The 72,019-nt window shown below is 37.6% G+C and overlaps 3 protein-coding genes across 3 annotated transcripts; all 3 read left to right on the forward strand.

Annotated features, from left to right (window-relative positions):
• The first annotated feature begins 5,222 nt into the window (after positions 1 to 5,222).
• eIF3e (eukaryotic translation initiation factor 3 subunit e) lies at positions 5,223 to 15,859 on the forward strand. Its single transcript, XM_067096515.1, has 9 exons — positions 5,223 to 5,381; positions 7,590 to 7,757; positions 8,672 to 8,782; positions 9,076 to 9,198; positions 10,172 to 10,364; positions 10,561 to 10,697; positions 11,758 to 11,993; positions 12,181 to 12,415; positions 15,715 to 15,859. Exons 1-9 carry the CDS (start codon positions 5,292 to 5,294, stop codon positions 15,739 to 15,741), a joined length of 1,320 nt encoding a protein of 439 aa, XP_066952616.1. The 5' UTR covers positions 5,223 to 5,291; the 3' UTR covers positions 15,742 to 15,859.
• Positions 15,860 to 19,560: 3,701 nt separating this feature from the next.
• Positions 19,561 to 44,563, forward strand: LOC136834219 (uncharacterized). Its single transcript, XM_067096514.1, has 3 exons — positions 19,561 to 20,537; positions 37,066 to 38,908; positions 40,955 to 44,563. The coding sequence occupies exons 2-3, from the start codon at positions 37,378 to 37,380 to the stop codon at positions 41,083 to 41,085; spliced, it is 1,662 nt and encodes a 553-aa protein (XP_066952615.1). The 5' UTR covers positions 19,561 to 20,537; positions 37,066 to 37,377; the 3' UTR covers positions 41,086 to 44,563.
• A 341-nt stretch (positions 44,564 to 44,904) lies between these two features.
• On the forward strand, positions 44,905 to 46,418 carry LOC136834040 (uncharacterized). The gene is made up of 3 exons (XM_067096297.1): positions 44,905 to 44,974; positions 45,073 to 45,810; positions 46,081 to 46,418. The coding sequence occupies exons 1-3, from the start codon at positions 44,905 to 44,907 to the stop codon at positions 46,416 to 46,418; spliced, it is 1,146 nt and encodes a 381-aa protein (XP_066952398.1).
• Positions 46,419 to 72,019: the final 25,601 nt, after the last annotated feature.

The raw sequence follows: 72,019 nt of genomic DNA on the forward strand, positions 1-72,019 counted from the left end.
TGTAAGATTGGGAGGTCGAGTTTGGGACCATTTTTCTGTCGTGAGGTTGGAGATGGTGAGATTGGGAATATTTGTCAGAGTATCTTTTCGATGGCAAAGTTTAATCAAGAGGGTGAGATTCGTATAAAAGAACGTGGCTGAATTTCTGAATTTGTTTGAAAGTATATATAAAAATATCTTTTTGGTGGCAAAGTTGTAACTAGGAGGATGAGATTCATATACAAGAGGGTGTTTGAATTTGTCAGTGTGACAGACTGATCATGCATTACTACCCTGAAGCAATTCTCGTTGTGTTTTGATCATTTGTTTACACTTTTATTTTTTGTTTATTAATTTGTTGATGTATATTTTTTTGTTTTTTAATAACTGATCAGTTCTTTCTGTATTTCCTACTGCCTTCTGTTACTTCTTTGTAATGGACACCATATTCTTTGGCAGCTTGAAGTTCAGGTCACTGGCCCAAGCGGGCTTGCTCCATATAAATAGGCTTCATCTTCTGAATAATAATAATAATAATAATAATAATTATTTTATTATTATTATTATTATTTTTAAGATTAAAGATGATGAGAATGAAAATTAAAGTATGAGATAAACATGGACTATAAAAGTGCATAAGATGAAACAACAGGAAGACTGTGCTTTATTGTAGAGGGATGCATAAAAAAAGAATTATTAAAAGAATAATTTCTAGCTGAAGGTATTAAAATGACAGGTGATGGACGGGTGGTGAAATCATAAATGACAGGGCTATATGTAACGAGAATGTAAAGTAAAATGGAGAGAGAGAGAGAGAGAGAGAGAGAGAGATCTTATGTTTCACTTTTCTACTAATTTCAAGAATTTGAATTAAAAAAAATCGACTCTTCTATGACTTTAGATCAAGGCAAATTCAAGTATCAAACAGTAAAATATAAAATATTAAAGAAAATGTTTTAATAAGAAAAAAGTGTTTTGATTAAATAATTTCAAAGAAAGTAAAAAACAAAGAAAATGTCGACGCATTAATTCTAGCTGTAGGCCAAGAAAATTTACGTTTACGAAACAGAAAAATATAAGTTATTAGAAAAGCATTTTGAGCAAAATATCTTAAGAGAGAGAGGATTAGAATGATCCACTCATCCAAAGAAACGAATCTCCCCTTAATGATAATCTCGTATTAAGAGAATACTAAGCCTGTGTGATATAGATTAAACGTGACAGACGAGGGTCCTTAAATATCCGGATGCGGTGCTTAACTATTCTGAAGAGCCGTATGACAGTAAAGTATGAAAACTTCGGATTTAAGAGGCTGAAAGAACTCTTAGACATGATTATCTCCTGCAGACCTACGCTTGCGTGAAAGTCGCGTCGTTTGTAATCACAGCAGAAAGAAATGATTCAGGGAAACCAGAGAACTTTGAAGACAAAGGGGAAGGAGTAAAGAAGAGCTAAAGGCCAACGCAGAAGAAGAAGAAGAAGAAGAGAGAACAATAACAAATGGCTTTCCGTCAATGTCTTGCAAATGAGAAGATGAAGCATTAGTCACTGTGCCGTCAGTGCACTTCACGTGGTGCATCGTAGGCATTACTTAAAGTTCTTTGCAGAGTGTATTCGGCCCCTAGCTGCAGCCCCTTTCATTCCTATTACTGTGCTTCCATTCATATTCTCTTTTTTCCATCTTGCTATCCTCCACCCTCTCCTAACAGTTGTTTCATAGGGCAACTGCTTTGAGGTTTTCCTCCTGTTGCACCTTTCAAACCTTTCTACACTCAATTTCCCTTTCAGCGCTGAATGACCTCATAGGTCCCAGAGCTTGGCCTTTAGTCTAAATTCTGTATTCCATTCCAACAAATATCATGACGAGAAGAGTCGCCTTCCCAACATGGAGAAGAGAGTCGTGGAAGCTACGTAAATTTCGTGGATTATAGAAGTTGCGAAATCAGGTACTCTGTGGTTGTACAGTATTATGTCAAAGAGATGGGAAGCTGCCATTGGCTGGTCCGAAATGGGTCACGTATGGGAATATCATTTTTCAATGGTCGTGCAACTACTGTTATGGTGGTTCCCTTGACTATAAGACACATGCACCGGTAGAATGTCCCAATCTTGGTTACCTAAGAGTACCAGGTTGTGGAGGGTAACTATCCTCACTCCAAGTTTTTAAAGTGAATGTTGTATATAAATCAAGTGACTTTTCTGGAGTTTGCGAAAGTAAAGTCTCCGGAATTATTATCAGATTATTTTTGTACAGTTTGAGTAATGTAAGGTTGGGAATTTGTTTTCATTAAGTATGAATGACTGATTGAAATCAGTCAGTTAATCCAGTATTTCAGTTAAAACCACATATTTTTCATAATCAACGCCCTTCTGGAACACACCTCGAAAGTCTTCTCTCCACGCACTTCAGATTTGGCCACTTCTTTTCATTTCTCAGTCACACACCTTTGGATTCAGACCATCCAGCACATCCACATTTTCTTCTCTAGGCCTAGCCACAACCAGGCACAGATTCAGACTCTTCCAGAAACTGTCACTCTCTCTCTTTTTTCGTTCTTGGATCATATACTTGTCATAACACCTAAACAATTACTCCTAAATAGTTGTTCGTCTCAGACCTGAGCCTTCTTCCCTATCAGTTAGGTCTAACAAAGTACCATCATGTCCAGCTTTCCCTCCTTAAACATCTACTACTACTGCTACTACTACTATTACTAGTACTACTGCTGCTGCTGCTGCTGCTACTACTACCCTTTCGAATACCCCAATGACAGAGAAAAAGCATGAAAATTCTAGAAGGTACACTCTAGAATTTTCTTATGTTACGTTGCTACTGACGACGAAGGGGTATAAGGAAAGGGGAACTATATGGACGGGGCTTCGGTGTGGCGGGGGAGGGGAAAGGGAAGTGTGAGGGAGGGATACAACAAGATTTATAAATATCAAACCTCCCCAACCCATACACGAGCAATATTCCTTATAAAATATGGCTCAAAGACTGCGGGGATTGAGGGTTGGGGGAGCGGGTGGGCGGTGTTATGGGGTGGGGTGGGGTTGAGATGGCGACTGCCGTGGGCGGTGTGTAATAGTAATTAACTTGGGTGAGGTAGGAATATTTTAGGCGTCTCGCCACCTCTCTCTCTCTCTCTCTCTCCGGGCACCGTTTCTCTTTGGTACTTTGGTGAGATAACGGCCAACAGAGATGATGATCGGTTGAAGGTTGTAGTTGCTCTCTCTCTCTCTCTCTCTCTCTCTCTCTCTCTCTCTCTCTCTCTCTCTCTCTCTCTCTCTCTCAGATATTGTTAGTCGCTGTTGTTGTTTAGTGAATTGATGTACATTTTCCCCTAAATAAAAAAAATATACACATTTCCTGACCATTCTTATACCAAGGGTTATAAGAAATGCCACATGTCATGAACACTGGCACTTTACCAAGTACTATAAATGACATTACATTTATAGCTACTCGTTGAGTGTTATTTTTCATCAAGAATAGATAAAAAGAATAAATTTTTTTATAAGTTAAAACATCATTGAGCAATAGAATCTTGAAGTTACATAATATTATAATCGACTATAAACGTCCAAGCCTACTGTATATGAGTTGGACATTTATTTGCAATGTTTCCATGTAATGTTAATATCACATATAAATTATATTAAAACAGACATTTTTGAAATCCTGATTCAGTATTACAGGGTCTCTTTACCGAAGAGCAATTCACGTAGGGCAAAAAATGGCACTTGTGATTGTTGATTTGTGACGACTATATTCGTCTTTCATCGACAGAAAGCTTGTAGCAAACTGTGTACAGTCCTCTCACAGTTTCTTGCTGTGATATGTTACTGTAATTTTTAATTTCAGCAATTCAAATCTAGATTATGTAGTAGATTCTGCTTTGACCAGCGTGTTTACTCAGTATGTTTTAAAAAATCAAGACAAGACTAAATTTGAGTTTACCTCCAGTTATTATGATAATGTCATCAACAAAATCTAATGAAATGGTCCCTGTCAGCGACTGGTTATGCTGTAAAACCACTGCTATTCTCTACTGCTCCAAATTGTGATGCAGTAATCGGTAAAAAGTGTAGGTGTAAATTAGAACTAAATTTTGTCAGTATAACTACACGGGAATACGGTGAAACTAAAATTTACTTGCCAAATTTGGTACTTTGGAGGAAACAGTAGGCCTACCAGTATTTCATTTGGTACGTTTCACTGATCTCAAACATACAGATCAGCGTTACCACTTACCGGTGCGTTTGTGTAAGGTTGTGTTCTATACGACGTAATATTACTTTAGTCAAACGTGTGTCCTCCCATGTAGGACTTTTATGCGGAACTTCTTTTACATTGTGAGAATGATAATTTATAATATCAGAAATGCACTGCATCTGACTGGATCATGTTTCATTAAATTGTTCCAGTGGAACTGAAAGGATACTTTAGCAACATTGGCGACTTATGCAGTCATTTTCAAAACCTGGTCGGTCATAAACTTGAAGCAACCTCGATAATTTGGGTGGTTGCCGTTAAAATATCACTACAGCATTGCATTGACAGTTGTAGCTTATTAGATAAACCGATTCTGGTTGAAAATAAAACAAACTGCCACTGTCACGCATTCCTCCATTACTGAAACGTGTTTGGAGAGACCAATAGAAGGCGCTGACATGAAGCGATAAGTGCTCTTCGCACTCTCTCGACAAACGGAACCCACCAAACGTTGAATTATAAAGAGACTCGCCAATGGTACATTTTTTCCTTCATATGTTTATTGTATGAAAAGTTATGCAGCGCAAGATATTAATAAAATAACAGAGTTTATTGGAAGGCTTTAGTTCGATTGTTGCTTGTCAGTCAGTCATATTAGTGCACGAATTCCCTTCACAATTTATTTGGAGACTTATTTGCGTAGTGATGTAGTTTACATATTTTCATTGTTGAAATACATTCAGATATTTGCTGTGGTTATCAGATTCGTTCTGACTGCACAGCCAGACCTTGTTTACCCTATTTAATTAATGGAAATCGAGAAGACACATGTTCACACTTCACATTAGCCAAGAGATTAGAGGAAACGTGACTCTAAACTGATTGCACTGTCCCACAAGAAAATAAACTGAGTACCGATATCAAACTAGAAGCAGCCTGAGAGAGAGAGAGAGAGAGAGAGAGAGAGAGAGAGAGAGAGAGAGAGAGAGAGAGAGAGAGAATTGTAACTGTTGAGAGAATTTGAGAAACAGTCTGGTTGTCCCACCACCTCCTCCTCGTGGGTGGAATTCTTTGTTTACCTCTCCCTGCCGCAAACATGGCCGAGTACGACCTAACGTCGAAGCTTGGTCCTTATTTGGACCGGCACCTCGTCTTTCCTCTTATGGAATTTTTATCCGTGAAACTGGTAAGCTTATTGATGTGGAAGGAATCGAAATATCGTAAAATGAATCCTATAAACATTGTAATTTTCTTCTGAACAATGGTCGTCTGGCCCGTGGCGCAACTCGACCCTGGTCGAGTCATTTGTTTAATGTCGGCTTCTTTTCCTACCAAATTATATTCCGTGTAGCGAGGTAAATTGAAGAATGGAGCTTCATATGAGCTTGATAGGATCAATTTTGCTGTTATATCCGCTGCTGAAGATTACTTAATCATAGACTTCCCCAACACAATATTATGGGTGGGATACGACCCAGGTATGACCAAGTGTTGACGCTTTTTCCAAATTTATAGGTAGTATGCAGAGTAGGGGGTCACGAATTACTATTTGGGATGGTGACCAGTCGGCATTTCAGAGGGGTTATGACCGAACCAGACTCGCCTTTACCTAACCTAACCTAGGATGCCACGGTCCTGGTTGTTTCAGCCGTGACTTCCAAAACGGCGTAAGACGTGATGTTTATGGTATTTACCGCCATTATTTTATGTTTTTATATACATCCCCAACGGGCTGGTACTATACGCAGCGCCCATTTTTCACGTTAACGTGCTTGCGGCTGAAACGACCCGAATTAGGAGGCCGTGCCCTAACCTAGCTTGGGAGTCTGGAGGCAAACCTAACTAAACTTACCTCTACCCAACCTGGCTGGGGGCGCTTCGTTCCCCCTGGATCCCCCAAAGTAATTCATGACCCCCTACTTCGATTTAACAAGCATAACCAGATTTTACTCTACTTCTGTTCACATTCTCTTTCTTTCATCTTACTTTCCACCCTCCAAACAATTGTTTCATCGTGCAGCTGGGATGTTTTCCTTCTGCTACACCTTTAACACCTCCTTCACTCAAAAATTTCCTCGGCGCTGAATGACCTTACAGGTCCTAGCGCTTTGCCTTTGGCCTAAATTTTATATTCCCTACCTCTCCCAACCTTAACTATATTGGGATTAAGCAACTGGACCATAACAGGTCAGGATGTGTCCTTGCTTGTAAATATGCAGACCAAGTGTCATTTTGAGAGGAAACAGGTCATAAATCATCGTAGGCTGTAGCTTAGCTCATTGCTGCATTATATTTGCAACGTTAATTTGGAAATAACAAAGAGTGACTTACTTGCAGGCATCCAGGAGGGCAAAGCTCCCTCAAGCCAGGTTAGGGCATGGCATCCTAGGTTAGGTTAGGTCAAGTTCATGTAAGTCAGGTTAGGTCATATTCCCTCTGAAATGACTACTAGGCATACAGTAGCCCTGACCCCTCATATCTGCATTTGCTCCCTAATTTTACCCTATTGACTGTAATAGGATTGATTTTGATGCTTAGAACAAACTAATTTTTGTACGTTTGAAGAAATGTTCACAGTTTTGAAGGAATGAATCATTAAACAAATTGCTGTTTGCTCAATATGTTAATGATTTCATGATCGAAAGTAAAATAATATGATTTCGGACAGGATAGTGAAGGAAAATCACCTGTAGTGTGGTTTTTGTTTGTGGAGTTAACAATAAATACCTGCAAAAACATCATTTCAGCTTTGATTTTTATTTTGATCGGCTGTTATATTGCTGTCATAAAAAGTAAATATATCTCTAGCCTTGCAAAAGGTTTTTTTATTGCAGAATATCCAATTATTACATCCTGACATCAATACTATCATGTATAATTTTGCCAACTAACATTACAAAATTAACAACTGCACTCCATGAATGGAAGTACATAAACATTTCAGTGACAATTCTCAGTTCAACGTCTCATCAGCCCTGTATAGGGTTAGTGCTGTCATACACACCTTATGGTGCACAGTAGGCATTACTTGAGGTTCTTTGCAGCATCCCTTCAGCCCATAGCTACAACCCTTTCATTTCTTTTACTCTACCTCTGTTCATATTCTCTTTCTTCCCTCCTCGCCTAACAGTTGTTTCATAGTGCAACTACAAGGGTTTTCCTCCTGTTACAACTTGAAAAACCTCCATTCTCAATTTCCTTTTCAACACTGAATGACCTCATAGGTCCCAGTGCTTGGTTTTTGGCCTAAATTTTATACAGTACCAGTGATAACATCCTTTAAAAAAATTGACTTCAGTTGATGTGTGGAATTAGACAAAATCCCCAAAACACTTTTGTTATACTAATGTATAGACATTTTCCCTTGATTCTCTCTAATTTTTGACATTTACAGATATATGATGTGACGGACCTGCTGCGTGCCAAGTTGGAATTGCTGACATACACAAATATGGTGGATTTTGCCACTGATGTCCAAAAAACGCTTTATCCTGATCAGCCTATTCCTGATGAACTTCCAGAACGCAGATTAGCAGTCGTTTCAGATTTAAAACGTCTCCAGGTAAGCTGTAACAGGGATGAATATTTTTCTGCCTTTCCATTGGTAAGGGCTGTTTGTTTTCAGGATTTAATTGTGTATTTTGATTGGAATAATATTAAGTCAGGATTATTACTTGCTTTTTTATGTTTTCATTGATTGCCTTAGTTTTAAAGGAGGTAGTGAGGTTTTTTATTGTTTTGCTTTTTTTTTTTTTTATTTTTCTTGAATGGCCTAGTCATAAGGAGGAAGTCTATGGGGTTTTTATAAAAATGTGGATGGAGTTAATGGTAGGTTGTAGGTTTACTGGTTTAGGTCTTCCTCAAGTGAAGTAGAACTTTGCTGTGCGTAACGTGCCATGCAAATAATGTATAAAGTATAAAAAATTACCTTGCTTAACTCGGTTGATTTTTGTAATATAAGTACTGTAGTTCAACCAGACAACTCTGTTCTTACTGCAAGTAAATGCATTATGCATAAACCAGCCAAGAATATAGGGAGGACAACATGTGCAAACTTGGATGAAAAATGTATTAACTTAGTAACTTGATTCCTTACTGACATCATATTTAGTAAGTTGATTCCGTACTGACATCATATCTTAGCAGAGAAGATGTTCTGTCTTGCAACAAGCAGTTTCAAATGTTTTAAGATTCTTTGCAAAATGTCCTCTTAAGTATACTGTACAGGCCAAAGATTTTATTGAAAATGGTAATATGGCCTTTTGAATTTAACTGTGCTTTGTATAATTACTGTACAGATTCTGTAAATTAGGAATTACAAAAATGACTCATTTTTGTTACATATTTTCTAATCCTCCTTTTTTTGTAAGCCTTTTGAATGTAATTGTATTTAATATAATTACAGATTCTGCTAATTAGGAAATACAAAACTGACTCATTTACCCTTGCTTTCTAATCCAGTGTTAATCATTTCAGAATGAAACTGAGCCTATTTTCAAAATATTCAGTGACAGCGAAGTACAGAAGCAACTGCAAACATCTCGAGATCATCGAACACTGATGCAATTCCTTATAGACAATCATGATGTAAGGAAGGTTTATTATTTTATTGTGTAAGACTGTCTGTAAGCATTTATTTGGGATTAATTGCCTAAAAAAATTTAGTTTTCCCTGTTAACATTTAATTACTTTTTATATAGAATGGTAGGGTTTTGTACACCTGCATTTCGTGAAAATTACGGTCAGATGTGAAAGTACATTTTTCAAGACCAAGTAGATTTTAAAAAATATTGTACAATTTGGAAATAATTTGCATTAAGACAATCTTTGACAAATGTTTTGTTTCTTCATTAAAAACATTTTCTTTTATTTTTTCACAGTTCCGCCCAGAGATGTTAGACACACTATACTCCTTTGCAAAGTTTCAGTATGAGTGTGGCAACTACTCTGGAGCGGCTGATTATCTATATCTTCACCGTGGTCTTGTACCTGTCAGTGACAAGGTAAGAAAGGGTTCATATTAGCATTTTATTTATATTTCAGAATAGTTGGGTGCTTAAGTAGTGTTGTTAGAGTGGTTACTAGAATACAGCAATGAGTGATTTATGTCGATGTTTTAATAGTCAATGAATATTCATTAAGAACCTGTAGGTATTTAATGAAAATACCCTACATCAAATCCCAGAATGAAGAACAACACTAGTGAAGCTAAGCATAGCCACCATCAGCAAGTATTGTTTGGAAAAATCTTCCTGTGAGAAATGTCAACAAAATCATTGTCAGTTTATCGAGTTGTTAGATTTTTAGGGATTACATTTCGTGACTAAGTTTTAATGTATTAACAGACCTTTCAAGCCTGCCCTATGAGGTTGGAAAATATGAAGAAATTGATACTGTTACAATAATAATACTAACAATGGAATGTAATTGTCAATCAGTATATAAAATTCAACATCGAATAGTGTTGTTTCAGAAACAGTAAATATAGGAAATTTTATCAGGTTATTTATCATTTGTAGTTTATTTAGTTGCTAAATATTTAAAGAATTTCAGATCGTTTAAATACAAAATGTAATTTCATTACTGAGCCCTTCAGGGCAGTTTTGTTAGTTTAGATAAGCTCAGTGGTCTAGTTAAATGATAATGATGTTTTCTTAATGAAAACCATGGTATAATACCTGTGTAGTTTTTAATTAGGGAGATATATATAAGTGAAGTATACTAAACACAGGATACGAAGCAAAAAGAAAATTGTTAATAGAATTGCTAGGAGAGGAGAAAAAGAGAGCAGTAAAATTGCAAATAAAATATTACAGAAATGTATTAGCACTTTGAGGTTCATGCAGTGATGGGTAAAAAGAAGTGAAGTTGATAGTACTGTACTTTAAATACATATGAAGCTGGACCTAGAACCCTTATTTATATGATTCATGGGTAAGTACCATTATCACAGTAATATTTTTTTTCTTCTTTCAGAACTTCCTGAATGGTTTATGGGGAAAGTTGGCTTCTGAAATTTTGACGCAGAATTGGGACAATGCTCTCGAGGACCTGAATCGTTTGAAAGAATTCATCGAGAGCAATCTCACCACCTCTCCCCTGCAAGCACTTCAGCAACGTACTTGGCTCATTCACTGGTCTCTTTTTGTATTCTTCAATCATAACAAAGGTGAAGTGAATGCATATGTTATTTTAAGGGGTACTAAAATGAATTGGAATAGACTGCTGTTAATTTGGTACTGATCTGATCTGTGGACTTTTGTGTAAACCTCATTTTATATATACTGCCATATTATTGATTGATGAAGGAAATGCGTTAACTGTAGAGTTTATATGGCATCTAAATATTTTTGGTATTTTTGCAGGGCGGGAATTGATCATCGAGATGTTTTTGTACCAGCAGCCATATTTGAATGCTCTTCAGACTATGTGTCCTCATGTTCTGAGGTATCTGGCAACTGCAGTTGTTATAAACAAGAACAGCAGAAGGGCTGCTATGAAGGTAAGATTACTTGATTTTTGTTTTTACTTGATCATAGTAACATCAGTGAATGAGATGTACAGTAACTCGATTTAAAAGTTAATTGGTCGTCTTATAACTTTACTTGGTTTTGCAGTTCATTTCATAGACTTCGTTGCTATAGCACATAAGAATAAGGGTCATTGATTAAAATAGGATATCAAACTTATTAACATACTGGCATATTTTAGGTGGTGGAATTATTTAGTATGCAAAGTAGGTAGCTTTTCACTTGCATAAAATCTGTCTGTTTTGTGAGGAATTTTGATCAAGATTCAAAGAAGAATGTGGAATATTCCTGTCTGTCAAGAGAATTTCTGTGACTAGGAAACTATAAATAAATTTATTCAATTCTTTTGATTAAGAAGTCTTTCTTGGTTTTCCCAGTGACCATTTATTTTCAGCATGAATAATTGTGATAAGCCTGTTAAGGTTTGCAGATTGAGAAAATTTGGAAATGTTGTGTTATAAAGAGAATACTCCCCATTAGTTGTATGTATGTTATAAGCATTACTCATAGGGGGCTGTGGTACAGATTCGTTTTAGTTGCATTTCAGCCCGAGAGTCTGCCTCAACTTCTCCTTTGTCCTTTTTAGTCTTGTCAAATAGTCCAACTTTTTTGAGGCTTTGTTTGGTTGAACTGCTCTATAATGAGGGTGATCATATAAGAATAAGTGAATTACTTTTCTGTTTCTCTTGTTAATGAAATGTTGGTTTCTTGTGGCTTTATTGAAATACAGAGGGACACTTCAACATTAGATTAACAAAGGAAAGGGGTATGAAATAATCGCTTGGTAAATCCATAGAATTTCCTTTTTATTTTAATACAGCTTTGATATCATTAATACATTACAGCAAGTACCAATACTGTATTTGTAATGGTTAAATGATTTAAAAGTACTCTTTTGGAGGAAAGGTAGAGTTTGTGATCTGTGAAACCACAAGCAACCATATATTGTAGATGCAGCCCCCTATGTAAAGGGATTTTTTTTTTATATAGTTCACTTCCAGTTGTGACTCATTTTTTTTTTTTTTTTTACAGGACTTGGTTCGGGTCATTCAGCAAGAGAGTTACACTTACAAAGACCCAATCACTGAATTCTTGGCCCATCTGTACGTTGATTTCGACTTTGATGCAGCCCAGGAAAAACTACAGCAGTGTGCAACAGTTTTAGAAAATGATTTCTTCCTGGTGGCTTGTCAAAACGACTTCATTGAAAATGCCAGGTTGATGATCTTTGAGTTGTTCTGCAGGATTCATCAGTGTATCAGTATAAAGTAAGTGCATTTTTCCTTTAAGACCTTGTGTTCAAGTTGGAGTTTTAAGATGTTTGTACGTGCATGATTTTTCATTAGTGCTGTGCCTTTATCTCTGTGATCATCTAAATCCTTTGAAATTTATATTTCCTTATGATATAACAGAAGATTTATTTTGCCTGACATGCCCTAAAAAAATTTTTAACAGTATGTTGGCTGAGAAGTTGAACATGACCCCCAAGGATGCTGAACGATGGATTGTGAATCTCATTCGGCAAGCCAAGTTAGATGCAAAGATAGATTCCCAGCAAGGCCACGTAGTTATGGGTACACAAGCTGTGTCGCCTTATCAACAGTTGATAGAAAAGACAAAAACCCTAAGTTTCAGGACACAAATGCTTGCCATCAATGTTGAGAAGAAAGCTACTGCTAGGTACAACGAGGTAGGTGCCATTTATGATCCTGGGTCCCATAGGTTGTCTTCACTCTTGTTTGAAGAAAATAATTTTCAATTCTTAGAATCAGTTTATGCATTAAATTTTGGTTGTAATGTATTTTTTAAGGATGAATAACAGTTAGGCATTTAATGATTGAGAATCAAGTGTAAATAGTACTTAAAAAGAGGTGTATTAAATTATTTATTTGATGGAATCCTCATCAATGTAAAAAGTATTCCTTTTTATTTCATTTATTCTGCTTGAAGCAGCAATTCATAATTCCTATTTGTTTGTGTCCTCTTCTGTGTCAAGTATGTTTATTTTCAATATATTAGAGGTGTTTGTTGTAATTAGTTGACTAGTCTAGAGAAATTTTGCAAAATGAATTGACGTCAATTTCTAGTTTTCGGAAGTAATGTGTATTATGGCTTAGTTGGGAATAGGGCCATTGACTATTTTGTGACATAAAGTATAATTTTTTGAAAAGTGTTGAAAGTCATTTCAAGTATTTTGTCAGAATGATTTTTGTTTGTAATTTATTACTCTCCATGCTTTATTTTTTACTTTTTTACTTGTATCAATTTCAGTTAATTTTTTCAAGATCAGAATTTGAAATTTAAAATGCATTGCTATTAAATACCCAAGTATATTGATAGTGAGTCTGTCTCAGACCAGATTTAATCTTTAGTTTTTTGGCATCTATATAAATGTATAGACAAGCTTAAATTTGTGTTTTGCACTCCTCACAATTTATCAGATCATGGGTGATGCATGTTAATCTTTATTGTTTTTCCCAAGTGGCATGGCTTAGTTCATTACATTATGCTTTAGTCTTAGTGTATATATGGTTGCCTATGAGCTCCTTTTAATGATAAGAATGGATAACCTCATAACTGAAGCATGTTAGTCCAATCCTCTCATCATGGTTAAGTTTCTGTGAGCTTTATCACATGTTCTATTGAAATATTATTACAAGGTTAGGAAAATGTAAATATCCATTGTAATTTACTGGCATTGACTTTACTACTTCATGATGACTCATAGTAACACAAACGTGGGTCTTGAAGACAAGAGAGTGATTCATAGAACACAAACGTGTGGGTCATAAAGACAAGAGAGAGATTTGCAGTGAAAGGATGTGTAGAGAGAGAGTTATTGTCAGTGTTTATTAAGTTGTCAGCAAGTAGTTTTATACAAAAGACTCAGTTTTAACAAGAATTAACAGGCAGAATGTATCCCACTAAACCCCATAAATTAATGTTGTGAATGACATGATAATGATGACTAGCATTGACTACTTTGGCACTAAACCCCATAAATTAATGTTGTGAATGACATGATAATGATGACTAGCATTGACTACTTTGGCACACATTAATATTGTCTATAGTCAGTAAAAATTGGGTTCATGGCATTTTTCATAAAAAATATACAGTTGATATATAAGATCAATTCTTTAGGTATTTCTTGAGGAAAATTTTTAGAAATGCTCTACTCCTGATGAATAGGTGAGACAGACACACCTGTAGTGGATTTCTTCATGGAGTTAAGCTTAACATAAAGTCATAACTGGTTCTGTCTCAGAATTTTAGATACAAAGGAAGACAAGTAAATGCCCTTTCATATAAGTAATCAAACTAATTTATATTTTTGATCAGATTTTGTGTAACCTACCTAGGCTGTAGGCTTCTCAATCAAATGCTTCCATATCTGGTATTTGTAAGATTCCTCTAGGTCTGGCTTAGCCTTAATATATTGGTAGGCTATAAGCCAGGACGGAAAATCATTGGTGTCACAGATAACAGAAAATTCCTGCTCAAATTCCTCCAGGAGTTATGTTTCTTCACAGGTGTATTCATGAGGGTTGACTTGCTTGGCAGTGTAAAATTTCAGGAACTAGCTGATGCTAGAAAAATTTTTTAATTGGTCAAGATATTGTTACCCCATATAGCACCAGGAGCCAGAGTTATTTGCAGATAGTCTTGAAGTAATTGTTACTGCCTTGCACAATTCTTGATGATGTTTTAGATGTTGGCCATTAATTGATGTTTCTATTCCAAAGTCATCTGCTTGATTGATAGTATTCCTTTTCTTTTTGTGGAAACAAAGAAAATATGCCAGTAATCATTACTGGTCTCCTCACATTCATATCTGTAAAATAAGTACAGTAGCTTTGATTATCTAGCCTAAACTTTATAGATATATTCACATGTTAATGATAATCACATGATAATGACAATTAGTATTACAAATAAAGAATATATTAACAAAATAATGACAATTAGTAATAGAAATAAAGAAATTTAACATTTCTAACAACAAATGTTGCTTGAAATGCAAATAAAGTCAAAGCCATTCTCAAAACTTTGCAAAAATTGTGGTTTCCTTTTATGGAGACCACCGATAATTAAAAATACTGTATATTATTTTTCAATTAAGTCTTTTACATACATAATGAAACCATAATGAGGCAAACTGAACAGTGCACTGTATATGCAACATGGTTTTCAACTTTTATAATCTGCCTTCTTATGAGTGGACAGTCTGTTTTATACCTTTAATATGATATTTACGGTAATGCAATAGTCAAAATCGATACTTCTTAGAAGCTTTACAGACATGGCAGCCACACATTAAATACTTGGAACTGTTATTTAAGCTGGAATGATTAGTATGTGGACTGTGTGCAGTTTTTGTAGTCTTATCTAAAGGTGCATTCACACTACAGCAAGATGTGATGAACCGAGAGCAAATTATCATGTCACAAACAGATTGAAAACAAATCAACAACTGGAAATGGAAAATAAACCTTTGTCAAATGCTTGAAACTGTAATTGGATGAAACAGAGCTACCAATAAGTCACTGATTTGTTTTTGCACTGTTTCCAATATGGATGCAATAAGTTGCCATGTGTTTATGACATGTAACCTGGATCAACCCTAATATTATTATGTAGCTGACCTTTCCTATCGCCATTTCCTTTATGAGCAATTAAATATATCAAAAGATTTACAAACAAAAAAACAGATGCTATGCTTAGCAGTATGGATAACCAGGCATAAGTACAACTACAGACAGTTCTCATGATATATTGTAAGAAAAAATTATCTTAGAAGCGTCAAATTATGAATGGAAGGGACAAATTTTAGGAAATTTAAGTGAATTATTCAGTATTTGTAACTAACCATTGATAACATTTCCCTCCAAATTTTATTAAAGTGTAAGTGATTTATTCAGTATTTGTAACTAACCATTGATGACATTTAACTTTTGAAAACATTTTAATGAAATCTTTACTTTTCAGGGACCAAGCTGGGCTGTTCAGAGTTGAAAGTAAGGACATCTTTTATCTAACAAAAATCTTAACAAAAATCCTATTAAATATTGGTGAAAAAGTATTTCATTGTATTTGATTACTGCAATTTTAACAAATAAATTGAGTGACAGAACTTGCATTTCTTTTATGCCTTTGATAATAATGCAACTCCCATAGGGCTGCCTCAAAGGATTATCTTGACCATATCAGGAAAGAACCTATCATTTGCACCCAACCTGAACCTCCTTTACTGCAGGTGATTTTCTCTACATATGATGTCAGAGGTCTTCCCATTAACATTTGGCTTGGACTTGGTAAACTGCCACGGGGTTGACACGGGTTAAGGCCTCTTCTAAGAAGGAGAGGTGGTCTGAAGCACCAAGCACAAACTCAACACTGGTAAGCTTTCCCTTACAGCCATATACACAAACAAGTTGTGTTCAGAGAGCATCAGTGAAGGGTGAGGAAACCCCATCTGTATAAATACAAAAAAAAAAAAAGTTTAATGGTGGTAGAAGTGCACTTCAACTGACTAAAATTATGGAATGGATAAAGGTGGTCTTTAAATGCAGTAGCCATAATGGGTTTTTCATGAAAACTAATGCAACTGGCATTAGTTATTTAAACAGTGGAACAAAATAAAAATGGATAATGAACAAAAGTAGTCTCTGCAAAATTGCCTGTAATTCCACCTCTTGAAATAGGTATGAGATAAAGGATTCAGGGAGATGACACCTGATCTAGATGGTACCCAGAAAAGCATCAGTCAGTGGAGCAACTTTACAGGTTTTGTGAAGCTTCATGTTTAACAATGTGATGTAACTACCTTTCAGATCCTTCTATGTGTGTGGAGGGTGCAACTGCATTCTTAATGTTCTAGCCAAGCCATACAATGTAAATAGTAAATGCCTTGCGTTAGGCAAACTGTCATTATCCTGGAAATATTGAAGCAACAGATAATCTACCCCATGTTTTTGGAAAGTTGAGGTCCTCCTGCTTAGACAATCTCTGTTACAAGCACCAAAGATACTGTGGGATATGTAACCAGTATATGAGATACAGTAATCTGAATGCCTACAACTCCTCTCTCAAACTTCTATGAGTTTTTGATACTCAAAATTATGGTATCTAGCCACCTGTGTCCTGGGTTGAAGTTTTCCAGCAACAGTAACTTCCAAACCTTATGACTTTATTAGTCTAAAATTCAAACACCCAGTGTTCACAGTACCACTTCCACTGCTACTGATTCCATCAGAAGCTGGACGAAATGGACACTTCATTCACAACTACCCTTTCTCTAACAGCTAATAAACTACCTGATGGAGCTCAAACACTATTCTGGAAACTGAAGAAGAGGTTCCTATACAGTAATACTAAACCTTTCTCCTTCTGAAGGGGACTTTTACGTCAGTTCTCAAGTAAGCTGAAAAGCTGCAGAGGACTCTGAAGTAAACCTACATACTAATGTGAAAAGTTAAGCACTAGGTAGCTAATGACACTGTCATAAATGTGCAACCTCTCTCTCTCTCGTACTGCTAAAAATTGCTGTTTACAGTAAAAACACAGCTACTTTACCTATCCCAAGTACTTCTCTTGTCAGTTTAGACGTCAGTCTGTGGCACTTCTCAATCTGACTCTCCTAAGAAGCACCTTCAGCCTAATTCAGTATGCATCACTTTAATCAAATTCATCACACTTCCCTGAAAAAATCATCAATCATTTATTGTTTGTACTTCAGTGACATACAGTAGGATTATTTACAAAACTACTGTATTCCAGGAAAACTAGAGAGATATGTTTTTACTCTGGCGATTGTAATGAAAGAAAGGAACTGATGCAACATGTTAGAACTGGTTTATCATCTGCTGTGGTATATGACAGGCAAAATAAAGATGTCTCGTCAGTCAGTGCATCATTTGCCAAAGGCTAAAGTTTTAGTCAACTAGCTGGGCAGTTCATATTAAAAGAGGCTGAAATCTGTTATACAAGTACTGTAGTGAGAGAGAGAGAGAGAGAGAGCAACTCGATCATCAGATCTGGTCATGCAGTGCCTCGACTGTCAAGCAGAAAGAGAAGCATTCAGGTCTGGGGAAAAGTTAGGAGAAATTCGAATTGAAACCAAAAAACTAAGGTGATCAACTTATTACGAAAATACAAAGTCACGGATCGTGAAGGCAATAATAATGATAATGGGATCATCTAGTTTTAATTATACAATGTTTTGAACATCATGAAACAAAAACAACAACAAAACTACTAGACAATGAGAACTTTCTGCCCCTAGTACACTAAAACTCACTCAAAGATATATAAAAATCATTCTTATAACAATCCAATCATGTTTTGGCAACTTGCTCTTGTACTGTGGTGGGGAAGCTGACACAAATAGCCCTCTGGACATTCCGTTCACTCAACATGGCCCTACTGTGTTTTAATTTTCAATGCTCTCTCCAAGGGTACATCAAAATTATCAAATGTTCTGACACTTTTTCCACACAATGTGCGACAATGTATTATGGAATGGAATATGAAATTTACGCTTGAAGCCAAGCACTGGAATCCGAGGGATTATTCAGCGCTATAATAAATTTGACTTGAGATGAATAATCAATGAATTTGGATTTTAAATAAAATAAAATTTAAAATGATTTAAATAAACTGCAAAAATATATTCCACATAAAAAAAGAGATAACTTTGCATTTAGGACATGCATATAACCTTTACAGTGTAAAAAAGTAAAAAATTTAAAAAACATCCATAGACATGCTTATAAACACAACTTCAAAAGTGTAAACTTAAAATACCATAGTTCAAGTCGCGTATAAGAGAAAAGGAGTTCTCAGTGGCTTAAGTTCCTTAAATAAACCAAACCTCCTCACACACTGAAGACCAATTTAATGGTGATACCTTTGCTTCCTGAAGTATTACGAGAATTAAGAAAACTGTAGGTCCCCGACAACTGAGAGAGAGAGAGAGAGAGAGAGAGAGAGAGAGAGAGAGATGGTGATACCTTTTGAGAGAAGACAAAACTGTAGGAGAGAGAGAAGAAACCAATGACCAATTTAATGGTCATACCCTTCCTAAAAGTATTAAGAGAATCTCACAAAACCAAGTCCCTCGACATAAGGAGAAACGCTACGAAGAAAACTGTCAGGTGGGCAGAAAACTGCTGGGGAGAAATTTTGTGAGACGTGACGTCTACCCTTGAGAGAGAAACCAATGACCATTTTATTTTTAAATGGTCATTCCATTAACCTTTGCACCTTACAAATAATTAATGAAATTTACATTGTTAAAGTATTAAGAGAATTCACAAAACTAAGTCCTCGACACCTGAGAGAGAGATAAAAACTAAAATTAAGTAAAAAAAAACTTTATACATATATACAAATAATATAAAGTAAGTACAAAGGAAGAAATCATGACTTCAGCCACCGATCATAAAAGGTGGGTAGAAAGCTGCAAGGAGAAATTTTATTGAGACGTAGCCAACGTCCCAACCTGCAAAAGAAATGCATTGACATAAAACTACGTCTGGTTTGTTTTGGCGTGTTTTTCTGTTCTCTGCTAGGGAAAACATTCGGTGGAAATCGATTCTCCTAAGTGACAATTATTTTATTTTTAGATACGTGGTCATTCCATTAACTTTTATTTTTAGCTTGATAATTCTTTGCACCAACAATAAAAATAATTAATGAAATTTACATTTGTTGAAGAAGATAATTTATTTTATCATATATTTTCATATATATATATATATATATATATATATATATATATATATATATAATATATATATATATATATATATATATATATATATCACTTGAATTAACGATACAGAATTCTTTCACCTTCTGAAAACAGTTTTGGGAAATTTAAATGCCACGTATTAAAAGAATTCAGGATTGTAACCTACTTGTCCACTCTCCAGCTTTCTATACAACTGTGTAATTTCCAAGCGGCCTCTTTTACAAAAAAAACACAAAAAAACAACGTGTTGCTGCATTATGCATGCAAAAATCCAACGAGATGTTTACTCTTTTTTACAGCCTGGTTCGTTTACGCGACCGCAAAAGTACGAAATGGCATGCGTGTGTGTGTGTGTGTGTGCGTGCGCGCGCATGTGCGTGTCCACTTGGCGGGAAGCGGTTGCGAGCAGTCCTACTCAATCTCAATGGCTTCTTCTCGCTCATTCGACATTTGACGCAGACTGGAAAAGGTGTAGGCTAGGCTTTTCGCACCGGTGATAAACTTTTTAGTTTAATTTATAATATACATTTTTTATTTCTTGAACTTCACGATTCCGTTTCAACAGACTGTTCCTGAAAGATCACAGTTAGCTGAATTACATTATACGAGAACAATAAGCGTTTTGAGTTTTAATAGTAACCGGTTATTTAAGCACTTTGCATGAAAATATTTTGAGTTAATCTAAACGGCGTATCTCAAGTGACATTACAATGAATAAGTGGATGCAACTGTTGTAAAGTTATTCGAGTGAAAAACATGACTGAGTGACCTTAATCAAGCAAAACTGCATAAATAAAATATGGTATAAATACTGAAAGCGCTATACGAACATTAGCTATCATCGAGAACATCAAACCAGTGACTAAAACGGACTGAAAACTAACATGAATGGAAATTAGTAGTTCCTCTACAAATTACTGACAATATCTAAAAGAGAGAGACGCATAACATACAGGAAACAGATCAAGACTGTTTTCAAAAAAGGATGATATAGGAGCATCGACCTTTCAACAGTGTTAAGGAGGCGTGAACATCTGATTATGTGAGAGATTGACAGGTAAGAAGAGGAAGGCGTTTCGGAACACTTCTGAAATTCAGCGTGACATACTTATCCCATTTTGACTAATAAAACATAAGTACCAGTTATTGTGACTGCCCTGGAAGGATTTGTATACATTCTATTTATTTATCTCTATTTTTAATTACTTTTCATGTTATATTTCTATGTGGGAATTCTAGTCTGCTTTGAAGTCAGTGCCCTTTTAGGCTTATTCCATATCAATATTCGCTTACTTTGAGTAATAATAATTTCATTAAAAATTTAATGCAAGGATAATTTAAAGTGCATGCATGCGTCTATTTCTATTTTGTATATACGTATAAACATGAGACCACAGACCTGAAGATAGCAGTAATGAGAGAGTATGAGTTATCAAAAATAATGGCCTTATGCTACATCTACATACTGACAGTGAAGATGTACAGTGGAGGGTTTTACGTGCTGCTGATTAGACGTCTATGTGAATATATAACATGGACTAAAGTCCAAACTCGCCTTCCTACCAAGAGGCCCTGTGTTAGAAATCAGGGATTGGGAGGAACAATTCCATATTTTGGTCTGAAGACCTAACACACACACACACACACACACACATTACACAGTATATATGTGTGTGCATGTGCAGTATTTGAACCCATGCGTCCTCAATGAAAAGTAGGTTAAAGACATAAGTTTTCCTTTCTTTCTCTCTCTCTCTCTCTCTCTCTCTCTCTCTCTCTCTCTCTCTCTCTCCTCCTCCTCCTCCTCCTCCTCCTCCTCCTCCTCCTCCCAGTCAGGACGTTAATTACAACCTTACGGTCTGATTTAGGCGCCTGGAGTTAACGGAACAAAGTACTAGGCAGGAGGGCGAGGAGAGGCAAAAGTGAGCGAGTGGCTTCTTCCTTCGTGCTGCTCCTCCTTTTGCCGTCACGGCGATTGGGCCACAAAAACACCACCCTAGACTTATAAATTATAGAGCCATATCTCCCTCTCTAATTTCTAATCTTTGTGATGAAGGAAGTTCTGGGTTTCGCGAACTGACACAGTTCCCCAGCGATTGTTTCACGGTGCCTGACTTTTATTTAGTTTTGCTTTTACAATGTACTTTTTTGTTTTTTTTATATAAATTTTGGAATGGAATGGAAGATAGAATTTAGGCCTATGGCCAAGCGCTGGGACCCATGGGGTCATTCACTGCTGAAAAGGGAAACAGAATTGAAAGGTGTAACAGGAGGAAAACCTCGCAGTTGCACTATGAATTAATTGTTAGGAGAGGGGTTGCAGCTAGGAGCCGAAGGGAAGCTACAAAGAGCCGTAAATAATGCCTACAGTGCACCGCATGAGGTGCACTGACAGCACTACCCCCCTTCGGAGTTTATAAATTTTGTCTCAGAGAAAAGCTTTAAAACACGAAAGGTTATTGTAAAACTCTTCATTATACGTATAATGACGCTGCTTAAAGAATGCTAATGAGGAATAGAAGCAGGAACAGCCACTGGATTTGCACACAATTTCCTTGAGACCTAATATAAACACTTATGATCAGCACCCATGGCCCCCACCCACCCCTTCACCTATGCAAGGACCAGGGAGAACCAGGCAGTGGGTGCTGATTAACTCTGCAGGTAGGCCTATACGTCCCGTCCCATAGACCCAATCCCTAGCTCACAGGAACGACGGAGAGATCGTGTTTTGCAGGTGAAATGCGTCAAACCCTGAGCAGGGATTAACCTCTTGTTCATCACACTTTAAAGTTCAGGCAAAACGAAAGGCTATGGTAGTTTTCTGCACAGGGGAGTCATCCTTAAAGAAAAACAGCGGAGTATAAGTAAAAGAAGGGTGTATTCCTTTACAGTTAAAAGATACAACGACAGCCATCTGTCATTATAAAACACGCTAGTAAGTAATCACAAATTGCAGCATGGTTAATGCTTCACTTTTTACTACTGTGTATAATTTTCCGCCTTCCCCCTTTACCCATAAACTAAGCTAATGGACCCTTAAATTCCCCCGAATCTCTATATTCACTCTATCCCAATCAAGGTCAACTAAGCTCACTAAATATCAGCACATTGGTCAGGTAACGGATCATTAAACCAACAATTAGACTTGGAAGTCACTTAACATCCTCTATACCAAAACTCTAGGTGCTTCCTACATATGATGCAAATAGTTCCTCTAATTTTGTTTACTAATTAGTTTTACTAATTAGTTCCTCCGGTGTTGTTTACTAATTAGTTACACTCCAATACTTTTCATTAATTACTTCCTCCAACGTTGCTTACTAATTAGTTACTCCAACATTTTTCATTAATTAGTTCCTAAAATATTTGTTATTAGTTCCTCCAATATCTTTTACTAATTAGCTCCTCGAATAGTTTTTAATAATTAGTTCCTCCAATATCTTTTACTAATTAGCTCCTCAAATAGTTTTTACTTATCAGTTCCTCCAATATCTTTACTAATTAGTTCCTAAAATATTCTTTATTACTTAGTTCCTCCAATATCTTTTACTAATAAGTCCCTCAAATAGTTTTTACTAACTAGTTCCTCCAATATTTTTAAATATATAGTTCTTAAAATATTTTGTGTTACTAAAACGTGCAGCGCAAGACACTCAGCTTGCAACCAAGACCACCCAACCCGATCAAACGCTGCGATTACGCGTTCTTGTGATACAAGAGCGAATTACTCCATTTTCTTCAGCATGTGCCTGTGTCTGATTTTGAAAGAGTAACAGATGTTACTAAATAACTCCCCTCCACCCAACAATAAGACCCACCCCCCTAAAAATAACCGCCTCAATCATGCTATTTTTGGAAACTAGAAAACCCAGAAACTTATAAAATCAATTGCGAGATCGACCGGGCCGTTAGAGTTGACAACCACCAGAACATATGATTTGGAGTCTGGAGCCGCTTTTATGAGAACGACCGAGGAACTGTAAACTCTAAGTCCAATGCTATGTATAAAAATAACTTGAACTGAAATTAGCAACAGGCCTTCATGATCTGGTGCGAGCGGAAAATAGGTCGCGATGAAGCACGGAAAGCCCAAGGGTTAAATACACACACACACACACATATATATATATACACACAAATATTATATATATACAAAAATGTTATATATACACAAATATTACAATATACACACAATATATACATATGTATATATACACATAAATATTACATATGTATTGTGTGTGCGTGTGAATCCTTACTTTTTGGACACAAGAGACGAATCGAAAAATCATAATTTTATACAAAAACAGAAATGAGAGCATATTTGCATATCCTGTTTGCCCAGGATACCGGGAGACGTGCTTTCTATACAGCATTAGAACATTATCAGTACGCAACATCTATAGGGAGGATTTAAATTTAAAATTCAAATTTGTTAAAAAAAAAAAAATTTCTTTATTAACACTAGTATTTCCGGCGGGTTCGCTGACTGGTATCAAATCTTTTTCCTTCAATTCCTTTTGGAATTCGTTATCAGCTGTCAAATAGGTGAAGCGGGTAAACAGGGTTTCCAACACGGTACCAAAAAAAAAAAACATAAATAAATAATAATAAAAACGCGACGGGATCAATCCTTTACCTTGACGTATGCCGTGACATTTGTTGTCAAAACTTCCTTACTTCGATATGCTATGACATCTGTTCATTTGTTCTAGCAACAGCATGACAATTATTTCGTATGCGTATACAGTACATGAGAGAGAGAGAGAGAGAGAGAGAGAGAGAGAGAGAGAGAGAGAGAGAGAGAGAGAGAGAGAGCAAATATAGACGAATTGCAAGGTTACGCTCATCAATTCGGGAAACACGATTCAACCTTTCGCAGAATGAAGGTGAAAACGGAAAAATGCTGACCTGTTGGTTCTAACAAAACTTACGTGAATTCACTTAATAAAATAAATGTTCTGTTCTGTGACCTACTGGATGATGCACCACACCGTTAATATTTACTGCAAGTTTTAAGCCACGCTTGATAATTTAGCTCAAACCTCGACTTCTCTTCAAGCAAGAGACAGACACGAGGGCTTAATAATCTCTCACGCACTGCACTTCCTGAGTGCTATCTTGACACGGCACAATTATCACGGAAATAATGCTGAACTGGAGGTTTCTCGCAAAGACCAGAGATAATCCGCTGTGTTATCTCTATAAACAAATGATACTGTAAACGGGTGTGCCAAGCCAACGGCGTCTGATATCAATTACCGTTCACCCCTCCAAGTTCTGACCTGACCGAATGCCGAAAAAAAAAAATTGTCCTCCTTAGCTAATTGGTCCAGCTCTCCTTCTAAATTGGCAACCCTCTCGTGCTTTTAATGGCAGCATCTTTCATGCACGGGACTGCATGCACGTGCAATGTGGAGACATTTTGCATGACTGCGAACAGTAATTAAAAATAATTTGGGAAAGTTTGCTCTAGAGAAAATAAGAAAAAAATATTAACGATTTGTTTTCTAGGAAATACACAGGGCGTCGTTCTTATGATTAAAGATACGGTGATGAATCATCATTATCATCATTTTCAAGTGATGATTGACACTGCCGTTATTATCTTCTGTCAACCTATGATTCATTAAATTGTGTATTAGCATCCTAGACTACTCTGTCAGTCAATGTTTTTATTATCTATTTTAGTGATTGATATCCAACTCAAATCGTGAAACTGCAAGAAAAAAAATTAGAAAAACTGAGTTTTCGGACTTCTCTTCCTGAAAATGACGGGTTATATCAACTTGGGAATACGGAGGAAGGAAAGAGTTCCACGATGTAACTGAAGTTTTCAAACCAACTTCCAACATTGGACAGGAAGGTAAAAAGATGGGAGTTTGCAATGCGTTCAAGAGACGTTTCTGCAAAAATTATACCCCACCTTGGGAAATGAAATGCACTGGTTCGATAAAAGACCGTTCTGAATTATCATATTATCTTTCCTATGAAGTGTCGGCTATCTTTTTCGATAAATGTTGGTTATCTTTAAAAAGAAAAACCTATCCGTTATTTTTTTTTATTTAAATGTCAGCTCTCTTGTTAATTACATCTGTTATCTTTGCTCTAAAATGTCCTCTGCTCTTCATCCGTATAATAACGGATATTATTTAATTAAAATATGTTATTTTACCTTAAAATACCAATTATTCTTTACCTAATTTTCCATTATAATATCAATCATCCTTTACCTAATTTTCCATTATAATATCAATCATCCTTTACCTAATTTTCCATTAAAATATCAATCATCCTTTACCTAATTTTCCATTACAATATCAATCATCCTTTACCTAATTTTCCATTACAATATCAATCATCCTTTACCTAATTTTCCATTAAAATATCAATCATCCTTTGCCTTATTTTCCATTAAAATATCAATCATCCTTTACCTAATTTTCCATTAAAATATCAGCCATCCTTTACCTAACTTTCTATTAAAATATTAATCATCCTTTACCTAATTTTCCATTAAAATATCAATCATCCTTTACCTAAACTTTAATACGTAAAATATCGTCAATACTTCACATTCATGCACAGAATAAGATGGCTAAGATGGCTGTAATTTTCCAAAGTGCGAACCCTAAAAAAAAAAAAAAAAAAAAAAAGGACTGACAATAAAAAAACTACCGTTCTATCTCAAACTCCGGAATTCACCTGACTTGTGCTGTAGAAATTAAACTTAGACCAAACGTTTCCGACGTTTCCTGCAGAACATTTTCGCGCTAGAAAGTTATATTAGATTTCCTTCGCATTTGGAGCGATAAATCCCCTTCAAACAGCTGCACACAACGACAATTCCACCAAATCACGCGAACGGAGGAACGGGGCCGAACGGAGACGACCGTTTAGGAAATACGACTTAAAAAAAAAAAAAAAAAAAAAATCTGCAGAGTTCATCTCTTCTCCCGCCAGCAGAAGAATCATTTCGGCATTGCGTTCGCTGCATGGGCCACTCCCAGCCAATGTTCTCTGTGTTCACCTGTGTCCTCTGCATGGGCCACTCCCAGCCAATGTTCTCTGTGTTCACCTGTGTCCTCCGATGTGTATTTATGTATATTGCGTGTGTGGGTGTGTTTGTGTGAGCGCACGCGCGCGTCTAAACGTCGCATGCTTTCTTACCTTATCCAAGATCAGCCGTCGCACTGAAATGATTTAATTGCCATCTTTCTGATATAGTTCGTATTTTTATTTTCGTTCGCGCACGGAAGTTACCATCTTCTATATCCGCCAACTTTACAATCCGCCCTCTGAAACGCCTGTCATGCCTGCAGGAATTAAGGCTAAAAAGTGAGCGGCTGCTATCAGGAATGTAAACTCAAGAAACAGTCAAGTATTATGTTATCGGAAATTCATGCTTAATAGGGGCAACTACTATCAGCAATTCAAGTTTGAAAAAGAAAATAACCATAATAAATTCATGTTTGTAAAGGGGAAGCTACTATCAAAATCTCATGCTAAAAAGACGGCAGCTTCTATCAGATATCTATGCCTAAAAGGGGGTAACTACTGTATACAAATTCATGCTTAAAAGAGGCATTTACCATCAGGAATTCAGGTTTAAAACGATGCAACTACTACAATAAATTCTTGATTACAGAAATTCATGCTTAAAAGAGGTATCTGCAATGAGGAATTCACGATCAAATGGAGGCAATTACTACAATAAATTCAGCATTAAAATGAGACAAAATCTAACAGAAATCCACGCTTAAAAATGAGCCATTTTAATAACAAATTCACAATGATTATTATTATTATTATTGTTTATACACACGTTTACATCTGGACAACCAAACTCGAGGGCAACAGCATCGATTATCACAGAACGGGCCCCAAACCATCAGCCACTTCTTATGCAAAGCTGCCGTAATCAAGAAGTCGAATTCGGAACTGTTATGCGGTTGTGGAGGGCGAAAGATAATGAAAGCAACATTAATACTCGGTCTTGATGACGCAAACAGCAACAACGCCTTCGGCTGGGCCACCATTATTCTGAGGTAACTGGACGCCAAACCCACCGCACCGTCGTGTTCCACACCTGTCTCACAATCACGTTTTCAGTTCTTCGTTCTGCCGTGAGATGGCAGCTACGTCTAGTGGATCAAATAGACTGCCGTCATCAACAATAATAGGAGACATAATATTAGCAACAAACAGTCGAACAACTTCGGTAATAACTACGACTGACGTCCTAACAACAACATAAATAGTATAGGAATTCAAATGGTATGATACCAAAACATATTAAGAAAAATGGAGAGTTAATCGTCTTTATTAAGGCTTCCGGAGCGGGAAGCAATTCTCATCAGTTTCCAGGAAGATGGCCCGTGATAATTTTCCACGATACTTAGAATCACAATTCCGCACTGAAAATCGTACTTAAGAACCTGAAGAAGAGTGCAGGATAACTTGTTACTTTCTTTTCATATTCAAAGACTGTCTGACATTCTCCATTTAGCATTTTCTCTATAACACTTCCTATTAAAAGAGGCGTGTTTTTCTATTCCTTCGCGGCTGGAATCTACCTTGCCTTATTTATTACATAATTTTCCCAAGTTTTATTTCAAGTTCTCGCCTGTTTTTGAACTTATGAACACGCAATATACATACACAGAAACACAAACATACACATACACATATATACATACATACATATATATATATATATATATATATATATATATATATATATATATATATACATAAACAGACGCTAAAACACACTAGGAAGAGCAAACTCAAACCTCTACCTAATCGCCACAATTACGAATACAACTATTCCCGACACATGCCAACAAATAACTCACTATCAAAACTTTCCAAGAAGTCATAAAAATTCCATATTAACGCGCCGAGCTCCACAACATACACACGTTACCAGAACAGGTGAAAACGCTAAAATGAGTCTCATCACTGCGTATTTACGGAGTTCCATCACCTGATTCAGGAGAAGAGGAAACCCAGAAAGTAGATCGCGATCACGACGAACCCAAGTTTCACCAACGCAATCTGTTGGATGTTTGGGCGTGTTTGATCAAACCCCACAGAGTACTGCAGTCAAGGTCTATAGATTAAAGTTTAATCTATAGACCTTGACTGCAGTGGTATGGCCATGTGATGAGAAGGGGCGAGGCATACGTAGGGAGGTGAGTGATGCAGATGGAGGTGCCTGGCGGCAGAGCAAGAGGAAGACCTAAGAAGCTAAGAAGGTGGATGGATGTAGTTAGAGAACACCTGAGAGACAAACAGTTATCAGAGGACGATGTGTTTGACCGAGCCAGGTGGAGGTGGAAAGCTGTCAGTAACATCGACCTGACATAGAAGTGGGGAAAAGTTGCAGAGAAAGAAAAGAAGAGTTTGACATGAAATTCGTCCCATGAATGGATTTTAATTGCGCATTGGTGCGCACGCAGGTTATTTTGGGAAACTGAAGTTCAGAATCATTCATCTTGGTGAATTGCTGAAATGATAATATAATTTCATCTGGGCAATCTGTTGGATATTTGGGCGTATTTGATTAACCCCCAGGGAGTCTGATATGTAAATGTTCTGATTCAATCAGCCTGGTGAATTGCTATAATGATAATATATTAACCTTATACACTAATACAGTTTTTCCAGGCATGAATTAAGATATAAGAATAATTCTAATAATGAAGGAAAGTTACAGAATTCAAAGACTGTATACTTGCCATCAGGGCATTCAAGTCCAAAATCGTAAAGTTATCCTTACTCGAAATGACTGTTCAACTAAGTAAGAACAAAGTTATACCTTTCAATATATGAAAGTTGCGTTTCACTACTGAAGTGGGTCGACTCAGGTCAAAAACCTGCCTGAGAGAGAGAGCCTCTACCTCGACAAGGAATAATGCAGTATGAAACTCAAGTCCAGTTTTCTAACTCGCTAAACATTTTTTTTATCATTTACTACCGTTTTCTCTTTGGTATCAGGGAACAAAATATATAAAAGGTTTCACCTAAGGCAACTGAATACTCTCTCTCTTCTCCTGCAGACAGAGAGAGAGAGAGAGAGAGAGAGAGAAAATGTCTCCTAACATTTTCTTTATCCCCCGGCTAGGATGAAACCAGTCTCGTCCGCGCAACGGATAATCTATTCGAAGAGACAAAACGGTAAAAATCTTGCTGTGGCAATGAGGAAGACATATCAGACCTTAAGGCAACCTCTGGTGGGGAGTGAAAGCAGCAGGATCTCTCTCTCTCTCTCTCTCTCTCTCGCATGTTTCAACTGTGTCATACCCACGATAACAAGACCTGGGATGAACCCGTTGAACAAGGAAGGTGACCTCAAGACTTCACTGCCAAACAAAGAGCCAGATAACGGTTTACAGAATCCGATAAAAGATTGCGTGCATATGCGCGCGCGCACACGCACAGATATATATATATATATATATATATACAGATATATATATATATATATATATATATATATATATATATATATATATATATATATATATATATATATATATATATATATATATATATATATATATATATATATATATATATATATATATATATACAAAAATCTCTTCCTCGTCTGAGTTTTCCAATTCCTCTGCCTGCTTTCGTTTTCCCTATTATTATATATACAAACGTTCTTTTTATATAATTTATGTTTTGACGGAAGTTGTCTATCCTGGTAACTAACATCAGTCAGTCTTGAAAAATAATATTTTCCCAGGAACCTTCGTTTTCCCAGGAATTCTGTGGTCTTTACTGCAATGTGTAGATCCATTATAACCCAATTTTTTTTTATTTTTAATTATTCTTTTCGTACTTTCAGTCTTGAAAAAATTATTTTCTCGTTTTCGTGCAAATGTGTAGACCCATTATAACCCAATTTTTTTTTATTTTCAATTATTCGCCTTTTCGTAACTACCATCAGTCTTGAAAAATAATAACTGCTTGACGTCTTATGTCGCTTCGCGTTGAGGGGTGCTCAGATATTAGTTACCGGGAGTTCTCAGATATTAGTTATTGATAACAAATTTAGTATTTGTGATTTTTTAATTGTTGTTGTTGTTCTTGCTTTGTAAGTCAGGAACATCATTTATGCTACACCAAATAAAGCAATGAAAAAATTAGGATACTTTAATTTGAAAAGAAAAATTTGAAAAGAGAATTAACGTGACTTTTTAGTCCACGAGAGAGAGAGAGAGAGAGAGAGAGAGAGAGAGAGAGAGAGAGAGAGAGAGAGAGAGAATTATACGTGATTTTTTAGTCCACGACAGTGAGAGAGAGAGAGAGAGAGAGAGAGAGAGAGAGAGAGAGAGAGAGAGAGAGAGAGAATCCCACAACGATGGCATTAAACCGGTAAACTGTATAAGAACGACACAAACTAACCGAATAAGTAAATACGTCAAAAAAAAAAAAAGGCCATCGACAATAACTTACTTCCTGAAAGTCCAAGCAACGAACGCGGTCAGGAAACAGTTTCCTGCAACGTCCATAACAAGCGTCTGAACGGAGCCGCCCGTCTTCGCTGGAAAAACCGGTATTATACGGCTCATACAGTGCTTGTGAGAATTTGCATCCGCCTGACATAACTATTTTGTGGTTCAGGCTAAAATGTGCAATTTAACGGTGATTTTCGTATTACGGTATATAAATGAACGCTGAGTAGGTATTGCTTAATGTCATAATATCACGAATTTCTCAAGATCATATACTTTGTACAACAGCTGTAAGGAGATAAAAAATTATATATATATATATATATATATATATATATATATATATATATATATATATATATATATATATATATATATATATATATATATATATATATATTCAGGCTACAAAATAATAATAATAAGTACGAATAAAACTGATCCGTCATGAAACGCACTTTTCAAACTCACTACGAAATAATTCGTATATTCTCAACGCAATAACATAAACAAACAAAATATGCAACAAACATGCGACCTGGAAACATACCTGAATAACAGCACAAAGCAACCCGTCAAAAAAAGCAGGTAAAAAAAAAAAAAAAAAAAAAAAAAAAAAAAAATCGGTTTCATAAGCCTCCAGTCATGTGCAGGTTAAGTCCAAGACCCGTTCGGAGGAGACGGAAAGCTTTCCCACAAATTCTGAACCGAGTTGGGATGATTACGATGCATTTCCAAACGAATATAAAAGCAGCATCTTGCCAGGTTTCGCTCAAGTGGTGGGAATGACTAATAGTTGTTACAGAGTAACGGATACGAGATGACCTGGAGTCGTTCTGTGCTTGAAGTTCGTTTGTTTATGTGTGTGTGTGTTCGATTTTGTCCGTAAATGTAGATGAGAATGATCGTCTTGCATTGCCGGTATGTTGTGGGAATACGTTACCTGAAATCTAATTTCGAAGTTCATTGAATCTAATTTCATAAGTTGATCAAATCTAATTTCGTAAGTTCAATGAATCTAATTTCGTAAGTTGATTGAATCTAATTTCGTAAGTTCAATGAATCTAATTTCATAAGTTTATCGAATCTAATTTCAAAAGTTGATCAAATCTAATTTCGTAAGTTCAATTAATCTAGTTTCGTAAGTTCATTGAATCTAATTTCGTAAGCTCAATGAATCTAATTTCGTAAGTTCAATGAATCTAATTTCGTAACTTTATCGAATCTAATTTCGTAAGTTCATTGAACCTAATTTCGTAAGTTCATTCAATCTAATTTCGTACGTTCATTGAATCTAATTTCGTAAGAAGCTCGTTAAATCTAATTTCGTAAGTTAATTGAATCTAATTTCGTAAGTTAATTGAATTTAATTTCGTAAGTTAATTGAATCTAATTTCGTAAGTTCATTGAATCTAATTTCACAAGAGGCGAATCAGTTATATCTTAACTTCTGTTCCCTGCTTGAATTCCTGAAGTTATTTTCAAGAAGACGCGATTAATCCTAATAAAAAATAACCATTATCACTACCAACTTCGACTTCCGAAAGTTCTGGCCAGTATATGCACGTGCTAACAAGAATATAACCTACAATATATTGCAGCTGAGAGAGTTTTCAACACTGCATACGTGTTCATATTAAAATATATTTAAAAAAAAATTAAAGGACGGATATGACTCGATGCACAGAAACATTCAGTTTGTTCTTAAAATTATAAAAATAAGTAAAAATCAACACAATGATCTGCGAGATATTTTGGAGAATGATTTATTTGGGTTCCCGAAAACTTCTAAAAAAACGAAGTATATTTTAAAATATTAAAGGACGGATATGAATCGAGGCACAAAAATTCTATTTGTTCTTAAAATAAAATTACATCGGCACTTTGTTCTGAGAGAAATTTTGCAGAATGATTAATTCTGGTTCCCTAAAATTTCTAAAATAGACGGCATACTGTACACAATTGAGAAGAAAACTAACAATGCCAAATAATGTTCACAACTGAGTTGCACATTTTTTTGTTTAGATATCCAGCCTTATTTTCCACAAGGGGGGGCGGTGAGGGGGTGAGGGAGGGGTGGCATTGAAGGGTTACTGCACTCCAGTTTTCAACTATTCTTCTGGGATGAGGTTGCTAGCCTAATGCTATCTTTCATCCTGTCTGTAACCCACTACAGTCGATTACCCAGCAGGTACGTAATTCGCAATTTAGGTCAACAGAAGAACAATGCATTTCTCAAGAAGCGGGCCGAAGTCGTTTCCCCTCCGTGGGATTGAACGCTGGTCTCTCGCTGTGCGAAGCGCGGTTGGAACTATTGATTAGTCTATTTTTTCTTTTTATTCTCTAGAGGAAACTTCCAATTACAGGAAATGTTTTACAATGGGAAGAAATGATGATTAATGATTATCATTAGTCTATTTTTTTCTAATTTCCAGAGGCACTTACCTATTACAGAAAACGTGTTACACTGAAATAAAAATTATTAATGATGATTAAAAAATCCCGCCAACAGCATGACATTACGGTTCCGTTCTCTACGTCTGAGGAAAATAAGAGAGAGAGAGAGAGAGAGAAGTAAAGAAAGGTAACACTTCCATTAAACGTAATGTTTCACGGTCGAACAAAAACCCGCGAAAACAGAACCGTCACTGACTGACTTCTGCAGATGGTGGTCATCGAACAGAGAGGGAGAGAGAGAGGTGTCCCCGTTGCCTCCTTTTCTCACTTTTGTGCAAACAATTTTCGGGCTCCATAATCGGTCGTCCGTGACACGGGTAAACAGTGGTGAGTCAGAGAGAGAGAGAGAGAGAGAGAGAGAGAGAGAGAGAGAGAGAGAGAGAGAGAGTGTGTGTACCGTATGTTGCACCTATGGCGTAGATGTCATTACTTGGAATTGATTCCAGTTTTGTTCACGCTATGGATTCATTCTACTGTTCTTTGGAATCAGACTCAGGACCCAGTTTAACATTTTAGGAAGCAATCTGCACATGTTTATTTTTCCCTCATTTGAATTTATCTCCATTTTATGTTTACTCTCCTGGAATAAATTCTACTTCTTGTTTAGTTTTTTCCTATTTTTCTGTTTTTTTATTTATTTATTAATTTTTAATTTCTTTTTTAAAAATAAATTACTTCTTTCTAATAAAATCATATTCTTTGGAAGCTTCAACTTCAAGTTAATGGTTCCTCTGGTGGGCTTATTCCATATGAATAGGGTTCATCTTCTGAATAATAATAATAATAATAATAATAATAATAACGACTATTAGTTATAGTTTTCCCACTCCGAAGAAACGATGCAAGCTGCAAATCCATCCTGAAAAGTGTGCATTGTTGTTGTCAGCACTGTTATATCAAAACACTCATCCTCATTTGCATATCATAATTATATCTGCGCTGGGAGGTTCAATGTCTAGTTCCAAGCATCAACTGCTCTAGCTTTGTGAAGTTCAATAACTTTTTCAAATGAGCCAGCACTCAAAATTAGGTTCAATTTCTCTAAGCAATGAGTTTGCCTATAGTATTCCCTCCTAGAAAACTCCCAAACGACATATCATGGGACCTATTGCTTCCAGTTCAGGCCTCTCTCTATATAAACAAACGGTTAGCCTAATTCGAATATATCAAGGGTGTGAGCTTTTATGAAAAAAGAGAGATAATATATATATATATATATATATATATATATATATATATATATATATATATATATATATATATATATACACACACACACACACATAGTTCGTACTAACAAAAACTCCTTACAATCATTTCAAGTAAATGAATTATTTATATATCCTAATGAACATGCCCTTAAGACTGAGATTTTCTCTCTCTCTCTCTCTCTCTGAGTGACCACAATAGGCACCTCCAATGTGGGACCCAGAAATGTGGACCTAGTCATTTTTCTCCCATATGGTACGTCAAGATCAATCGGTTGTGTCAAATACGTGTTCATTTCCCGTTAAGTCTGGGGAATACACCTTTCCCAGAGGTGATGTCATTACGAAATGCTGATGGGAAGGTGCTATGAGAACAGCCAGCAACTGAAACCAGATGTCAAACGAAGGAAATTTTTCCTCTAGGCTTAAAAGGCTCTACGCATTTTCTTGACCAGGACTGACGTAAGCAAGAAGAATGAAAAGAAAGGAAGACGTCTGATGCTTAAAAGCGAAGAAAGCGATAAACTTTTTGGGTGTAGATAGCCAAAAACCCATAATCTTGAGAAAAATGTTCGAATTTTATTTATAGTAAGATCAAACCAGTGCCTGAATCATGATGTTTAACTTTTCTGATACGAAGAACTATCCTATCTAATGTACCTGGCAAATGTTAATAATTAGACATTATTGCAAGGATAGCCGACAAGAAAACCGACAGATCTTTGTTTATCTTCATCAGAGCACACAATTTCCCCCAAAACAAACTCGATGGATAAATTAATATCAGACAACATCTTTATTGTACGACTAATCTTACACACCGGATAGTAAAAACAATTTTAACCATGGCTCCTCTCCACAAACAATTTCATTCAGACTTCTTGAACCACCTGTCAGCAATAATGGGAAAGGTCTGGTGACGGTGATGTTGGGTCACAGTAAGGCCCGAGTGCCAGTAACGCGAATGAGAGAGCAATCCCCCCCTGCCAAGAATTGTTTGAAGGAGTATCCAACCACCCAAAACCACTGTATCATTATCTTCTAACATGCATCCCCCCCTGGAACGAAAAATGTATCCCTTTCTCAGGCCCCCATTTCCTCCGATCTGTGAAATTCCTTCACTGCTTCTGTTTTCCCTTCCGTCATTATGATTAAAATAAACTTCCCCTCCTCTCTCTCTCTCTCTCTCTCTCTCTCTCTTCTTTAGGCTTCTCAAGTACCGCTAAAACGGCCATCAGACAACCTCCGGTTACAACAGTCACGCTAACGGTCCGAAATCGCCAATTAATCGATTTTTCAGAAAAAACGGTGGGACTTACCGAGCACCACAGGTGTGGAACAAAATCTCTATAACTAGAAATATTATTATTATATTACTTTTATTATAGGCCTAGTCGATAGGCTTTTGTTTTGAGTCAAGACAGCCGAAGCGCGCCTTCCGCGATTAGCTCCATTTTTGAAAGCGTGGAATTAGAAACAAATTATGATTATCATTGTGATTATTAGTATCAATAAGAGTATATCATCATCCAAACAATACTACTACTGCTATTACCATCAATGATAATAGTCGATGAAACACCAAAACAAAATGAGCTGTACTCATAAGTAAAAGAATGGCCAAAGAGAAAATAGGTCCTACGAAGTAGAACCAAGACGACACCAAAACAAACGTACTAGCAGCAGCTTTCCACAGCTCTATTTTCGCAGCCTCGTTTTTTTTTTCCCAGGAAAACTTCGAACAATTATTGACAGCAAGTAGTCCGGTGAGCTCTTCCGTTACGTTAAGAACGCATGTGGAAAGAAAAAAAAAGGCTAGCCAGGATCCTTAACCAGCAAGTCATTCAGAGGCCGTCAAAGGGAAATATTTCTCACATCTGTCGCTGTCTTTTCTATTCCGTTATGTTGGGAACAAGAAGAAACCTTGGGTGGAGAGAGAGAGAGAGAGAGAGAGAGAAGAGTGCGTAATGTCTTCATCGAGGCTTACTTTCAACTTTTATTGAGATGTTGATGAACAAATACATGTAAAAGTATGAAACGTATTATTTTCACCAACGATTACCGAAAGAATGCCACATGGTACGTTAAGACTGGCATACACGCGCGCGCGCGTGCACACTACACCTTAAACCAAACGAAAGCACTGTGAAGGTAAAGTAAAATTCTACCCCCTTAACCACTTTTTCATACACACACACACACACTAATTATATATATATATATATATATATATATATATATATATATATATATATATATATATATATATATTATATATATAACAAAAAGAAAACACTTAAGACAAAAGTACAATTCTCTCCCTTACCCACTTCTTCGTTTATTTTTTGTGACGTCATGGAATATGTTTTACTGAATGCACAAAGCAAGGAACTGGTGACTTTTCTCCTAATCAATCATAATTTTTTAAAATTTTTTGTTCTTCCAGGAACTGAATCATCATGCAACCTAAGACGAGCTCCGTCGTAGTCATCATCTTCATTGGCTGCAGTACTACATCAATAGCTTGGCCCCATGAGAACAAGCCACTTGCAACAGAAACCACCAGTCGTGAAAATTCTACGGAGACCCTCACTGAGGAAAACGAGACGTCGAGTCAGCCTCATTTTTCTCAGCAGACGAAAGATGGCTGAAGGCCGATGAACAACGGTGGAGTCATCTCGTCAAAAGGGCTGAACCTGCTCAGCATGAACGTGAGGCGAGGAAAAGACCCTACGTTCCTCTGAACAGTTTGACTTTCATGACTGCCAATAACGAAGTCGCCCCAATTAACTGGTATTCCCAAAATGATACTGATATTCGAAAGCAAATTGCTGCGAGCAAACTGGCAGGGTACAGAAAGCCCAACGATCAGAAAACGTCTACTTCAAGACCCTCGGGAATAACATCACTATACACGCCTGGAAATTCCAACTCAACTGATGTAACTCCTAACAAATTCTTACTATTTTACACAACAACTAAGAAGTCCTTGCCTCAACATGATATTTTCTCAGAGCCATCAAAACACCCTACAACACATAAAACACCTAGCACAGAAATCTACAGTTCAACTTTCAGGCAGCCTTCCCTTGCTACTCCTTCACCCCCTAAAAGAAATACATTTCTGTCAGGAGCCTCTAAAATAATAACGTTTATACCAGTTCTGGTTAGCACTACGCCTCCACCATACAGAATTACTCCAACTTCCTCGGGTTCAAGTGTCTCTGGTTTACAATCTACCTCAGCACCACTACAACAGCATTCAACAAACCCAAGCAGAACTCCATCATTTGAATACACCACCAAAAGATCTGCAATACTTACCCTTATGGACAAAATTATAGCCAATTCGTCAGCAGCTGATACAATTACAAACACTGAACTGCATTCTACATCTGCTAAGTATCCCGTAACCTCAACAAAATTACCTCCTCATGCACAGGCTGAAGAAATGGTAACATGGCCAAGCAGCAAGGCCCCTAATATTACGGACGGCTATTTCACTGCACAATATTTCTTAGAAGCAAATTTTCCAAAGAGGAACTCTTCGCACTTGGGTGACAAAAATGCTACTAATCTTGAAATCATTCACAAAAAGCCATCAGTCAGCCATCAAGTACAGAGGCCTAATTTCAGTGATATAAACAAGCCTGGGAATAGCAGTTTGAGTTCATTTTCTAATTCTACAACTACACCTACTTCAGCCCCGTTGACAATAGCAGATCAACTTGTTTTGCATGAAGCATTCAATAGGCTACAAAACCAAGAGGAGTTTCTATCACCTTTGCAAAACACAAACTTGACCCTGCCAACGCTTTACTCACAGCAGGTGACTTTCATAGAAGAACCAAGTGTGGTGGGTCTTTCTGATAATGGGCAAACAGCTGTGACAGAAAGAGATGATGACTGGTCTACTGAATACACCAAAATTACAGAAACTGCACCAACAACAGACTGGGTTACAACCCCTGAACCATCAAGTACTCCAGAGCCTCCCAAAATATCAACCTCTATTTCCTCTGGAACATCTTCACCTTATTATGTACAAATTACTCCCTTGGCTACAAAAATATCTGCATCACCTACATATTATTCACAGTCACTTTTACTGCCGAACAAAAATGGAACCTCTGGAACAAACACAGCGCAACAACAGCCATTACCCCAAAAAGCTGATGAAGAGGAATCTATTAAACCTGCCGTTGACTTAACAACTGTACCTTCTCAGCCCGCAGGAGATACCACCACAGTCAGTGACTATGAGTATGACTTCTTTGAGGGAGATATAAGTGAGTACTATGCCATCTATGATAGTTATTACGAACAAGGAAACTTTCACGACCCTAATGCAGGACTAACCCCTCCAAGATTCCCTGACCTTCAGACTTTAACTTGGCCCTATACAAGAAGCCAAACTACTGGAAGACCAACAACTCTTTACAATTTACCCCAGACTTTTCAATCACAGACAGAAAGTATTCCAAATGAATCATACTTTCCAGAATCTCAGATTCAGCCAAATTTTCCATCTTATACATCGACTATTCACTCATCTCTTCCTGACCCAACATTCTCCCCAAATGTCTTATATCAACCATTCATGAAAATATTTGATTTTTTGGGCAAAGTTTCTAGCAATGACCAGCATCGGACATCAATCAAAAATGAATCATACAACAATCTACATAGTCCTAAAGTTACATATACTCTCAGCAATGCTCCTGTTAAAGACTCAAATCTACTTAGTCCTTATGAATCCTCTACACTAATGAGTACAACAAACACTCTAAATCCAACTTTGCCTAATTCAAGAAATGCCAGTCACTCCAATACTAATTTTGATATTTCCCCTGACAAAACTGATTTGTTGGAGATAACACATGCTGAAATGGGCCAACATAACTTAGTTTCTCAAACTCAACAAGATAAATCTGATGTTAAGGTAACCCACATATACAACCCTTTTAACTTACACAATGTAGGCTTCCTGGACACTGAATATAATCCTGTTCATAGAACTCAAACAACTACACCTACAACTCATCCCCCAGCCAAAGTTTATTCTTCACAAAATACTATAAAACATCAAAATACAGGAGGGTCATTCCAATCAGATATCAACACTTTTGCAGCACTTAACCCATTAAGCCCTATCAAGTCAAGCTACAAATTAAATGCCTACAGAGAATTTGGAACTAGCACCACCAATGATCCAGTTACAGCAAAAACGGTTAATTCACAAGCTTTCCAGAACTTGAGCCATACTTCTAATCAGCCTTTGAGTGCCTTACATTCAAGTCCATTGCAAAAACGGAGCACTATTAACCCAATTGATACCTTTACACTTCCACCACATCCCAGTCTACAACAAGAAGGTGACTTTGAAGTTTCTAAAAATAACAGCAATAAGTCAGTCTTCCATGGATTACAACAAGATGCACAAACTATAATTCACAACAAAACTAATAATTTTCTAGACACTGAACTTTTGAAAACAAATAAAACAGAATTCCTTATTGAAAGTGCTAATAATGACATATCGTTTACATTCAAAACTGAAGATAATAAAAGAAAATTTAACCACGCCCAATCAACAATTACTCAAGAATATGAAACTTATTATAACCATATAGATTCTAATTCTACAAATGATCAACTGCTCCCTTCACAAGCACCTGAAAGCTGGCCATTTCAAACTTATTACAGTGTTGCCAAAGCTTCTGAAAAATTTGGAAACAAAAGCCCTGAAATCCAACACGATGAACTTTCAAAACCAACCGGTGTTACTGCCATTGCTAATGTGTCTCCTTTGCCATCTTCTTCTTCCCTCAATGAAGGGACATCGTCAGACTCGCATTCAACATTAGTAACACCCGTTGCTGCACCCAATGACTTACAAAATGACACAAGACTGCTTCTTAACCTTTCACTTAACCAACAATTTCACTACCCACAATTACTACCTATCTCCAAAGACTATGACAGCGTTTCAAACTCACGTGTTCCTACTTCTAAGACTAACTCCAATAAAAATTATGAACTTTTCTTTGTTGATACTTTACAGGAAGACAATGACACTGTACTTGTTTTCAGCAACACAGTGGATATGGGAGATATTTTAAAAGAATCTGCCACTAAGGGTGCAACTATTAATCATGAGAATAATGCAGTACCCACACATACATTACACAGTCAGACTTCCAATGACAAAGATAATATTGAACCAGATTTAATTACACATTCTTTGCCATCTTTTTCTACTGTCAATAAAAAGTTATCTTCAAACTCAACATTACCATCACTTACCACTGATGTTCCTTCTGTTCAATTTGCAGATTCAGGTGCTATTCCAAGTCATCCCAATCCCGACAACTTCAACCCTATGAATTTAAGCAGCAGTAATACAGAACAATACTCTGATGTAATGGTTAGAGTATGGGAAATGGAGGAGGACAGCTCAATCTAGTTAACGAACAACCTGTGCCTATTGACATGTTTCAGAATACTTCTCTTACAAATGGAGCAGTTGTCAATCCACAAGATGTTCCCACAAAGGTTATGGCTATGGTTTCTTCAACAGTTCAAGCTGACCATCCTCTTCTTAATCCTGACAGCTACCTTCACACACGTAGGCGAAGATCTTCACAAAATTTCGTTGATGATGACCCTAATGATATGCTAAATCTGAAGTCAACCTCTACTACTATGGGAAATCCTAATGGCAATGTTTCATCATACACAAACCACTCTGTAAATTCGCTGTCTGGAAATGAACCAATGTTATTTAATGCCAGGCTAGAAGAATTTCATGATCATCAAGAACACAAGTCACACAATTCTTCAAGTAACATTAACTCTACTGTTTCTCTCCTGCATACCATAATGCCACATTTAGTGGGACAGCTTTCCTCCTCCTATCACACATTCTTGCAACGTCTCAGGCAAAACTCTGAGGCTGCTCAATCACACACTAATAATCTTTCCACAACAGCTGCCACAGAAGGAAGGAATATGGATGGAAATGCCCCGGATGTACAAAACTTCAATGCAGCTACCCATTTCAAGGCTGGGGGAACTGATAGAAGTGCAACTATAATTCAACCTTTTCCTCCTTCTGGTTCATCAACGTCAAAGAAGCAAAGTGAAAATCATTTCGGAGGAGTTGGTAATCCAGATCACATCAACCTTCCACTGGCAATTGGGACAGCTCTGCAAGAAAGTGATATTAATTATCTACAGACCTTATATAAGTTTGCAAATCTTCTAGCCGATTCATCTAACACACAACTAACCATCCAGTCATATCTGAAGACCCTTTCTCAATCACCTGGGCCAAATCAAACCCCAAGCAGGCTTCCTCTAACAAAGCATAACTTGAACTATGATTCTAATTCAAAACCAGACGTTGAAGGACTAGCAGCAGCACAAAGAACTGACACACATCAGAGCCAGCCAGACTCTAATGCCCAGTATGGTTCTGTCTTGGAATTTCTACCTCCTGAGCTTCCTCACATTAACCCACTACTGGCTTCTAACGAAGCTTTGGGACACAATCCTGTGGACCTCGGAAAAGTGATCACCTCTCTGCCATCTAGTAGTGCCTTGATCAGAGAGCAGCTTAAAAGTACACTTGCAGGTGTCACAGGGACAAACACTTTTTCAGGTCACTTGGGTAATCAAGGATATGTAAGTCACAACAGCCATGCTGCTCAGAATTCCGTTTCTGGTAATTATGACCAAGCATATGTTCCTCAAGACTCACAGCATTCTGAGGAAGGCAGTTCTTCCTTCTTGACTCAACGTCATTTTCAAGTACCGGTACCAACTTCCATTGATGAAGCCTATTATCCTTATGTTCACCAATCAGAGTCAAACCCCTCAGGTGACCACGAGTTCTCACTTTTGAATTTATTGCAAAGTTCAACCTTTCAAGGGCAACAACATCCAAACATAAAGGATGCAACATTTACCAATTCCCACGATGTTCCATCTCACATTCGGTTTCAAAATTTAGGACAACAGCAAAGTCTGTTAAATTCTGCATTTGTAAACAAAATAGAACAGCAGCGACCATCAGCAATGGCAGAACTGGGGCTTCAACAACCTTTCTCAGCAAATCTTAACACAGAATCCCAAAATAATTTACCTGATGCTCTACTTTCAGACACTGCTTTGCTTTCATCTAATAACTTACTTGGTATATCTAATTACCCAACGCTCTCCTGGATTTCATTTTCCAAAACATGTCAACCAACAACTTCCAACCACAGGAAGTTGGTCTTCGTGTTCCTAGATTCAAGCTGCAGAGCCAGTAGGTCCTTCTCAATCCTACTGATCCTTACATACCAGCACTTGATTCTCCAATCCTAGGGATCCCATTGTGCAAACTCTATAAATCTACTGCAGGACCTCCAGCACCACCAATTCCACCAGTTTTGCAACCATCTCAAGTTCAGGTTCAGGTTCAGATGTTGCTAATTGCCAAAAGAATGCAGGCTGTATACTTTGGTTTAGCTGGACTGGCAAGTTTGGGAATTTCAAAAGCTCTTCTTTGCCTTTCTTTCTTGGTCGACGAAGACAGACGAAGGCACAGCCCAAATTTAACTTCTCAAATTGAAAGCTTCAAGAAGCTTGCCATAGATTTGTACCACCTGTTCCCTAATTACATGAACCAAGATAGCTTTAAAAATTTAGGACAACAGCATAGTCTGTTAAATTCCACATTTGTAAACCAAATAGAACAGCAGCAACCATCAGCAATGGCAGAACTGGGGCTTCAACAACCTTTCTCAGCAAGTCTTAACACAGAATCCCAAAATAAGTTACCTGATGCTCTACTTTCAGACACTGCTTTGCTTTCATCTAATAACTTACTTGGCATATCTAATTACCCAACGCCTCTCCTGGATTTCATTTTCCAAAACATGTCAACCAACAACTTCCAACCACAGGAAGTTGGTCTTCGTGTTCCACAGATTCAAGCTGCAGAGCCAGTAGGTCCTTTCAATCCTACTGATCCTTACATACCAGCACTTGATTCTCCAATCCTAGGGGATCCCATTGCTGCAAACCCTATAAATCTACTCGCAGGACCTCCAGCACCACCAATTGCACCAGTTTTTGCAACCATCTTAAGTTCAGGTTCAGGTTCAAGTGTTGCTAATTGCCAAAAGAATGCAGGCTGTATACTTGGTTTACCTGGACTGGCAAGTTTGGGAATTCCCAAAAAGCTCCTCTTTGCCTTTCTTTCTGGTTTGTGAAGACGACGAAGGCACAGCCCAAATTTAACTTCTCAAATTGAAAGCTTCAAGAAGCCTACAGATTTGTACCACCTGTTCCCTAATTACATGAACCAAGATAGCTTTAAAAATTTAGGACAACAGCATAGTCTGTTAAATTCCACATTTGTAAACCAAATAGAACAGCAGCGACCATCAGCAATGGCAGAACTGGGGCTTCAACAACCTTTCTCAGCAAATCTTAACACAGAATCCCAAAATAAGTTACCTGATGCTCTACTTTCAGACACTGCTTTGCTTTCATCTACTAACTTACCTGGTATATCTAATTACCCAACGCCTCTCCTGGATTTCATTTTCCAAAACATGTCAACCAACAACTTCCAACCACAGGAAGTTGGTCTTCGTGTTCCACAGATTCAAGCTGCAGAGCCAGTAGGTCCTTTCAATCCTACTGATCCTTACATACCAGCACTTGATTCTCCAATCCTAGGGGATCCCATTGCTGCAAACCCTATAAATCTACTCGCAGGACCTCCAGCACCACCAATTGCACCAGTTTTTGCAACCATCTTAAGTTCAGGTTCAGGTTCAAGTGTTGCTAATTGCCAAAAGAATGCAGGCTGTATACTTGGTTTACCTGGACTGGCAAGTTTGGGAATTTCAAAAGCTCCTCTTTTGCCTTTCTTTCTTGGTCGACGAAGACGACGAAGGCACAGCCCAAATTTAACTTCTCAAATTGAAAGCTTCAAGAAGCCTACAGATTTGTACCACCTGTTCCCCAATTACATGAACCAAGATAGCTTTAAAAATTTAGGACAACAGCATAGTCTGTTAAATTCCACATTTGTAAACCAAATAGAACAGCAGCGACCATCAGCAATGGCAGAACTGGGGCTTAAATAACCTTTTCAGCAAATCTTAACACAGAATCCCAAAATAAGTTACCTGATGCCTCTACTTCAGACACTGCTTTGCTTTCATCTACTAACTTACCTGGTATATCTAATTACCCAACGCCTCTCCTGGATTTCATTTTCCAAAACATGTCAACCAACAAACTCCAACCACAGGAAGTTGGTCTTGTGGTTCCCACAGATTCAAGCTGCAGAGCCAGTAGGTCCTTTTCAATCCTAATGGATCCCTCCATACCAGCACTTGATTCTCCAATCCTAGGGATCCCATTGCTGCAAACCCTATAAATCTACTCGCAGGACCTCCAGCACCACCAATTGCACCAGTTTTTGCAACCATCTTAAGTTCAGGTTCAGGTTCAAGTGTTGCTAATTGCCAAAAGAATGCAGGCTGTATACTTGGTTTACCTGGACTGGCAAGTTTGGGAATTTCAAAAGCTCCTCTTTTGCCTTTCTTTCTTGGTCGACGAAGACGACGAAGGCACAGCCCAAATTTAACTTCTCAAATTGAAAGCTTCAAGAAGCCTACAGATTTGTACCACCTGTTCCCCAGTTACATAAACCAAGGTAGCTTTAAAAATTTAGGACAACAGCATAGTCTGTTAAATTCCACATTTGTAAACCAAATAGAACAGCAGCGACCATCAGGAATGGCAGAACTGGGGCTTCAACAACCTTTCTCAGCAAATCTTAACACAGAATCCCAAAATAAGTTACCTGATGCTCTACTTTCAGACACTGCTTTGCTTTCATCTAATAACTTACTTGGTATATCTAATTACCCAACGCCTCTCCTGGATTTCATTTTCCAAAACATGTCAACCAACAACTTCCAACCACAGGAAGTTGGTCTTCGTGTTCCACAGATTCAAGCTGCAGAGCCAGTAGGTCCTTTCAATCCTACTGATCCTTACATACCAGCACTTGATTCTCCAATCCTAGGGGATCCCATTGCTGCAAACCCTATAAATCTACTCGCAGGACCTCCAGCACCACCAATTGCACCAGTTTTTGCAACCATCTTAAGTTCAGGTTCAGGTCTGTGTTGCTAATTGCCAAAAGAATGCAGGCTGTATACTTGGTTTACCTGACTGGCAAGTTTGGGAATTTTAAAAGCTCCTCTTTTGCCTTTCTTTCTTGGTCGATTTAAGACGATTTGGCTGCACAGCCCAAATTTAACTTCTCAAATTGAAAGCTTCAAGAAGCCTACAGATTTGTACCACCTGTTCCCCAATTACATGAACCAAGATAGCTTTAAAATTTAGACAACAGCATAGTCTGTTAAATTCACATTTGTAAACCAAATAGAACAGCAGCGACCATCAGCAATGGCAGAACTGGGGCTTCAACAACCTTTCTCAGCAAATCTTAACACAGAATCCCAAAATAAGTTACCTGATGCTCTACTTTCAGACACTGCTTTGCTTTCATCTACTAACTTACCTGGTATATCTAATTACCCAACGCCTCTCCTGGATTTCATTTTCCAAAACATGTCAACCAACAACTTCCAACCACAGGAAGTTGGTCTTCGTGTTCCACAGATTCAAGCTGCAGAGCCAGTAGGTCCTTTCAATCCTACTGATCCTTACATACCAGCACTTGATTCTCCAACTCTAGGGATCCCATTGCTGCAAACCCTATAAATCTACTGCAGGACCTCCAGCACCACCAATTGCACCAGTTTTTTGCAACCATCTTAAGTTCAGGTTCAGGTCAAGTGTTGCTAATTGCCAAAAGAATGCAGGCTGTATACTTGGTTTACTCGGACTGGCAAGTTTGGAATTTAAAAGCTCCTTTGCCTTTCTTTCTGGTCGACGAAGACTCCACGAAGGCACAGCCCAAATTTAACTTCTCAAATTGAAAGCTTCAAGAAGCCTACAGATTTGTTCCACCTGTTCCCCAATTACATAAACCAAGATAGCTTTAAAAAAGATACCGTAATGGATGGCATTACAACAAAAAATCAACCCAGTAATAATGCCCCACATCAGCCAGATATATTGGTCACACCACCAGCCTCTAAAAGTAATACACATATACCAGAAGAAAAAGAACCACTTGAAGACCTATTTCATCTCTTACCAGAAAACCTCCAATTGACGTTGATGATGTATACACTGGAAGTTCTTTCTCAGCGAGAAAAGACAAACAGCACAGCTAAGGAATAAATGGCCTTTTAGCATGAAAACTTGCTTTGTAGAAATTGAAGTGTACAGTACAGACCCTGCTTAGAAACAATATTAGCTGCCAAATGTATGAAATAATCCTCATATAATAACAAAGCAACTACTGTACAGTGTAATATCAGCATAGCTTGCCATTCTAGGAAATGTAAAAGTTCTAATATCAAAGGACCAACCTTTTAGCTGCAAATCTGTATGTCATGTCGTTTCTGACATTTTATTGTTATTCTGTAAGAATGTTTGTCTATTTCTTTCTATTATTTATTACAAAATAAAACTTAACACCAAACCCTGGCTATTTCTCTAGAGTAGAAATGCCCATGAAAGATACAAACAGAAGACTTTTTCTGCCATTTTCTAAGCAGGAAAGATGAGGTAAGCAACTTGGCTTTATACGCACTTAAACCATTATACTGCATATGGAATTCCCAATGAATAAAAAATTTACATTTAATGACAATTCAGTGACGAGGCCAAAATTCTTATCAAGATCTATTTCTACTCCATATACAGTATGTTGGGTATTCTGTTATTGTGAGCCTTTTTAGACTTTTATTCAAAAATGTATGTGTCCATGTTTGAATTTCTTCAATCTGCATTTTAGGAGGCTTAGATACCTTCTAACAGTCCACTTCACTAACTCTACATTCTTTACTTTTTCACCAATACAATGAAGCCTTTTTCTCCCAAAAAAGAAGGATTTGATATTGCTGATTTTGTCTTGCCTTTGTAACCAATCACGATTGCCACTTATTTACAAAAAAAGCTACAATCTGCATGGTAAATCTTAACTTCAGACTAAACCTCTACTGACATTAGTGCATCAGCACTTTTTTTCTTAGTACAGTACTAACTCTACCATTTCTTATGTACCCTTCCTGTCCTTAGCAAATAACAGCAAATAATGAGTGCCCTTGAATTCCTGTACCATATTGAAACAAATCTGATTAATTATTATAGTCAAATATCTCTTATATGTACAGGTAATCTTTTTTAAACTGGATTATGTTTTAGTTGTTAGAACCTCAACGGCATGAGTTTTCCAGGTCAAATATCTAATGCTCTGAAGATGATAAAGCAAATACTGGTAGTCATCTTTAAATACCTGTACAACTACTGTAAATGATATGAAGTAATGTAAAGATAACAATAAGATTACTATTTTTTTAAACATTATTTTATACTGTTTACATATGTTACTCAACAATAAGCAGTGAAATCTACACTATTCTGTGAATGTTTGATCAGATCTATGATACCCTATCTATTTCTAACTTCACAATGTTAAAGCTTTTGGTTATTCTGCAGGTACCTCAACATACCATCAAAAAGGGGAACAAAATCCGAGTTCTAGACCTGAGAGTGTAAAGGCAAGTTCTCCTGTGAGTCATCAACAAAAAATTCCAACTGTTACACAAGAACACCAGGCAACAACGTCAATCTATGGGAGACTCGAACAGAGGTACCAGAAGTGGCGGAAGTTTCAGAGAAGGGGATATATAGTACATACAATACACAACATCAACCAGATGAAACGGTCATAACAATAATACCAAAGTACAATCTGTCCAATACCGGGCCCATGTTTCATCCCAATCGCCTGACGTTAAAAGTTCAGTCTTCTCAGCCAGCATCTCAAACAACAGGAAAACCACAAACTTTCCCACCTACTTCTACTGTATTACTAAAAGAAAAATATGTGATGCCAAAAAATAGAACACAAAGCTTCTTCTATAACAGTACAAAATCTCAACATACAGGTACCAAGCCAAGGCCACAACAAGAACTTTTTAATACCACGGTGCGGTCAGAATACTACGTTCAAAGTTTGCCAGTTACAGCCCATCATCACGTACACGACATTCCTACCACACATGCTCAAGAAGATTCTAGTTTCACAATAACACCAGATAGCCCATCAACTGTCCACACACTCGATGATCACCACATATATCCATATGGCACCACAATTACACAGTACGATAACATATTAGTTTCAACAAAAACATCACCAAATTCACAAAACAGTTATTCAACAAAACTTCAGGATCTGAAGAATAATTTTACATCAGAACCTTCGGGAGAAACATCAAGCTATGTCACAATATCTGAGAACACCAAACCTGCTTTCACAACAGAGCCACAGCAACATGTTCAAACTCCTGCTACAAAATTTCAGGATCTAAAGAATAATTTTACATCAGAACCTTTGGGAGAAACATCAAGCTATGTCACAATATTTGAGAACACCAAACCTACTTTCACAACAGAGCCACAGCAACATGTTCAAACATTTACTACTACCAGTTCTCTAAGTGATATATCTGTTTCTACCTTGAAACAATCAGAGTTACTTTTTAACCAAGGGAAGCCTCATTTGCTGACAAGTCCAGAAGTTTCTTTTCCTAATTCTGAAACCTCTTCTGGAGAAACATTTTATTCAAGCACAATGCAAAGTCATACAGATAACACTGCTACAAAACCTGCATATCAAGAGTCAAGCACCACTTCTGCACTTCAAAATGTATCAATTTATGCTGAGATACCTCAATCTGACAAGAATCATTTTACAAAAGATCCCCAGAACCTCACACCTGATTCTGTTTCTACTCCTCACACTACTGAACCTATTCTTACTTTAGGGCCACAGCTCTCTTCCTCTACTATGTCAAATGGATTATATACACATTCTGCTTCATTGATGACTAAAGGAGGCATCGTTTCCACTGGAATACCCCATGATTCAACACTGAATCCAACAACAGAAACAGAAACCCAAGTCTCAACTTCTACCTCGGGATCTGATGATGAAGTGTCTAGTTACAGTCAAAATATTGAATACAACACATTTGGTATCACAGAAGAGCCAGCATTACCTGTACTCAACAGTCTCTCTGGCCCTCACAGTCATGAATCAGCCTCTGTTCTGAAACCTCAACAGTCCTCTACCACTTTACCACAAAGAGAAAGCATACTACTTCATCAAACTAAAGTATTTGCTCCTATCACAAAAAATCAGCAAACTACAGCCAGCTCTCAAGCAGGATCTTCAGAATCTGAAGAAGTTTCCAATTATGAAGGACACTATGACACACTTGTTACAAATGAAAAGGATTTTATCATGTAACCAGTCCTCAGAGCCACATAACTGTGTCAAGTTTAAAACATCAGCAGCTTTCCAACAGCTTTGCAACCCTAAAGGATACATTATCCCTGCCTACAAAAAGACCGCAGATTTTATTGCCAAATTTTAATTTAGAATTTGGAAATTCTGAATTTCAAAGCTCAAAAACACCACAAACAACAACCAATGAGAACAAGATATCCCATTCTCAAGGAGTTTCTACAGAATCATCTAGTTACACGGAGATATTTGAATACCAGCCGTCTCATACTGAAGGACTTGAATATCCATTTGGGTCTGTTCTGGATTCACAGAGCAATAAACCCATTTCAACAGTAGAGACCCCACACTACATCTCAAGCCATGTGAAATTAGATGGAGAATTGCTTCACCCAAATAAGAAACCTGGAGTTCATTCCCTGAGTTCTACGTTAAATCCCCCAGACGAAGTACCAGTACTGATTCACAGTGAAAGTTTGGAAAAATATCCTACAATAAATAATGGAAATCAGGAGTTTACTTCTACAACAGAATATAAGGAAGAGCTTTCCAGTGTTGAAGGAACTGAAAGTTTGAAACCTCAGCAGCTTTTCAACAGTTTTCAAACACCAAAAGGAACATTATCCCCTCCAAAACTTTATGAAGCATCAACAGTTCCCACACAAGCATTGCAAATTTCAAGTTATGATCATACTACAAAAGACAATGGTCTTATACCAAGCTCATCTCCTCATGCAGACTCAACATATTCTGGTAGTCTTGAATACAGTGAACATGATATCACCAAAGAACCACCACATGTGTCTGAAACTCTTCCTCTTCCTCTTCTGAAGTCTCAGCATCTGGTACCAGGGCATCTGAAACCCAAGGACAAAGTAACTTCATTCATATATAAACCAACCCAACATTCATATGTCTCTGATGTAGAAGTTCACGACGAAGAACCAAATATTACAAAGACACCCCAAGTACAAGAAAAACCTAATTACTCTACAGAAGTCCATCATCTACTTTCTAACCATTCCCCAAGCATTCAAGAACTGTTTAATACTGCAGACAAAAATCATTACCACGACGCACACTCATCAACAGTACATTATCCTTCTACAACCAATTCTCCCTTCAGACCTATACACACTGCATCTAAATTTCAATCTCATATATCTAGTTTTGCAAGACCCCAGGATATTTCATCCACTTCAACATCAAGTTCCCTATATCTTGACATCCCTTCAACCTCTCAACCAATGCCCCTCACATCCGATTCTACTCTGAGCCAACACCACACTACGAATTCCCTACCTCAGTCTCAAGTGTCTAGCTCTATTTCTCACGTCCAAGATTCAACAACTCGACCTCAAAATGATGCTGATCACAACAAAGACTACACATTATTTATCTCTAGTTCAAGACCTCACCATATTGGATACAATGACAATCCAGGTAGTCATGGGTATCATAATATCAGTCCCTCTCTAAAGCCAGTGCAACACAGGCCTGACTCTGATTCAATCAATCATCATTATGGGGTAGATTACAGTCACAAACCACAGCCTAACATATCTAATTATACTCAGTCAAGTCACAAACCACAGCCTAACATACCCAATTATACTCAGTCAAGTCACAAACCACAGCCTAACATACCTAATTATACTCAGTCAAGTCACAAACCACAGCCTAACATACCTAATTATACTCAGTCACATTCGGCTGGCAGTAAAGATGACCAGCAGGTCATGGTAAAAGTCTGGAATCTTGTGGATGGTCAATTACAGCTTTCTGGCAGTCAGAAGATTCCCATTTCTGAACTGGAAAAGGCTGGTATCTCTCTCAATACAAAATCTACAAAACATGATGATGGCAACGTATATTTCAATATTGATGACATTACAAATAATCAAAACTCAGATGTAAATATTAACCATTCCTATCAGGAAGGTATTAAGATAACAACTCTTCTACCTTCTAGATTACATGAAACTACAGAGCAGGCCATCCAATCCGGTTTTACAAACTTTCCCCATGAATTAGGTCTGTATGCAAATTCACCACCTAATCTGGACAAACCAAGTAACCAACTGCCTGACAAAGAATCTGGTCTCCTTTCAACCCACAGCTCACCTGAAAGGTTTGATAATAAAGTTCAAAGTCCACAATCCAATTACCAAGATGATTTTAAGAAACTACTTCAGTTACACATGCAGAAAAAAGAGCCTTTATCAAATGTTGGAAATGAACCTAACCTAAATTCCAATCTAAAGCCAAATATAACAGTCAATATATTTACAACTTCTGCTTCTCCGTTGTATTTTCCTTCAGCTTCTCAACAACCTTCACTCTTTACCACTCCTTCCTTACCAATGCACAATCAGCATGAAAATTTAGTATTTACAACTTCAGAAATACACAAACCACACAGATTGCATCCTTTGAGTTCACCAAAACCAAATCCTACAGTTTCATATGGACCCCACTTCCAGTGAGCCTCCATTTTAACCCACCTACAAAACTGGATCATAAATTAGACTTTCCATCACCAACATACACAGATGATTAATTAATTCACACTCGGACATAGGTTTTCCAGACTATTCTCTAGCATACATAGGTGAAGAAAGTGATTCGCCAAATTCTACTTCTGCTTTACATCATTTTCCCTCTCCATTTATCGCCAACACAAACAAGAATCCAGTAAACCATGGACTTCCATTCTTGCAATATAATCCTCAAGATATACACAACAAGGGGACTGGTATAGCTAAACCCCCAGTAATTCCTCAGTATAATATCCCTAATTCCTTCCCATATCAAAACATTCCACATGAATCTATACCTCACAATCACTTTGATGTGCTTAAACAAACACAGGTAACTACCAGTAATCTCCACCCCCAGCCAGCTTTCTCACATAGTACTATTTTGCATAACTTTCCAAACTTGAATGAACAGACTCACACTGCAGGTGTTTCTTATGTTTCGAACAATACCCCACAGAACTACTATGATGATAGCACTAAAAGAATCCCACAAACATCAAAAGCCCATGGACAACAAAATTTGAATTTCAAGCTTCCAATTATCCATTCCCACATACATGAAGCTTCTGGCACATATACAAACATACCAGGACAAACCCCAATTATGAATCCCACTAAAGAATATAATTCTCTTCCTCTGCATCCTTTTTATCACAATTATTTCCCAGGCACGCCAGTAAAGGAACCTGCCTTCAGTTCATTTATTCCTCCATCAAGGAATGGTCCATCATCCAGCAATGGCTCATCCCTGGGATCTTTCACTGCATCAACAAAGGCTCCAGTAGAAATGGCAACAAGTGTTAAAGATTATCATCATAACTTTCCTCAAGTAACAGAAAAAACCACTACTGATTACTATAAGAAGCCTGCCAAGGAACCGATAGCTTCCAAGTCGTCTGTAACTACACAGGCTTCCTCAACCAGTTCTTACACTCCACAGGATGTTGTTACTGACAATACCAAGACCAATCCCTTACCAATTTTATCAGTTAAGCAAAACAAAACACACAATATGATAAGTACACCAGTGACTGAAGACAATGAAAAACCCAGCCATCCAGAACCTGGCTCTAAGAATCCACAATATTTGACATCAGACAGCAACAGTCAATATACTAATAAACAATCTCTCAACACAAGTGAAGTAAATTACCAACATCAAAATCTACGCCTCAAACAGCCGCCAGCCATACCTCAGAGTGGACACAAAAACCAAGAAAACTCATCATCTTCACAGCAGCCAACATTGCCTCCTAGTGCCTTTGGAGGTATAGGCAACCCTGCATTATTGGGAATACCAATTGACTTGCAACAAAACCACGGTTATGCCGCCCAACAGTAAAACCCAAAATTTCTAAGCCTTTTCAAGCTTTCGGTGGGGTAGGTAATGATGCCTTAGAGAATTATCCGCTTTATGTTGGGGGTAATTTTGACAAAACTAATGATCCCAACAGATTTATCGCACTAAAAAATAATAATCCTCTTATTCAAGATAGGCCACCCATTAGTAGTAGTAGTAGTAATTCAGCAACTAGTCAAGTGTACCAACCCCAAATTACTTCAGGCCAGGTAAACAACAGCCTTAACCCTCCCGCAAGCATCCTCAGGAATTATGATCAAATACTTTCAGACCTACAAGAGCTGGAGACACTGGAAACCCTCCTAGTTGAGCTGGAATCCTTTGATCCACAAACGGCTGAAACAATACGATTGATTGCAATTGAATCTATATTGGCGAGGAACCCTTCTTTGGTAGAATACTTAATTTCATCACAAACAAACATTCAAGAATCACGATCAGATCCTGAATCAACAGATAGAGTTGAGTATATAAGGTCTAATGAGAGTAAAAATTTATATAATTCCTCACCCATGTATGACATTCCTCCAGAACTTCTAAAAAAATTCATAAGCATTCACATAAAAAACCAAACAAGGTACACCGACATCCAAAAGGATTATACAAAGGCCCAAAGCAACATGGAAGGGCCTCTCCACAGCTTAATTCAAGGAACTGGAAGCACACCTCCTTCACTAGTGGAACTTCGAATAGCTCTTCAACAACATTTGCAGCATTCAATACCACTGCACGCAAATGAAGATAACAGTGAGAACCATACTGTCAACATCAGCCACTCTGCACCAGTAAGACCGTCTGTGCCAGCGACACTGCCCGTACCAGCAACAGTGCTTGTGCCACAAACACTACCCATTGCCCCTGCAATAACAACTAGCACTGATAACCTGTTTTCAGAAATTTCAGCACCAATAGAACATGTAAGCAATGAAGCTATGTTGCAGTGCCTCAAAAGCATGTGGTGCTCTTTTGGTCTAGCACTAACAGTGGGTGTTGGTGCTGCCAGTGCAGTTGCAGCACCATTTGTCACTCCTGCTCTGGGGAGAAAACTAAGGGGAGAAGCAGAAGGACCTGTGGATGATATTCGCAATTATATTAACACCTCCAACCCAACAGTTAACCTTTATGCTGCATTGGCAAAAGACCTGATGAATCATTCGAAAAGTGAGGATGACGAAAGAGAAGGAGGACAAGATTTTGACATACTGCAGCAAATTTATCAAGAGGATATGTCTCGAGTGGTTAAATCCATACTGTTAGCATTTAACATGACGAGTGAACTGTACTTACCCAATGCAATTCTTTTAAATATGTTTAATGACATTAACAGAGAAAACAATGTGACTAAGCAAGGATCAGAAGACTCTCCTAACTTGTACATGCTACCCACTCCTTACAGTCCTCTGGATGAAGTAGACTCTCATGTCAAGAACCAAGTGAAGCAAAATTCTTCCTCCTCCTTAACCAGCAGCATCTTGTCTGTCAGCACTGCGAAGGATGTGGAAACAACCACTCTGTCTACCGCAGAGAGGACAACCAAGACGATGAAAGTGGTTCCTACAGCCAAAAAGAAAGGAGACCGATGCTCCGAAAATGATGGGTGCTCCATAGGCGTCGCTCTCGCCGTAGCAGTGGTGCCTTTTCTAGCAGCTCCGCTCTTAAGGAAGAAGAGGAGAGGAGTTGGAAGAGAGACATTACAAGATGACTTGACACTCGATGAGATATTTCCTCCGGAGCTTCGCTCTCTTCTGCCTGATTTGGAAAATGGACTGAATATTCACAAGCTTTTTAAACAAGACGTCAGCTCTTCCACGCCTGCAGGTGTCAGCAACGATGGAAGTTGAAGCTGCTGTGAATTCAGTACCCATGAATTCATCTAAAGCTTAGTAGTGCATAGTAAACTACTGGCTTTCCAGCCTTGTGAGCTCATTAAAACCTAGGGAAACTTTACCAATTCGTGGGCATTAATGTATATTGTACTTGATAGTAAGTCTCTTTATTTATATATAAAAGCATGTACATACTGTACACACAGCTTATATATACGCTATATGCATATGAGCACAGGGACAAACCGCTTGTTCACAAAGAAGTTGTTGAACACCAAGTTTTAGGGCCTGTAACAACATAACATTATAAAAACTAAAAAAGCTAAAAATATTTTTAAATACTGTATATAACCAAAACAAGAAAAAAAAAACTATAGACCTTATGGGAAAATGGCTAAGGTTTCCTCTTGCTTTCCAAAAGCCATACCTCACTGTACCATATCTACTGAAAAACTGAAAACGTTATGTAATGTGTTCATTATCATGTGTATTATTTACCTTTTGCATTGTTCAGAAGGCCATGGGACTGTATCAATAAATATAAGACCCCCCTTTTTTTATTTTTCATCTATGTGACCCTGTTCTTTCAAACCTTGTCAAAACAAGAACTCTACATTCTGATAAAGTTGTCAAGAGATTGAATGTTCAGCTAGTTGAAGTTGAAATGACGGCACTAATACAGGCTATCCCCGAGTTAAGGCAGAGATCTTACCTTTCAAAAATTTACAAAAATGAAAAAAAAAGTGATGAAAGCCTTACCTTTAACCCTGTGGTTGGCTTGCACACCGGAAGGATGATGCGACACTGAATTATTTACATGAGGGAGAGAAGAAACTAGTATCCAGCCTAACGTCGCCTTTACTTCGGATTTTCCCCTTAAAGCTGAGACGAATTTTATGAATACTGTAACTGTATCTTTTATGTTGACGCTATTGGATGGTGTGATAAATATCCCAGAAATTACAGCAACATTTTAAAAATGAGATATAATATAGTTTCCTTTAATTCAAAATCTGTGAATCTGCATGGCACTCGCGAAAGGGGACAAACGCCATTCACTGACAGAAAAGAAGTGATTTTTTGCAAACTAGGGATGCAACAACTGCAGTTCTATGAGTGGATATAGAACTCACTCTACGAATTTGATCACAGATCATTAAGTACAAAGAGGAAAAAGGTCACAGCAAACAAAGGCCACCTTCGAGAAAGGGGTCACTTTAGTAAAAGGGGCTAATGTTTAAAAATAGTAAAAAAATGTCCCCAGGATATGTCAAGGAAGATGTTATGAAACATTTAAGAGTATCCTCGGAAAAAATGACGAAGCTATATCAAGATTTGTCAGATAATCACCAGAAATGACGAAGACCCTCTAAACAGTAGGGTAGGAGACATAACGAGTAAAATTAGACTCCTTAAGGAGTAACCCCAAGAGCCATAGTAAACAATGACCCAAGATCCATAGTAAATAATGACAGAAACACATTAATAACGAGGGCAGAAGGAAACCCGCTGTCATCTCAGGATGAACTTATGACTGTGAATGAAAAATACAGAAAGGAAGAATTACGATGTTTTCCTAACATGAAAGAACAAACCAACATCAATGGTTTCCGAGGCCAAAAGGATAAGAGACTGCTTCTACTGGTTTATCGATGTGTAAATTCAATAATTTGCGATAAAGAGACTATAACAAATTTTGTAGGATTCTTGAACAAATCTTACAACTAGGCATACAAAAACATTACAATATATATATATATATATATATATATATATATATATATATATATATATATATATATACATATATATATATATATATATATATATATATATATATATATATATATGTACTGTATGTGTATAATCTTTTTACGAAAACGTGAGCTAATCAAAACATGGTTATTTTGATCCAAGTACAAAAAAAAAAAAAAAAAAAAAAAAAAAAAATGCTATTTACCGAGGCCTGACAACCGTCAGCTTTCTCACCGCCGACGGTAAGATGACAGCGTGTCAGACTGACGGTACCGCAATTCGTGAAAGCCTGGGGCTGCTGCACAGTGGCCAGTATGTCTTCAATGCTTCAAGTGACTTGCGATATTACCCGTTTTCATTAATAAATTACGGAGCATTAGCGCTGGATTTTCTCTCTCTCTCTCACATTCTTTTTATTGATTTATCTATCTTGGTAAAGGTCTCTCTCTCTCTCTCTCTCTCTCTCTCTCTCTCTCTCTCTCTCTCTCTCTCTCTATATATATATATATATATATATATATATATATATATATATATATATATATATATATATATAATTTCTCAGCTCTTACCTCAAGATGTCTCAAACTACCGCCAAAAATCATTGTAAAGAAATAAACACTTCCTGTATTTTTACCTTCTTTAAGTAGAATGAAATAATATTGAAATACATGAAGAATGGAGAAAAGCTTTTGATGTTCTAAGATTAAAAATAAAATTAAAGGCCCAAGGCATCTGCCTCCCACAACTGCTTAACGGTCAACTCCGCGCGCATGCGCTAACCGCCTTTCCGCTTCTACTTCCGGTTCTCAGACGCACAATTACCGACAACCATTTGTGTAATTCGAAACATGGCCACGAAAGCAACGCATGACCACGATGCCTGGAGGAAATGGATGACCGAAGATTCCGATGCGCATATGGCGCACTCTTCATCGCATACTTTTGAACGTTTTGAGGTTGTTGTTCCTGACGTAGGAATAAAATAAACATTCCTGCCAAATTTTTGTGGATTAGCGGTGTCGTCTCGTAGCGGGCGTTTATGGTTTTAAGTTATGTAACTAAATAGCTTTAACGTTAATCGGAAAAGAATGCTTGCAACTGATTAATAAACAAATGAAAGCTTTGGTCTCATACCTTAATTAGATAAAGCGCTCGGTATTAGCACGAGAGAAAAATTAGACCAATGCGACGTCTAGTACGGGCAGTGACGGTTACGTGAACCAACGCCAAACTTCAGATATTACCAGCGTGGAACAATATTCAATCTTTTTTAAAACAAAAGCTTGAAGAGAAGTCCTCTAAAAAGCAAGAAATCAAAGCTGAACAGAAGATGAACTTATGCAAACATTACCATCCGAAAAGGCTTTCCTTCTGGCTACCACGATGACTTAGTGGGTCATGTCTCTAGCTCACTCTCTATTCTCGACGTTGGCGCCCAGCTGTGTGTACATTCCATCTCGACTCTGGAAGAAGACAGTCATCAGTGTGCTGAGAAACGTGAGGGTGTTCAATCTAAGGGTAGTACAGGAAGTGATTGTGCACAGCAAGGGTTGGAAATACCTTGGCAACACCGGGACTCTCTCAGTCAGCTGTATAGGGTTCTATGGATGGCATGGTAGGTAAATCTGGGATATGAATTTGTATACAGTAATTCAACAACAATGTATTGGCAGTTTAACGCATCTTTTTATCCTTCAAACGTGCATAATTATACGACATTCTACTATATATATATGTATAGCAGTCTTATGTGCGTGGACGGCAAAATTCGTCATAAAACTTATTTCCTCACAACTGTATCAAGAACCTGTTTCACAGACGAATAAGGCGGGCACTAGAAAAGATTTTATAACTCGTGTTTACAATTACTGCTTTCATTCATCAATTTTTCTTTTTACTTAGTCACTCCCTTATTTCCTTTCTCTCTAATTGATAGAAAAAGCAAGTACATACATAGAGCGGTGAATGTAGCCACTGAGGTTTACGAAGGATTGTGGTCATTATAGGCAGTGTTAGTTTGGTTTTGTGAATAATGTATAAAAAAATTACCACCCCTCTCTTGAGAGAGGCCGTTCCTTGGAATTCTTACAGACAACCTAGCCGGTTAAAAGTGTGAGGTGTGAAAGGACAGTCGTGGTGAGCTGACATGGATGTTACAGTGACATAAAATATATGGAGCATTTCTGCCCTAAAATGGAAAACTGCAGTATCTGCAAAATTTTCGAAATTGAGATATGCCACCTACTGGGCCTCGTGAAACACCAATACACAAGTTACTGCAGTTTCAAAATGATTTTTCAATGTTTTATTTAGGGGGTCCCATTTGCAGTATCTGCAAAATCAGTAGTAAGGCAAGGGAAAACTGCAGCATCTACCATTTTTCTCAGTTTTGTATTTTTGCATATATTGCAGTCTTCCATTTTAGGGCAGAATTGATAAATTAGGAGTGATGTGAATTGAGTAATGTCACCATCTCAAATGATAGATAAACTGTCGAGCTTGATTTCCGTAAGAGTGAACAGAGAAGAAACAAATAAAAAATGCGCCGAAGTTTCTTCGGCGCAATCGAGTTTTCTGTACATCGTAAAATCAAGGCCATCGAAAATAGATCTATCTTTCGGTGGTCTCTGTATAATGCTGTATGAGCCGCGGCTCATGAAACTTCAACCACGGGCCGGTGGTGGGATGTCCTATATCGTTGCCAGATGCACGATTATGGCTAACTATAACCTTAAATAAAATAAAAACTACTGAGGCTAGAGGGCTGCAATTTGGTATGCTTGATGACTGGAGGGTGGATGATCATCATAATAATTTGCAGCCCTCTAGCCTCAGTAGTTTTAAAGATCTGAGGGCGGACATAAAAGTGCGGACGGCCAGACGAAGCCGGCACAATAGTTTTCTTTTACAGAAAACTAAAAATGTGTGAAATGAAGACCGTTAATCAGTGATAAGTGTTGTACTGCTTTATAAGACAAGGGAGAATGAATATGGATGGATAAGGATGAGATGGTTGGTGTAAAAGCTGGCCAGTGGAAATTCCATTTGGTCATGGAAGGAAAAACATAGAAAAACTTGGATACACATTGGTGGAAGTTTGTGACATACAGAGGAAAGATAGTGAATATATCTGGAGGATGACATGGATAAGGATGGGCTGACTGGTGTTAAAGCTGGCCAGTGGAAATTCCATTTGGTCATGGAAGGAAAAACATAGAAAAACTTGGGAGATACATTGGTGGAAGTTTGTGACATAGAGGAAAGATGGTGAATATATCTGGAAGATGACTTCTACACCTGATCAAACTTTCACTGGGGACACTGAGGAGAGGTTAAGAGATGCAAACGAAGCTGACCGATGATGATGATTGCAAAAAAATCTCGAGTGGAAGGTGACTGGGTAACAGAAGCAATATGTTGTCAATAAAAATGAATGTTACATGTGACCAGGAGTAAGTTTAACCACAATGACATCATGTACAATGGGGTCAATCTCAGAGAAGTAAATACGCTCCAGATGCAAGGTGACAGTTGTGTAGTTAGAGAGAGAAGCAATAGAAAGCTCCCAAACTAACCTTCCTACAACATACAAATCGATTAGTAGGAGCTGAAACGCAGAGAGGTGACAGACACGATGGAGGTATGGTATCTTCTGAAATGGGCTGGACATAAAGAGAGAATGGGAGAAAACATAATGAAAATGGTCGATGACCTTGTCATTTTGATAAATGAAGAAAGACACACGAGGAAGATGGTGGAAACATTAATATCAAACAGATGGTACTGACAAAGAGGATCAAAGAAAATCGCAACAGCTGGGAACAGGTCATAACTACGATATATTCATTCGCGTCCGAATGTTAACATTCCGTGAATAATTCGGTAATTGGAGTAAAATTAATATAAATAAATTTTTTTACGGTACCTGATAATATTTCTGCTTAAAACAGTCAGTTGTGAGCTAGGCTTTACAGAGAGTTCGTGTACAGATTGGCAAAAATATCAACAAACCACAAGGCAACACTTGTTTTGCTGCGACAGACAGAGAGAGAGAGAGAGACTTGACTTATATCTCATCACACACCCTCGTTAGAATCTCCACACACACAGAGAGAGAGAGAGAGAGAGAGAATCTTTCAATATATCTCATCACACAGTCTCGTTAGAATTTCCAGAGAGAGAGAGATAGAGACACACACTTGCCATGTCTCATCACACATTCTCGTTAGAATTTCCATAGAGAGAGAGAGAGAGATCATCTTCACACAGTCTCATCAGAGAGAGAGACACACACACACACATGTCTCATCACATTCTCGTTAGAATTTCCAGAGAGAGAGAGAGAGAGAGAGCTGACATATAATATCTCAACACAGTTTCGTTAGAAATTTCCAGACGGGTTTAACGGAGAGGAGATCGAATATCGAAAACCTTCGTATATAACCTAAATAATTAACAACCGCGAATTTGCGACCAAGACCTCACTCTGTGCGTTGACTTTCACATCAGTGCGTGAGGGAGACACCGAGGAATCTCTTAATATGTTATTCTCTCTTCAAATTACAGTTCGCACACAAATATACTTCACAGATATACCAATCTGCCTTTACACCTGAGTCTGTTGGTCTAGAGGTTGAGACTCTCCAGTCTGCTGGTCTAGACTCTAGAGTTTGAGAGAGAGAGAGAGAGAGAGAGAGATTCGAGTGCTGAAAACGTAAAAATAAAAATCTTCAACTTTATATTACTACTGCGAAATCTGACTTAGAAGTGGACTTGAAGAGCAAATGCAATTTCTTCAGGATCTCAATTTATATATCTGTACCAGATTTATAACTCACAGAAGCCTGGAAAAATCTTAAAATAGCAAAATTAGCTTATGCAATAAAGCACAAATACCGCTTTATAATTACTTGTCAGATATGCTTGGATGAATCATAAAAAGCCATTAGGGAATACATTAATGTAAAATTTTCAAGAAGAGAATACCAGCTGTAATAAAACTGTAAGAAAAATTCTATGATAAATGAGTAAAAATTAATAAAAAAAAAAAATGTATGAAATCCGGGCAGAAAATTTATTCTTACAATAGTGAGCAGTTATTTCATGTTTGCAAACGTCAATGGTACATATGACAGAAAAAAATACAAAGTGCAAAATATGACAGAAGAACAAAGAAAAAAGTGGTGGACTTGACAGAACAACAAAGTGCAAAACTCGGTGGTAGAAGTGACAGAAGAACAAAGTGAAAAACTCAATGGTGGACTTGACAGAACAACAAAGTGCAAAACTCAATGATAGACATGACGGAAAAAAAAACACAAAAGTAGAATAATATTCATCGAGTTCAAACAAAGTAATGAGATATGTTTGTAAACAGACGTAAATACACATTATATATATATATATATATATATATATATATATATATATATATATATATATATATATATATATATATATATATATAAAGGCAAAATTATGAAGGAAAAGCGAAACAACAGAGGAGTGGTTGCCAGGCCTTTCGACACACGGTCTGCTAGTAAAGGACCGTGTGTCGAAAGGCCAGCGACCACTCCTCCGTTGTTTCATTTCTCCTTCGTAACATTTGCATTTAAAACATTCATCATGTTCCATATCTTTGTGAATCAGTTATACACACACACTATATATATACATACACATATATATATATATATATATATATATATATATATATATATATATATATATATATATATATATATATATATATATATATATATATATATATATATATAATCCAGAACTGATTTAGAGCGTGGGAATGCCAATCACAGAAATGAAAGCGAGATATTTTTTATTTCCTCTTTACGGCGTCATAACTTATCACCCAAACCACCTGGCGGGGGAAAATGAAACTCAATCTAACACTTGAGGGTGAAAAGCGGTGGGGTGGCCGGCAGGTGTATAATAATAACAATACTAATAATAATAATAATAATAACCTAATTCTGTAACAGTCATTGACATTCACTGAAGTAATCATAATCACTGGTATTAAACCGATTCCTGTAACAGAGCTAGATACTCTAAATAATTTTAAATGGCAAAAATGTAATTATAGTCATGGAAACAATTCCAATACTAAATGGCAAAGACGCATTTAACACTAACTAAAGCTATGCCGTAAGAAAAGCAGCAGTGATTTCAGATGGGAATTTACTGAATGGTATTAAGAAGGAAAACACAATCAGTTTTAATGTTTAACAAAATCGATCTCATTAACTGCCCGTTACATAATCTTCTTTGCAATCAAATTATCTAAACCGGAACCTCATTGTTAGCTTAAACAGTATTAAGTATATTCATAAAGTCCATTGGACCAAAGAAAAATATTTTATTTTAGGTATTTTTATTCTAACACAAAAAATACATTTTCTTTCTAAATATCTTCATTCTAACACAAAAAATTATACTTAATTAAATTTGTAACAAACTTAATTAAGTATAGTTAACTGTCCCAGGATAAATCAACTACTTTTGGAATGAGATGATTTTCTCGTATTTATTTATTTGCCAAATGCACTCACACAAGCATGAGTACTGCTGTATCCATAGTGATTCTCTTCTTAATAATTCACAATCTAATGTCGTTTCCCCACAGATAAGAAACGATTCCTGCTTGAGACCATCTTGGGACCATGGCATCGGTAAAATTTCATATTTGCTGGCTCACATGGACCTTCCTGCATTTGTGTGTGAGCTTGACAACAGCACAGAAGGTCTCCTTGGGTGATGTTCAGGCAAAATTCAGTACGTTATCAAGTTTTAAACATTCAGTCGAACTAGACCATTTTTTTGCAGTTGTTCAAGTTAACCTCAATGTAATCTTGTAAACTACTCATTATTCAATTACCTGTCACAACTCATATAAATATATAAGCTATCAAAGTGAATTTTCTAAGAAGATCACATAAAACGAAAACTTCACGCTAATAAAGTGGATTTTCACTCATAAGCAGAAAGAATATCAACAATAGCATGAATCCAAAAGCCTTCAAAAAAATCACAACTACGTTACGTCTGAAAGACAAAACTAACTCCGTCTCTATCTTACACAGACCGTTTTCCTGAGAAACTGCCTCGTATGCTGCGAAGAAGGGACAAGACAGAACAAACAACAAAGGAAACAGGACCACAGTCACAATATCAGTTACCAGTAGCTGATACAATTCCACAACCCGACTGGCCAGAGGGGTCTGAGTTTGAGCTGCTGGCTAAAGAAAGTACCGACGATGGTCTATACTTGGGCGACACTTCCGATGTGACGAGCCCCTCTGATAAACAAAGAGAAAGGCTAGGCTATGTAACAGCTCAAGACCTTGCAACGACCAGGACTTCCAACCAAGAAGCTCTAACAGCTGGCCTTCTACAGACTAGAAACACAAGAAATAAAATTAGAACTGGTGTGCATAGTCAAGGCTTTCAAAATCTCAGAACATCTACAGATGGCATAAGGACAGTGAATTCTCACAGATCTGATAAGCCCCTGGGGTCTACGAATCATGTCAGAGATGGTGTTCAGATTCAAAATGTGGAAATGTCAAAAGCTGAAAATCCAAAAATTGAAACTATTGGTGGTGTTGGTAACCCAACTCTTCAAGGGATGCCTTTAAGTCTGGACGATGCAGTTTTCCTCATTCAGTCTGAGAGAACAGTCACTAAAAAGCCAATCTATGGAGGGATTGGGGCAGAACTTCTCCCACTTTCAGTTGATGTAGGTGGAATAGGAGCTCAAGACCCCAACAAAGAGTTTTTTACGATACCTAACAAAGCACCTTACCATTTAGCACCAGCCTCAAACCCCAGTGAACTCTTCCCATATTTCTCAGCTGGTCACCCAGACAAGACGTCAACACACAACCTGCTTCCAGCCACTAACCGTCCAGTTAGCATCAGATCACTTATCAACATTGTGAGAAACCTGACTTCTCAAACTCGAAACAATTCCATTACTTCAACTCCCTCGCCATATGTAGTCAACCCTCATGTGCATTCCTTTCCAGAGTACACGAATGATTTGCCAAATTTCTCTTTTTCCAAGCAATCCTCTTTCCAACCATCAGAAACTAGACTGAGTACACATGAAGAAAATTTGCATGATTACCTCAAGATGGAATATGAAGAAAATAGTAAGCTGAGGCAAAGCATCAGTTTTGAAGAAATGATACCTCTCCTTCAGTATAGTCCAGCATTTCAAGACAGTATCAGTCATTTATCAAATGTGTCTCTCAACAGAGAATTCCCACTAAGTTCATCCTTCAGGGAAAGTGATGAGTCTGGAATAAACAGCAGTATCCAAGGGTGCTTGAAAGACACATGGTGTGGCCTTGGTATTGCTGCGGCTGTGGCTTTTGGTACGGTCTCAGCCTTGGCAGTGCCATTTCTAACACCTCCAGTATTTGGAAGAAGAAGAAAATCAATTGAGTATGTCGTTTTCTCTACTGATACTGCCAGCAGTTTTGTTAAACACTACATGAGTATGTTGAAAAATAGCACCTGTGATGTCCCAGATTCTGAGAGATTGTTTTTCATTGGACTCCATGACTCAAACAACAACTCTACAAGAGATGCCTTTGACAAGGTTAAGGACCTAATCCTGAGTAACAAAGATGCTCTCCTAACCTTAAAAGAGCAGCCAGTTGAGAATGCAGAGGACAATACAAGAAGTGAGAGCAATGACAAGAATCAAATCCTAATCCCAGATAACATACTCAACATCATCCAAGAAAAAGTGAAGATCACCAGACAAAGTTTCCAACAAACGAACACAATGCTGATTATGAAGAAGATGGAAAAACCTCTGTAAAAGACCATACTATTTTGAGTCAAATACAGCTACTCAGTATTCCACCAGAATTTTCACACAATCCAACACAGACTTTACAAGATCGTTTTCCTAGCAACTTTCCTGAGAGCACAAGCTCGCTACCCAAAGCATGGGCTCAGAATGAAGTGACAGATATAAAACTGGACAATAGTAACTCTGAGACCCTTGACAGTCTTTCTTCAGTTAATCCTAGGCTGAGAGTCCCAACCACTCATTACATACAAATACAGAAAACTGGAAATAATCCACAACCTTATCAATTGCATCAAAATGAAATAAACACATTCTCTACGAAGGTCTCTCAACATGAACCTCTTGGAAGCAGTGGGAGTATTTTACAAAGGCTTTCAGATATATTAACTGTAAATGCCGGTCAATCACATACACAAGATAGCTTACCTCTTCAAGGAAATTTCCCCATTAACAACATAGCTAGTCAATTCAGTTATAATTCAAAATATAGTCCAATAAATATAGGTTATCCTGAAAGACGACCTTTAACAAGTAACTCAAACCTCGTACCATTTTCTCCTTTTGGCCCACATCAAAGGCCAGTAAACATATTTGGTTCTTACACCAATCTACCAAATAACCATATTAGTGATCTACGAAATACTGCAATCAAAAATGCGTTACCAGTACCAAGCACCTCAGGATCATCCGCAGAGCATCCCCAAAAGGTCCAGAGCCAATCAAGCTTTGGATATCCTTCAATTTTACTCAACCTTCCAGTCCCTTTCACGCCAACTCACCAAGTGAACCAACTTAACGATGTGAACTTGTCGAATCAAATTCCCCATTACAGTAAGCCCCACTTGCCAACAAGTCAAGTATCTCAGATTTACTCAACAGGATAACTAGATACCCTTCGAGGCTGAATGAACCAGTGAGGGGTACAACATCTACAAATCCTTCAGGAATAGTCCAACACTCAAGTTCTCTTTCACACCAGATTCCACATCCCTCTCAGACTGGGCCATTTCAGGTCTCATCTTCAAGTTCTCCTCGGCCAATACTAAGTAATAAGGTCTCACAGCTATTTACCAGTAATCTCTACAGCTCAAATTCAAACCTAAACCCAGCAAGCTCATCTTTGGGTAATCCTCAAGTGATATCTCTGAAAAGCACTGGAGTGAATACAAGCATACATGCCAAAGGGTTTTACCAGAGTGTCTGCTCTGCTGTTGGGCAAAGGGATGTACCAGAAAGTGACATTATTAGATTCATAAGAGAAAAGTGTACAATTTTTCAGTACACTGGCATTATATAGATGAAAGTCTTTAATAAAAAAATTACTTTGAAGTTCCTCATATTTCAAATTACAAATCTGTATATATTGTTTCCTAATGAGTCTGATTAAGAGAACTTAATGTGTTAATGAAAATTCTCTCACTGTCAACTACAGACACGTTTAGTGAATACCTTTTGTCCCTAAGGCATTATGAGTTTCCCTGTGAGAGAAACTGAAAAGTGAATGTAACTATTAAGTTTTGTAATTAAGATATTTATAATATATACTTCATGCCTTACATTTGTCTAGTTTTTCGTCCTCCTGATGAACTTTAGTGCCTTGCACAGGTGCAGTTTTCTTAAGTCAACCACTTCTCAATTAGCTCTACTATCAAAATGTCTTCCTCTTCTTTATTCGATTCCTTTTCTTTACACCTTTGGATACTTTCACTACCCTCAAGCTTAATTTTCCTGATTTTGCTGTGGTATTACTTGTATCTTCATCGTTGCTATTCTTCTCTATGTTTGTTTCCTTGTGTCATCGGCAGACTTGGAAATTCCTTCTCCTGTTCAATGACTGACAAATCTGTCCTCTTGAACAGTCGACTCTCAAACGAATCTCGCCAACAACCGAGGCGTATCTTTTTCTGCCTAGTTTTCATGAAAGAAATATGATAGCATAATCCTTTAGCCATGCCAAATGCAAAACTGGTTTCTCGTATACCACTGACTTTTCCTTACTAACTCATGATCACTTTACTCTTGAGCATTTCCAGGAAACCAGTCAAATCTCGAACACCAAATTTCAGTTTTGCACAAATGACATCACCAGCATCCTTCCGATCCGGTTTGCCAGAGACAATGCAACCAGTCCCGGGGTCCTTTATCCCAATACACGGAATCAAGAACGAAGCCACTTTCACTTCGTCCGAACGTCAGCGTCATGACGTCTCTACAGCCTGGGAAACCGTAATACCCACCAGGCCTTTAAAGTTTTCATTTATAACTTTATCACGTCAAGCAAAAACTGTTCAGTATCCATTTTGTCTCTTCTACTTCGTGAGTTTTATACCAATCCCTTCGACACCTTCATCGTCCTTGTTCACACAAAAATATCGAAAAGCAACCAGAACTCTTCAAGAGTCAATTTACGTATTTCTTTGACTCTTTACGAAGTTGGATCTCTGGTGAACCCCAGTCAGGATCGAGGCCGTCCTCGTCCTCTTCCCTCCCTCCCTCCCTCCTCTTCCTCCTCCTCCTCCTCCTCCTCCCCCCGCCCTCCCTCCCTCCTCAATACAAAACGTTTGGCGGCCTCCTCCTCCTCCTCCTCTTCCTCAATACAAAATGTTTGGCGACCCCCTCCCTCCCTCCTCCTCCTCCTCCTCCAAAACGTTTGGGGCGACTTCAGCGCCGCCGAAGAGGGTGAAGAACATGACACACCGGGTCCAAATAAGTTAGAGTGAAGCGGCATAGTTCTCAATTCTTAAACATCTGTCTGTTGTGCGTCTTCGTAATAAATGAAGCGGTATAGTTCTCAATTCTTAAACATCTGAGTGACGTGTGTCTTCGTGTTTAAGTGTAAGATAACTGCATTGTGCCAACTGGGCGGTGTGTCCGTGTTGCAAAATCAAAGGCACGAAAAGCATCAGTGCGTCTGTGATGAATATCACCGTTATCATTATCATCATCTTCGTCGTTCAGCATCGCTGATTCATCGTTTGAGATACTCGTTAAGCGGAAATGGATATGTTTAAGCATATCCTTACGTAGATTTAAGGTAAGTGGTATTATTAACATTGCAGTGCAGTTTTTTTTTATTGTTTTATACATTTAATCAATACGGTGTGACGCTACTATGGACTATAGTACTATTATTCATTAATGAAGATTTGGGTGAAATGTTGAATTGCGCTTTTACTGAGGAGATTCAGTCAAAATTTTCCTTAAACTTTCCCTTCCCGGCAATCAAGCACGGCGATCCCACCCAACAGGCCCTTTTTTTTTTTTTTTGTTACATTAGCGTCAACTCAAATATACACATTTATTAAAAGGGCAGTGAATAATGTTCGATTTTAACGAAATGAAATGACGCTAAAGGCAAGAAATACATAGTTATAAACGAAAACTTTACTGGCGCCGTCAGAAACGGGCCTACTCGGCATTATATGCATCACCATGCCATAGTGACGTCATGGCGCTGATGTTCGAACGAAGTGAAAGTGGCTTCGTTTTTGATTCCTCGTATTAGGATAAAAGACCGATTGGCTGCAGTGTCTCTGGCCAACCGGATTGGAAGGATGTTGGTGATGTCATTTGTGCAAGAAATACAAAAAGCAGATGAATAGGGCAGTTTGAAAGACTTTGGGTTGGAAAAAAATAATACTGCATAATAAAAGAAACAGCCGAGGAGATGTTATCAAAAGTATACAAGTGGATAGGCGGGTGGGGTTGGGAGGGGTTAAGTGAAGATAGTGAGAATATAAAATGTTTATTAAAGAACAGGGTCCTCTCCAGGTCATAAATTAAAAATGTCAGCGGAGCAAAATGCCTCTATTTGGCAAAAATTACGCCAAAGGAAATAGCAGATATTTAATGTAATCTGGAGAGAGAGAGAGAGAGAGAGAGAGAGAGATTCACATTCAAACTTGATTTCTGATTTACACTGGTTATTCACATACGAGAGAGAGAGTGAATTACTACGAAAAAACGTATTCCTGCCCGAGAGAGAGAGAGAGATTCACATTCAAACTCGATTTCCAATTTACACTGGTTATTCACATACGGGAGAGAGAGAGATTCACATTCAAACTTGATTTCTGATTTACACTGGTTATTCACATAAGGAAGAGAGAGAGAGAGAGAGAGAGAGAGAGAGAGAGAGAGAGAGAGAGAGAGAGAGAGAGATTCACATTCAAACTTGATTTCCGACTTACACTGGTTATTCACAGACGAGAGAGAGAGTTCACATTCATCCTTAATTTCCGATTTACACTGGTTATTCACATAAGGAAGAGAGAGAGTTCAAACTGAAATTGAAATCTTTATTTCTGCTTTACGCTGGTTGATCGCATATTGAGAGAGAGAGAGAGAGAGAGAGAGAGAGAGAGAGGGAGAGAGAGAGAGAGAGAGAACGACTCTCATACTAATGCCCAACCCATCGAAGATGTTAAAAAAAAAATTAACCACTGGAAATTTAACGCAAAACCTAACAAAACCACACCACGACCGATCAATAGCTGACAACCGGATGACGAATGCCACGCTGACCACGCTGACGTCAGCGCCAACGTCTCCCGGGGGCAGCACGTCCTGTGCTGACCTCAGCGCTGAGGACTCTGCTGACGGTGCTCCACGTCTATTTAGCTACGGGGATATTTCTTAGACATGTCATACAGTCCTAAATTTCTTATGTATGGACGATGTGTTTTGATTCCATTCTTTGCTCTAAGAATGGAATGGAATATAAGTATTTAGGTCAAAGGCCAAGCGCTGGGACCTATGAGGTCATGCAGCGCTGAAACAGAAACTGAAAGTAAGACGGAAGAAAGACAATGAGAACGGAGGTACAGTCAAAGGAATGTAAGGGGTTGCAGCTAAGGGCCGAAGGAACGCCGCAAAGAACCTCAACTAATGCCTGCAGTATACCACGTGAGGTGCGCTGACGGCATCACCCCTTTGCGGGGGTTCTTAAGAATACAACGTAGGAAGATGGATGAGTAAGAAAATCAAGAATATCAATGGAGAAATACAAATAAAGCAAAAGAATATATGAATATCAATAGATTTTTTTTACCAAGAATTATCAGAAATTAACATATCATACGGAAATGCTAATATTGTTCATTTTCACTATAAGTATATCCATCAATTAACAATATACAAACAAATGCCAGCTGTACAAGTTACCGATCTACTTCCCCATAACAAGCCTACAATTTACACCAACAACTGATTTACTGAGAAACAGGCATCGCAACACATAGACGCGGAAAAAAGCTTTGATGAAAAATAAGATACACTAGATTCCAGAGAACACAGAAATATCAAAATGTTAATGATGAAAATACCAAGAATTAATAACGTCATTTCAATGAAACCAGCAATGACATTTATAATGATGACATCTGACGGTGTCCAATATGGCGACAAGCCTAACCGTCACTTCAGAATTCTCCGACACCAAATCGTTTCAAAGACATGGGTACCCGTGTTTGGAAGAATGGTCATGTCATGTGATGACGACTGCGGATGTCCCAGTTATAAATTTATATATTTCATTATTTTCATTACCATAAGTACACTGGAATATCGTTACAAATACACTTCAGATGTGTGTGTATGTAGGTATGTATAT

Source organism: Macrobrachium rosenbergii, chromosome 53, assembly GCF_040412425.1.
Source record: "Macrobrachium rosenbergii isolate ZJJX-2024 chromosome 53, ASM4041242v1, whole genome shotgun sequence".
Taxonomy (NCBI): Eukaryota; Metazoa; Arthropoda; class Malacostraca; order Decapoda; family Palaemonidae; genus Macrobrachium; species Macrobrachium rosenbergii.

What these genes read in the sequence shown, in the direction of transcription:
- eIF3e (XM_067096515.1), top strand. Translation starts at nt 5,292, where the DNA reads ATGGCCGAGTACGACCTAACGTCGAAGCTTGGTCCTTATTTGGACCGG. An exon ending in AATTTTTATCCGTGAAACTG is followed by an intron (nt 5,382 to 7,589) that starts GTAAGCTTATTG and finishes TGACATTTACAG; the next exon opens with ATATATGATGTGACGGACCT. An exon ending in TCCTTATAGACAATCATGAT is followed by an intron (nt 8,783 to 9,075) that starts GTAAGGAAGGTT and finishes ATTTTTTCACAG; the next exon opens with TTCCGCCCAGAGATGTTAGA.
- LOC136834219 (XM_067096514.1), top strand. Translation starts at nt 37,378, where the DNA reads ATGACTGCCAATAACGAAGTCGCCCCAATTAACTGGTATTCCCAAAAT. An exon ending in CTTCTTTGAGGGAGATATAA is followed by an intron (nt 38,909 to 40,954) that starts GTGAGTACTATG and finishes TTCAATTTGCAG; the next exon opens with ATTCAGGTGCTATTCCAAGT.
- LOC136834040 (XM_067096297.1), top strand. Translation starts at nt 44,905, where the DNA reads ATGTCAACCAACAAACTCCAACCACAGGAAGTTGGTCTTGTGGTTCCC. An exon ending in AGATTCAAGCTGCAGAGCCA is followed by an intron (nt 44,975 to 45,072) that starts GTAGGTCCTTTT and finishes ATCTACTCGCAG; the next exon opens with GACCTCCAGCACCACCAATT. An exon ending in CATCTTAAGTTCAGGTTCAG is followed by an intron (nt 45,811 to 46,080) that starts GTCTGTGTTGCT and finishes TAAACCAAATAG; the next exon opens with AACAGCAGCGACCATCAGCA.